The sequence below is a fragment of the Phyllostomus discolor genome, chromosome 9 (assembly GCF_004126475.2).
Source record: "Phyllostomus discolor isolate MPI-MPIP mPhyDis1 chromosome 9, mPhyDis1.pri.v3, whole genome shotgun sequence".
Classification (NCBI taxonomy): domain Eukaryota; kingdom Metazoa; phylum Chordata; class Mammalia; order Chiroptera; family Phyllostomidae; genus Phyllostomus; species Phyllostomus discolor.
Genome location: NC_040911.2, coordinates 83367722 through 83438452, shown reverse-complemented (window position 1 = coordinate 83438452; position 70731 = coordinate 83367722). Strand labels below are relative to the sequence as shown.

The 70731-nt window shown below is 51.6% G+C and overlaps 1 protein-coding gene across 1 annotated transcript; it reads right to left on the bottom strand.

The window, feature by feature from the left end:
* Positions 1–12932: 12932 nt before the first annotated feature.
* On the bottom strand, positions 12933–47174 carry RSPO4 (R-spondin 4). Its single transcript, XM_028523597.2, has 5 exons — positions 47058–47174; positions 20188–20376; positions 19359–19499; positions 16518–16703; positions 12933–13129 (listed from the first exon to the last, which is right to left on the bottom strand). Exons 1-5 carry the CDS (start codon positions 47134–47136, stop codon positions 13026–13028), a joined length of 699 nt encoding a protein of 232 aa, XP_028379398.1. The 5' UTR covers positions 47137–47174; the 3' UTR covers positions 12933–13025.
* Positions 47175–70731: the final 23557 nt, after the last annotated feature.

Genomic DNA, 70731 nt, shown 5'->3' with positions numbered 1-70731 from the left:
GACAGAGTGAGAAAGAGTGGACCCATTGCCTGGCCCATGGTGGCCCTGTGGCCAGCAGCAACACAGAAAGCACTTTTTTGGCAAACCACTCCCTGACAATCCCAGGACCCCAGCTAGAAAATCTGCTCCCACCCAGTGGTGAACCAACCCAGGCTCATGGTGAGGCCATATTCCCCAGCCTCTCTTACCTGTGGGAGCAGTCACATGACTGAGTTCCACTCCTCTTGGGAGCCCCAGTGGAAGATGGCAGGGCCACGGGTGGAAGAAACTTGGGTCTGGAAACCACTGCCTGGCAAAGTGCTCACAGGGCCCACCCACGTCGGACTTCCGGGGACTGAGACATGAACCACTGTGGTGTTTCATGCCTTCCACCTCTGGGGCTTACCGAGGTTGTCCTAACTCATCCACCACCCTGCAGATAGCCTGGGAAGGCTTGGAGGGTAAGTGATGGGTGGCCAGTCAGAGAAGGCACCCTGTGTGGGTGTGAGCAAAGACAGCAGGTGGGAGGTGAGGAGGACTGAGAGCCCCAGCGGGCACGCTGGTGCTGAGACCAGACGCTCCTCAAGCCCTCCTCCCTGGACCAGCGGACAGCCGCTCATGGTGCCCAGCCCAGAGTCGGGCTAGGAGACTGATAACGACGCCAACAATAATGAAAATAATAAGGGGAGTCACTGCCAATATTCAAGAGTAGTTATTGCTGGCCTAGGCTTGGTCTCATTTAATCCTCATGATGATCCAGCCAAGGAGGCAATGCTGGTGTCAGTCCCATTTTACAAATGAGAAAACAGGGGCCCATAAGGTGTCTGAGAACCATTTCCAAAAGGGAGATTCCTTAGATGAGCATCATTCCTATGAGATAAACTTCCTTCCCACAGCACAACCCTTCCTTGGGGCTTGTGCCTTCATTTCATTACATGCCAGGCATTGTTTATGGGGCTGAGGACAGAGCAGTGAACAAAACAGATGGGAGTCCTGGCCCTCTTCGCAGAAACAGGCAATAAACACACAGGCAAACCAACAAGGAGGGTTCAGATAAGGGTGCGTAACATGCAGATGCTGTCAGGAAGCTTTGGGTGGCGAAAGGAGGAGGCAGTGTCATGCATTTTGAAGTCAGAGGACACCTCCCCGACATGAGGCTGGGAGCAGAAGGAGTGAGCCACAGGAAGTTCTGGGGGAGGGTGTCCCTGGCAGAGGCAACAGCACGTGCAAATTACTAGTGCAAAGGCCCTGAGGCAGGAATGAGTCAGGATTTTTCAGGCAACAGAAAGGAGGGCACTGTGGCTGGAGTGGAGTGAGCAGGAGAGGGAGGGGCATGATAAGGCCGCAGAGGGCGCAGGGGCGGGACGCAGGACAGGTTTGGGGAGGCAGTGGTGGGAGGGCAGGGGCATGCCTGAACGGCTCACCTGGGTGCCAGCTCTGGGGGTACAGGCAGGGGGTATTCACAGGAGGAGAGAAGACAGGGGTCTCAGCCCAAATTTGCCTCCTTCCCACCAGCTGATCTCTCTCTTTCTCTCGCCACCCTTCACAAGTGGAGGCTAGATCCGGAGAATGAGGCCCGATCTTGAGTCCACAGACCCTTGGAAAGGCATGGGCGAGATCCTGGGTCCTGGGCCTGCGGCAGAACCGAGGAAAGGGACAGACAGCCCTGAAAGTCAAGCCCTGGCAGCCCGGCCCCGCCTCTCACTTGCTGTGTGCCTGGTGCTCTTCACTGCCCATCTCCGGGCCTCCCTGCCCTCCTCCGTTTGAGCAGGGGCTGGTCTGGCTTCACTGTTGTCCAGCTGTCTGTCTGTCTGTCTGTCTGTGGGCCAGCTGTTGAGCCTCTCTGTTCCTCAGTGTCCACAGGGAGGGCCCAGTCCTCCCAGAGTTATGGTGAGAATGAAATGCACAGTGACGGGTGATCAGTAACTGTTAGGAATGACTATAATTACTTTTATTTTATCATTCTATTGTTATTGTTATTGCTATTACTAGTATTAGTGTCCATCCTTCCTGAGGCCTCTTCTGGCTTTCAGATTGGCCTGGTGGTTGCCTATCCTCCACCCCTTGGGCGGGGTCGGTCAAGGGGCTGTGTTCGCCCACCTACTGGACGCTCTGCCTGGGGCCAGGGTGGGGACCAGGGTTTGACTCCCCGCCCTTCCTGCTCCAGCTCTGAGGCTCTCCTTGCCCAACACCCTTCTGAGGGAAAAGATCATCTCCAGGTAGAGAAGTCAGCACCGGGAATCCTCCCTGAGGCCCAGATGGCTACTTGGGAAGATTTTCTGTGAGAGCCTGGAGGGAGCTGGAAGGGGCAGAAAGGGATGAAGGAGCAGGCGGAGCCCCAAGCATTTGCTGCCCCCAAGAAGACGGCTTGGGGTCTTCTCCATGGGGTCCCAGGGGCAGCGTTTCCCAACATTCTTCATGCTTCCCCGCCCAGCCCGGCTCCCGGCTCCTCCTCACTCCCTTCCCCTTTCCTGAGGGCGTCCTCCCCCTCCTCCCCCAGTCCAGCCCCAGCCCCACTGGGGAGCAGCAACTTGTTCTGCTCTCTTTTTGCCCTGCGTGATTAACATGCAGAAGGCGCCCCTGTCCAAAAAAAATGTGGCTAGGCTCTAATCACTCCCAGCCTTCTTGGCTGAGTGGCCGCCCGCGGCTGCTGGCTGCCCCGATCCAACTCTGGAAGGGACTCAGGGATGAGGGAGCAGAGGCCAGAGAGGATCACAAGCCAGGCTTCAGACTCCCTGTGCGGTGCTCAGGCTGGGCAGTGGGGCGGGGTGGGGTGAGGGGGACAGCCCATCGGTCACCGGTCACTGCACCCCAGGCTTCGGTTTCTTTATCTGCACCGTGGGGGTGACGATGGGAGATTTCACGCTTAGGCTGGTGCTGGGCCCCTTGTGAGCACTCGATAAATCCCTCAGAAGACTTTAGCCCTCAGAGCCCTCCCACTGTCCCCTCACCTCGGCTTTCCTGCCCCTTTCCCGCCACCTCCAGGAAACTGGCCTCCACCAGGCACTTGCCACTGCCTAGGGAGGAGGCCCCGGGCCGCCCCCTTCAGAGCTCTACCCCGGCACCACGCAGTCACCAGCAGCTCAAAACGCCTTTACCAGTTTCGCAGGAGCCTCTCCAGGTGCTGGGCACAGCGCTGCCTGCTGCTTTTCCTTTTCTTATTCTAGTAAAGACAGCGGTCGGTGCCTCGAAAGATGGTCTGGAAGAAGACAAAGCGAAGAGTTAAAACTGTGTCTGGATCCCCTTCATGCCCCTCCCCAGCTGTCTACTACGCACAGACAGCTCCTGGGGGATGCGCCCTGCACTCGCGGCCCCCCCCCCCCCCCCCCCCCCCCCCCCCCGCTCCCTTTGTCCTCGGCACAGTGGCGTCTGGCGAGGCGTCAGCTCATGAGCCCTGCGTCAGGCTTTTTCATCACTTCATGGTTTGCCACCGAGTGTCTGGGCCACCCTGTCAGTGGAGCCAGGGCCCCTGATGGAGCTCTGGGTTGCGGTTCCTTCCCGTTCTAACAGGGCCACAGGGAAGGCTCCCCCTGCCCCGTGACTCTTTGTCCACACGGGCACACTGTTTCTCTAAGGCAGATCCCTGGATGTAAGGCTGATGGGCAGCACATGCCCTTTCCATGTAGGGGTACTGTCAAATCCCACCTCTCTGCAGGCTGGTCTAGACCAGCAAACCTGCTGCCCCAGCCTGCGTGCAAGGGCGCCTGCCACCCCCATTCTTCCGTCCTGGCAGCCCCCTTACCTCCCTTGTCTTCCTGTTCCACTCACGGTGGCCAGAGGTCGAGCATCGTCTCCTGGCCTTGCAATGGTGCTTGCTGGTTTCTCAGTCACAGAACACTCATTGAGAGCAGTGTTCATCTGTGTCAGGGGACCCTGTCAGGGGCACTAGCAGGAATCGGGGATCAGTGGGGAAGTGGTGGAAAGCCGCAAAGGCAGTGCAGGGAGAGCTTTGGAGTCGGGGTTCTGGAGTCAGGTGGCCTGGGTTTGAATCCTGGCTATGCCCTTGCTGGCTGTGTGACTTGGGGCAAGTTACTTAACACCTCTGAGCCTCAGCTGGGTTATCAGAAAAGCTGGTCTAGTAAGGACATCTAGTTCAGACAGCTGCTGTGAAGTTTGAAAAAGTCAGGACATACTCAGTGCTTCAAACAGAGCTGGGCACGCTCCCCGTTGGTGTTGGGCACCGACAGTAAGGAGACCGGGGAGGCTGTCAGGGCAGAGACAGTGACTCGCATTGTTTGGAGTGCTGAGTGCTTTGCATGAATTGGCTTCATCCCTACAAGTAGGGGAGCCTGAAGCTCCGAGAGGTGAAGGGACGGCCGGCCCGGACCTCAGGGCTGTTTTGCAGGTCCCAGTGGGGAAGGGGACTGGTGTGAGGGTGGCCTGGCCACGCCGGGAAATGGCACTTCCAGGGCTGGAGCCTGGTCCAGAGCATGAGCGTTGATGAGGAACAGATGTGCGTGGAAGCGGAGCCCCCACCCATCTCTCCGCCGCAGCCTGGGTTGGGGGTGGCAATAGCTTCCAGATGGGCTCGGCTCTGACCCACACCTTAAGTGACTTTGTCTGGGTCCCCATGGGGCAGGACTGCAGGTCTCTTCCCCGGCTCTCAACCCCCCTGACTCTGGTAGGTACCTGACAAGGTGCCTGCGTTTGGGCCCGGAGGCCTCAGGAATGTTGTCCTTTCTCAGGGCCTCAGTTTCTCCATCTGAGAAACAAGCATTCTCCACCAAGCTGGCCTGGTGGGAAGCCTGAGGAGGAACAGGAGAGAGTCCTTCAGACTGACTGTTGTGGAGGGCGGTGCACGTGGGACAGAATTGCCAAGACCAGGGGCTGTTTTTTAGATTTCATTTATTTTAGACAGAGGGGAAGGGGAGGAGAGAGAGAGAAACATCAATGTGTGGTTGCCTCTCATGCGCCCCCTACCCTGGGATGTGGCTCTGACCCACAACCCAGGCCTATGCCCTGACTGGGAATCGAACTGGTAACCCTTTGCTTCATAGGCCGGCACTCAATCCACTGAGCCACACCAGCCAGGATGGAAGTGGAGCTTTTATGTTCGGTTTTAGTTTTCTTTTTGTATTTATTTTCTGACTGTATAATACTTATCCAGAGCATAAAGGTGCAGAGGGGTACTAGTGACAGTGCGTGTCTCACTTCTGTCCTCCCATCAGCCAGATGCCCCTCCCCCCAGGCAGCCCCTGTCACCAGTTTCTTTTGAATCTTCCCAGATATATTCAGTGTATATTTTATCTTCACCTGAGGACATGCTTACTGATTTTGGAAAGGAGGGAAGGGAGGGAGAGAGAAAGAGGGAGAAACATTGATGTGAGAGAGAAATATCGATTGGTTGCCTCTCACACTCTCCCCAACCAGGACCAGGCCACAGCATAGGCGTGTGCCCCGGCTGGGGGTCGAACCCGTGACCTTTCAGGTTCTGAGATGACGCTCCAACCAGCTCAGCCACCTGGCCAGGGCTTCCCAGGGATATTTTATGGACATGCAAAGAAACCCACACAGGAATTTTTAACCCAGTGGGGCGCCGGCTTCGCCCACTATTTAGCTCTGTTCTTTTGTTGTTTAACAACACACTTTAGAGACCTTCCTACATCACCCCGTGAAGAGCGCCTCATCCTTTCTGACACCTGAGTAAGATGGCATTCAAAGCCTCACACAACCGTCCAACGTGGACACTGACGGATCAGACCCGATGCCTGCAGGGCAACCCCGCAGTTGCGCGGTGCCTCCGCTGTGCCCGCTCTGTGTCTCCGCGGCGTTTCCATTGCACGGCTGTGCGGGCTCGGGCAGTTTCTAGTACTTTACCTGTTTAATCAAGGTTGCAACAAATGTCCATTTGTACCTTTGTGGGAGGACAGAAGTAGGGTTACTTTTTTAGAGTTATTTTGACATCCGATGTATTTCTACCTCAATGTCAAAAATTAGTTCAACCCATACCTCATACCATACATAAAAATTAACTTAAAATGGACCATAGGTCTATGTGTCAAACCAAAACCTGTAGGACATCCAGATGAAAACATAGGAAAAAAATCTTTGCCTGGCCCATGGCCACAAAGATTTTTTAGACAAGATACAAAAAGTATAAACCATAAAAGAAAAAAAAAGATGAATGTGACTTAATCAAAATTAAAATTTTCTTTTCTAATAACACCATTAAGAAAATGAAAACCACAGATTGGAAGAAAATGTCGCAAAATAGTATCTGATTTAAAAAATTTGTACCCAGAGTATATTTAAAAAGTTCTCACAATTCAATAACAAGGAAACAAATAATACAATGAAAATGAGCAAAACATTTAAAGATACTTCACTAAAATGCAGATATTGTTGGCAAATAAGCACATGACAAGGTATTCAGTGTTACCTGAAGTTACAAACAACAGCCACAGAGAGCTGCCTCTGCTCACTCATTAGAATGGCCAGAATTAATAATAACCGATAATACCAAGTGCTGGTGAGGGGACATAGCCACTGGAACAGCAAAAAACAATTTGACAGTTTTTATAAAATTAAACATGTGATTACCCTATGACCCAGCAATCCTACTCCTAGGCATTTACCCAAGAGAAATAAAAATTGTGGGGGAAAAAACCTGTACACAAATGTTTACAGCAACTTTTCTCCCAGCCATCAAAAGCCGTGGTCCTCCAACAGGTGAATGCATAAACAATGGACTACTATTCAGCAATGAAAAGGAAAGAACTATTGATTTACAGGCGCCCAAAACATAGAGGAATCTCCAAGGCACGATGTGGAGTGGAATAGACCAGACTCAAAAGGCCACCTCTTGTGCGATCCCACTCACGTGACCTTCTGGAAGAGGCCAGGCCACCTGCAAGATTGCAGCCTGAGTGGTGTTTGTCAGAGGTGGGTGGGGGCGGGGGACGAGACCGACGGCCCAGGGGCCTGAGAACTTCCTGGCTGATGGAAATGTTCTAGGTTGTGGTCCTGGTGGTGGTTACACAGATGTACGTGTTTGTCAAAACACAATGAGCTTTACATCTCAAAAGGATGAGTCTTATTTGCTGTGGTAAATTATATTTCAATAAAGCTGATATTTAAGAAAACCATACCCAGGCTGATAAATTTGATGACTGTTTCCAGGGGCCCACAGAGACCAGGGCGGTGCTGATGTGCGTGCTCATGCCCTTAGTGTGCGAGCAGGGGTGGGGCCTCGAAGGGAGAGTAGGGAGTGGGGGGCGGGGTTCGATGACCAGACTGGAGGCCATTTGCTGGAGCCTTGGGCTGGCGGCTGGATGCTGCTGCACTGCCACCGGTGGATGCACAGGATGGCTGCTGCTTGACAGGCGACAGCAGCTCTCACTCCTGCCCAGAGCCACCCTGAGGTCATTCATTCACTCATTCGTTCATCCGTTCATCCGTTCAGCTGTGTGCCACCCTTGTACCAGACTGGGACTGGGCACTGGGACCCAGAGATGAGTCACACCTGGGCCTCGCCCTCATGGGACTCCCAGTCCAGGGGCAGGACTGACACACAGAGCCAGGGACAACACTGGCTTATCCGTGCAGGGCTCACGTGGGAGGCCCCAGGCCTAGCTTGGGGGTCGTCAGGAAAGGCTTCCAGGAGGAAGCAGAGTCAGAGTTGAAACCTATAAGATGATCGAGGTAACCACAGTTCCTACAGATGTTTAGGGTGTTTTCAGTATTTTTGTGATGACTTGCAGGCTACAGAGAACAGCTGTGCACAATGCACACCTGTCATTTTGCATGGGGGCGAGGCTAATTAGAGGACTGATCCCTGGAATGGAATTCTGGGTTAGGGGACATGCGCATTGTAATTTTGGTAGATCTTGTCCATTTGCCTTCCACAGAGGCTGGGCCATGTCCCTTCCCTAGGGGCGTAGGAGAAAGCACCAGCTCACCTATAGCCCACCCAAGGCCCCGTGGTTTCAAATTTTGGCTCTTTGCCAATCAGATAGGTGAAAAAAATGGTATTTCTGGGTGACTGTATTGTCATTTAATTTGAGTGAGGTGAACCATCTTCTCCGGTGTGTGTGAGAGTCATTTGGAGTCCCTGTCCCCGATGCCAAGTGGAAGGCCGCAGTGGGGCTCTGGATGCATTTCCCCCACGTGATCCGTGCCCATCTCCCAGGGCTGGGTGGGATGCGCCCCTGGCGCCTGGGCCTGGAGCGGCCCCTTGGGGCAGGGCCCGGGTTCGAGTTCTCACCTCACTACCTGCTTCCTGAGTCTCAGATTCTTCATCTGTAAAAAGCAGGAATGAGAATAAAATCCACTGCAGAGGGCTCTGGGGAGAATGTATCTAAGTTTTTAAAGTCAAGTGCCTGGCACAGTTCCTGGTCAGACTTAGTGCTTAAGAAATGTTTGTCAAATGGATAAATAAAATATATGTGATATGAAAAACTTGTATTGAGCACTCACTGTGTATCTAAACCCTTCTCCATGATTCACTTCTTTAAACCTCACAGTGGCACTGCGAGGGATCCTCTCACTGTCCCCTTTCACAGGTGAGGGAACCGAGGCACAGAGAGAAGTACCAGACCTTGCCTAAGGGCTCAGAGCTGGCCAGTGTGGAGGTGGAACCTGTGGCCTTGCCGCCTGGCCCTTACCTGCCTCACTTCCCTGCCCCTCCACCCTACGAGTGGTGCCACTATTAACCCCTGTCCCAGTGGTCTATTGCTGTGAAATGCGTCCCCCCCGCCCTAAGAGGCATGAAGCAATAACCATTTTATTATGCTCCTGGGTTCTGAGGCTCAGGAGTTCCAACAGGACAGAGACAGGCCAGCTTCTCTCTGCTGGAGCCTCAGCTAGAAAGACTACACCTGGGGGCTGGAGCAGCAGGGACTGGAGGGTCCCCCTTCCGGGTGGCTTCTTTAGGGGCAGGTCTGGCTGCATGACCTATTTCAGCTTGTGGCTGGCAGGTTTCATGAAAGACTGTAGGGGTGAGTCTGGGAGCCATGGAGGGGTTGTGGGTGGGGGACCAGCAGTCCCCAGGGCTGAGTCCCTGTGTTCCAGGGTCTGACAGCCCAGGAGGCTGAGAAAGGCCGGGGCTGGCACCCCTATAAGTAGCTTCTTCTCCAGGCCTTTGCACACGCTGAGTCCTCTAGCTGGGAACCAACCCCTACCCCCAATTCATTTACACCTCCTCATTCTTCAGTTCTCAGTCTGGCTGTAGGGTCCCAGAGGAGGAGCCCCCAGGGCCCCTGTCCGTTGCAGATGGGTTTGCTGCTGCTCTTCCTAGATCCTGTCCCCTGTGGAAGGCCTTGTCACACTGTTGTCATCGACTTGTCTACAGACTGAAAGCTCTAGTGACGAGGTCTAGGTCATTGTCCTTAGCATGCAGCATGCCGCCAGGCATACAGCAGGCACTTGCGTACATGCATCAAATGGATGGATCATTGAGACTGATGAATACAGAATGACTTTAACTTGAAGCCAGCTTCCTCCTCTGTGAGTTAGCTCACAGGGTTTCTGTGAGGGTGGCAGGAGATAAGGATGTCGCAGTGTTTGCAAGCCAGCCAAATGGTAATTACTATGATCTTTACTGGGGAGAGGAAAGCAGAGGAAATGAAACACTGCCCCCAAAGCACTTAGCACCGTCTGGCACGTAGTAGGTGCTCCATACCTGTAAGACATTGTTATTATTAATCATTATTATTATGGCTACCTTTATTTTGTTATTATAAGAATGAACATTTCATGAGTCAGAAGGACCACATAGAATAGTTTGAAATTTTCCTATATGTGAAAACAGAGAACTATAGTGCTGTTCGCATCCCTGCCCCCCATGTGTCGGTGCCCCGGATGTCGTAGCAGGAGGCCAGGAATAGTGAGGGTTCCTGGCTGAGGGATGTTGGTCCTCCTCTGAATACAACTCTTGCCGTTGGGCCTGCGGCGGGAGGCAGCCTCTCAGCTTTTTCACAAGTCTTGCTAGGAGAGAAGCCGAGACAGCCTCCCGATTTCAGAAAAATGCCCTCGCAATCGTGGCTGTTGCCTCGTTTCTGGTTGGGTGGCGCCCTCTAGTGACAGAAGGTGGGAAGAAGAGGCGGGGCCGCGGTGCTGCGTTGGGCAGGGATGGGACCCAGTGAACGCAAGGGCGTCGTGGAGGGAGTGGGCTGCAGAGAGGGCCCTGGTGTGGCCCCGCTGGAGTGGGGGCCGGAGGAACCCCTCAGCTTGGGCCAAGCCTTTGTTCTCTCCCACTGGAATAGCACTGGAGGGGCAGGCAGCTGGCACTTCCCTCCGGGCTCCGCCCACTGCCCTCTCCCAGGTTGGCCCCCCCACCTCCCCAGTTTCTGAAGTTGCCTCTGAGCCTCACCTATAAGACGCAGTTCCCTGGGAAGCTGTCCTTCCCAATAAAACGGGTCAACACTCAGGAGAATGTAGGAGAGGGTGGGGTTGGAAAGGGTTAGGAGTTGGAGAAGAAGGAATATCTGAGGTCCAAAGGTTATAGGAGGGGTTTAGGCTGGGAACAAACTGTCTCCTAATTTGAAACATAAAAAAATAACCTTGACCACAGATCCCAGTTGGGGACAAAGAACCCGTTTCCCCGAGGGAAAGAACCAGCCAGGGGATTGCTGGAAGGGAAACTTTCACTCCTATCTAGGTCTCTTAGAGTGGCGGGTTTTAGAAACTTCAGCATTTGAAACTTATCAGAAAAGTCTGTGTTTAGGCCCCAGTCCTCTGGGGCTGGAGGTCACACAAGAGCCACCCTGTCTGCTGAGCTTGTCCTGGAACACTTGTGCCAGAGTACCTCGTTCTCACTGTCTGCTCCTAAACCTGTTCACGTTTAGTAAGTCTGGGGTGGCAGCCTGAAGTCTGGGTTTTTAAAAAGCACCCCAGAGGATGCTGTCGGGCCACCCAGATTGGGGCAACAGATTAAATGCAGTTATACCTTCTCCTCATCTACCAAATGGGGAAACTGAGGCCCAGAAAAGGGAAATGATTTAACCTTGACCCCTGATGACAGGGTGGGGCTCGAACCTGTGTCTCCCGAAGCTGAGGCCACCTTCACCGGAACCCTAGGGTGTTTAGATGGCCCCATGAGATTGTCACACCACTGAGGTGTCCCTTGACCCTCCAGACATGTCATACACAGTACAGATGTGTTCCTGGGGCCACCTCTGACCATGGGGATAAAAGGCACTGGGGGTGTGTGGAGCACAGTGCAGCTCTCTTCTGTCTCTGGCTGAGCCCCCTTCTTGAGAGGGATGTGGAGGGTTTGTAGGGCGAAGACCCCCCTCCAGGCCCTGAGCATTCCAGTGCAAACAACCCACGTGGTTTAGATTCAGCCACTCCAAACTCATCAGCAGGATGCCCAAGAAGCATTTGCAAGTTTCTTTTTTCTTTTCCCTTTATTTAAAAAAAAATGTTGGGATCTTAAAACAACAACAGAGCATTTCAGAGGTGCAGACTTTTGCAGAACAGAAGCTGGTGGCCAGGTGAGGAGGGCGGGCTCTAGCTGTCCTCAGGGAAATGAGAGGGGAAGTGAGAGTGAGGGTGAGCCTTGAGGGCCAGGGGTTCCCCACATACCAAGCAGAGGGAGGCTTGAGGCTGAGCACTCTCTTGGGGTGGGGGAGTGATATTTTATCACTCTTAGCCTGCCCCAGCCTGCTGGTACCGTTCTCTCCCAGGCCCCCCAGGAACCCTCAGTACTCATATTCTTCCCCTGTTAGCTGCTGAACCCTCTGAGTTCAGACCAGCCAGTGATGCCAGTGCAAACTGAGAGAGCCCCTTCCTGGGGACTTGAGGAACAAAGGTGGAAGGGGTACCGTGGTGGTGGAATGACAGGTGGTGAGAACAAACCTACTTCTAAGTTGGGTCTAGCCCGAGACTCCTCCCACTGTTCTTCCCAGCGGCACATGGGGTTTCACAGTGAAACACGAATGCTCAGTGGTGGTGTGGGTGATGGGGCATCTTCTCTTGCTCCTGACCCAACAACTTCCTTTATTGCCCCTGCCCCCCACGCCGAGGCCCCGAAGTCTCCCCTCAGCTGTGGATATGCTGAGCAGGGCAACCAACAGGTGGGAGGCACAGCACCCGGGTTCCACGTGTGACCTTAGGTACGTCCCTTCCTTCCCAGGCCTCAGTTTCCCATGGACACAATGGCAGGAGGCTCCAGGGTGGGGAGCAGAGTGGCCTGGATATTCTCCAAGTTTCTTTCGGCTCTGATGGCCTCTTGTGGGCTGAGCGGTTCCCCCAGGCACGACCGCCCACCTGATGCAGCGCTTGGATCCCTGAAGGACATGGGAGGGCAGTCCCATGGGAAGAGGGAGGGCAGTGAAGCAGCTGCAGCAGGCAGCTTCCAGGAGGGTGGACTCTCCCTGAGGGTTGCCACAGGCGGGTGCGGGGCTGGTTGTCAGCCAGAGGCCCCCTCGTGGCTCCTCCAGGGCCAGCTGGGCACTGGGAGGCCCCAGAGCCTCTTCCGGAGGCTTCTGAGGGGAGCTGTGGCTGAGGGCTGCGGAAACGGCCTCAGGGACTGGCTGGAGCAGAAGGCAGGGGCAGCCCTAGGGTCAGCACTCAAGGGGCCTGCCTGCCTGCCTGTGTCGTGGCCCTGGCGCCGCCCTTGGAAACCCCTTTTCTGCAAAGGTGGGGTCAAGACAAGGTCAGGGGAAGGCCCAGGAAAAGATATTTACTTTCTTTAAGGAGCAGATAAGAAAGACTAGCTGGGGGTCAGGGCACAGGCATTTGGTCTCCTAACGCGCGTGTGTGTGTGTGTGTGTGTGTGTGTGAGAGAGAGAGAGAGAGAGGGAGAGAATGAAGAAGGACGGAGAAAAACGGGAGGAAAGGAAAAGAAAGGCAGACAGAAAAAAGGAAAGGGAGCAAGATGAAAAGGGAAAGAGGGAGGGAGGGAGGACAGGAAGAAAGGATGAAGGAGAGGGAAATAGATACGGAAGAAATTAAGGAAATAAAGGAGAAAAAAGGTAGACAAACATAGAAAAACGAAGGGGTAAGAAAGATAAAAGGAAAGAGGAGAAAAGCAGCAGTAGCAGCAGAGAGCAGAAGGGTGAGGAAAGCAACCGGTTGGCTTGCAGGAGGGCAGTCGAGAGCGCAGGTCAGGCCTGTGGTGGGCGGGGCCTCACGTCCAGCTTGCGGTCCATCTTCCTGTCTTTGCGCAGGCGCCGGTCCCTCCGGCCCTTCTTCTGGCTGGGGTTTCTCTCTGCAGCGGGAGCACAGGGCGTTGTTTCTGAGGCCAGCTGGGCCCTGGGAAGCCCCTCAGTCCTGAAAAATGAGGGTGTTTCCCACTCCCCCCCAGACAGTGGGGCCCAGAGTAATAGTTAGGGGCTGACCTGGCAAACACTCCTGTTAGCGTCTGGACGGTAGGATAACTTTCCCCAGACTGAACACTTCTCTCAGTTCCCTAGAGGCTGAGGAGGGCTGCTAACTTGCTGAGGGCCTCCCTAGGCCTGGAGATTCACATGGGCCCCCTAGTACTTAGTGTGGCCTCAAGGGGGCGCTGGTGACCCTCCCACACACACTCCATGGTTTACAGGGGTCTTTGCTGGAGACAGCACATTTTATCCACAAATACCTCCCCTCTCACCTCTGGGCCCCAGTTCTGCCCCTTGAAAATAATAACAATCAAAACAAGGATAATAATAACGGGAGCATTTAGCTAGCGGTGCCACGTGGCAGCCATGCTCCAAATGCTCTAGGTCTGTAAAACTCATGCCAGCTGTGGGAGGCAGGCCCCAGCCCAGGCGTCACGGCGTCTGTGTCTCACCCGGTTCCCTCTGCGAGAGGGTGGGGCTCAGATACAAACCCCAGACCTAACTCAGAACCATGACCCCACTGTGCCCCACCCGCTGTGGAGCTGGGGTGAGTTTCTGACACAAGCATTGATGAGTCCCATCTCTCAGACAAGATGCCCGAGACCCACGAGGGGCCTTGCTTGCTCAGTGGTGCAGCCTGGGCTGCGGCTCCTGGTGTGGTTTTCAAGCGGTTCCCAGCTCACCTGGAGGAGACCACATCCGCTCCCTGGCCTGCCTGCCCCTCCCACCCCTCCTCCCCGTTCACTGGGCCCCAGGCGCTGGCCTCCTCGCTGTTCCCGCAGCCCAGCCAGTCCTCAGCAGCTCCACACCTTCGCACCGGCCGTGCCTCCGCCTGAAGGCTCTTCCCGGCTGTCGTTCACCATTATTCCCATCAACAGGCAAGTGGACAGAGAGGTGTGGGTGGGAGAGCAAGGCCGCCCCCAAGTTTTGGTTCGCAGAGTGTCCCCACACCTAGGCCATTTTCATACACTGTTTGGCCCACACACTTCTGTGGAGGGAGCTGTGTGCCCGCGTAAACATGAAGAAGCTGAGGCTCAGGGAGTGGCCTCCCAAGGTCACTCAGCAAGGGATGAAAGGGCTGGGAGAGCCGAGGGAAGGGGGTTTGATTTCTTGAGTGTCTCCCGTGTGCCTCTGTCCCTGGGAGTTGGGGCTTCTCCCTCCTCAGGCAGATTCAGGGTCATCTCCTCAGACCAGGCTGCCCACTTCTGGTGCTCCCTATGCCCACTCCTGAGTCCTCAGGGGGCACTGAAGCTTGGCTCCCACTCTTAGCTCCAGGGCTACCTGTGTCAGGCCACAGGTGGGACAGCCTCTGGGGACAGGGGGAGGGGCTGCCTGACGGCCCTTGCCGGCTTTGAAGGTGGGAGTAGGGGTGAACGGCTGTGGGTCTTCATCTCCCTACGCCTGCCTGACGTTGGCCCATCTGCCCACCACATACCCACCTAGCTTCCCATCCACTCAGCCAACAAAAGTTAACTGAGCACCTACTCTGTGCCAGGCAGGGCCTGTCCCAGGCACTCGAGAGGCAGCTGTGGACAGGGCAGATGAAGAGCTGGCCCTGACAGGAGATCCCAGACACGGAACCAACACCAGAATGAGTGCAGTCACTGCAGGAGGCTGCAGGTGCCATAACGTGGTACCACGGGAGGCCTCTCTGAGCTGACACCTGGGTCAGCCCACAGCAGGAGCCCACAGCAGGGTTGTCCTAAGAACTGAAGGAGTGACATTTACAAAGCACTCAGCACAGTGCCCATCACGTGGTCAGTGCCTCTGAATGTTTGCAGCAGCAGCTGCTGCTGTTGTTATCATCATCATCATCATAATCCTCATCCTCATCATCATCGGGGAGAAGAGCTTCCTTCCTCCTTCCAGCCTTCCCACCAGCCACCAGCTGTCAGATGCTGTGAGAGGTGTGGTCACAGTAACAAGTGCTACAGACCACCTGTCTGGGTCCTTCTCTGGGCCTGGGGCCCTCAGTTTCTCTGGTCCCAGCTGCCCACTGTGACTCCCAAAGGCCCCGTTTCTGTTATCTGTACTCCCAACCCAGATACCACAAGTCCTTCTGAACCCAGGGATGTCCCCCGGATTCAACTCCTGGCTCTACCACGTCTGAGCTGTGTGCCCAGGAACACATCATCGCACGACTTTAGGAGCCTCTCTGCACACAGACCTGTGTTTGAACTCCAGATCCATACCTCCCCAGCTGTATGAGCCTTGGGCAAATGACTTAACCTCTCTGGGCCTCAATCTCCTCATCTGTACAATGGAAATACTAATAATACCTACCTCTTAGCATCATTGTACAGATTAAATGACTTAATGAGTATAAAGAATTAGCAGGGTGCCCAGCACATAGTAGGTGCACAGCTAACATTAGCTAATTCCATATTACTACTACTCACCATTCACATCTTACCTACCTTACTCTGCAGCCCCTCTTTTTCACATCGGTGGTTCTTAAGAGCCCCCAGGTGATAATTAGGATGTCTGTGTGGTGATCTTAATTGTGACAAAGAAGGGGGTCCCAGAGGCATTCAGTGGACAGGGATCAGGGGTGCTTTGGGGTGTGCTACACCCAGCTCTCATGTAGCTGAGAAATCTGCTTGCTCAGAGCCGAGCTCCGCCTCGGGAGTGAATGTGAAGGGTGTCTGAGCACTCGCCCCATTCGCTGATGGGTCCAGGACCTCCAGTGCGCTGTCAGTCAAGAGGCCAGGCAGTTCTGTTGACTTTATTAAGAGCTGGTCCCCATCAGGGAAACTGCTCCTCACAAACTTGCACTTGGGCCCTGACCTCGGCTGTCGCCCTGGCCAGGACTGCAGCTCGCTGCGCATGCTCTGCTCTCTGGTGTGTTGGCCCGCGCGCGCGCTGCCACAGTGAAGTTTCTTTTGTTTCTCTTTTATATTGTGGTTAGAGTACCATGCTGACTTTTTTTAAAAGACCTGTGCAAGTGGGCTACCTTACCCTTGAATTTTCTTTCAGAGCAGGAAAGAGTGTTCCAAAATCCTTGTGAGTAAAAGGCACGTGGTCAGTGTGACAGTGCTGAGAACCCCTGACAGAAAGGACAAGCTCGATCTTCCTAATGGCCTGGGACTGACCCAGCAAGGAAGACCCTCCTTCGAAAGGACGCTGGGAGGGCAGTGCTTAACCCACGTGGAGTGGCAGCTGATGGACTTCCAGGCAGCCTTACGCATCTCTTTGTGAGACCAGTGTCCCGAGGCCACTCACAGTAACCCCTGGGCCCTTCCCTCCGTGGCCCTGCGTGCCTGGCCTGGTGCTCACCTCCTGGGCAGGGCCTCCGGATGGGGCACTTCCTGGACTCAGACAGCACCTGGCAGGTTGCCGCTTCCTCCTGCCCAGCGCGGCCCGCCTCTCGCACCCGGGTCTCTAGACCCCAGGCCGAGCCACAGGTCCTCCCGTTGTGTGTGCAGGGGCTCCAGCTGCCCCAGAGGCTCAGCTCACACTCCTCTGTGGGGTGGAGGGAAAGACAGACAGACAGACAGATGGAGTCAGCTGGCAGGGAGTGCCCTTCAGATCCAAGGGCAGGGTCTAAGGGATTCAATTTCCTTGCCCGCATCTCTGCAATGCCAGGGACTCAGGCTGTACAGGGGCAGAGGGGAGACATTTACATCGCTACTTATGAGAGCCTGGGATGAGGGCTATTCAAAAGTGTGCACAGGCTGTTGTGGGCTGGCGTTAAAGGGGAAGGCTTCCCGGAGGAGGTGACACAGAAGCTAAGGGGAGAGAGAGTAGTTAGCTGCTGTGTGGAGACGGAAGGGAGCACACCCCAGGCGGGCAGGCGCAGCCCTGGGGCCTGGAAAGCCGAGTTTGAGGGACAGAGTGGGGGCAGAGTGAGCATCTGGGAAGGGAGGGACAGGAGAGACCAGAACGTTGGCTGAATGGCCCTCAGGGCCTCAGGGCCAGGGCATGGGCTTTGAACTCGACCATGTGCCACTGATCAGCTGTAGCAGGCGGAAGCTATGCAGTGCTGTGCTGTCATGAAGAAAAATGAGGTATGGACATTAAAGTTCTTAGTAGGGAGTAATTTAAAATACATGTGTATGTATATTCTTTCACATTTGCTGCTTTTATGAGTCCCTGAGCAATAGCAGAGAACGGGTAGCCATTAACATCCCCATTTGGCAGATTAGGACATCAAGGCTTAGAGCAGGGGAGGGGCTGGGGACAGGCTGGTTTAGGGAACCAAGAAGGGGCTTACGCGACACAACACAGCAGGTTTAAGATCCCACAGGGTCCAGAACTGGGTCTCCCGGCCTTAGAACAATATCCTTCTGCTAGATGTTTTCATTTGACAAGCAGAGACTGAGCCCTACTGAGTGCCAGGTGCTGTGCAGGGCGTGCAGGTGCGGCCAGAACAAGGCACACCTGGGTCTGCCTCCCAAGTTGACCATCTGGAGAGGTCAGGCCGAAGGGCAGGATGCTCATGCGGTAATGGGAGAAGCACAGGCAGCTGTGGGAGCCCAGAGGCGGTGCTGGTCCCAGCCTGGGGGACTGGGAAGGCTTCCTGGAGGAGGAGACTCCTGACCTAAGTCTTGAAGTGGGGGTGGGGAGGCTAGCCAGGCTCAGGGAGGGGCAGGAGAGAGAAGTGCCCCAGGTGGAAGGAATAACCCCTGCAAAGTCTCCTGGAGGACTTGGCCTTGACACTGGCCTGGAACTGGGGAAGCTGGAGTATAAACTCAAGTGGAGAGAAAAAGTAATGGGGTAGAGAGGCTGGCAGATGGGGACCAGATTGCACAGGGCCTGGGAGGGCTCTCCCCGAGGACAGTGGGAGCCACTGAAGGGCTGTGAGCCAAAGAGAAACCAGATTATATCGTCGTTTTGAAATAATCAGTCCGGCTGCTCCAATGAGAGCCAGCGTGGGCTGGAGGCAGTGGGACCCGAGTCAGGTAGGTGGGCAGGAGGCTGTGGCCAGGCCCCCAGTGATGGGCAGAGTGTGGGGGGAGAGAGCTGTGAAGGGGTAGAACAGGGAGAAGGGGGTGTGCAGGGGTACAGTGGGTTTGGGAGCTATATTCTGGTTCACCCCCACCCCCTCTTAAGTTCTGTAGCCATCTGACAACTGTGTTTATTCTTGTGCGTCTCTTCTGTTTCCTCAGCAAAATGTTACGGCCACGAAGGCAGAGGCTTTGTCTGTTTCACTCACTGATATGTCCCCAGCCCCTCAGAAAGTGCCTGGCACAGAGCAGATGCTCTAGCAAATATTTCTTGGCAAACGAATGAGCACATTGGATTGGATGCAGGATGAGAGAGGAGCGTCATCAAGGATGCTCATATGTCCAGCATGGCCGGCACGGGTCACAGAGCTGGTGGTTACTGACGGAGGAAGCGCCAGGCTGGAGATGGCGGGGGGGGGGGGGGTGGGGAGGAGGGAAGGAGACGCCCAGAGGGCAGGTGCAGATGTGGCTGATGCTCAGGGAGGGACGTAGCCGGGGACAGTGAGTTAGGAGCCACCAGCTGTTGGGATGACCATGACGGTGAGCCCAGAGGGAACATGTGGGCAGAGAAATGAGATTCAGGTGAGGACACAGGTGAGAACAGCCTCATGTAAGGACTGGTCACAGTCTGAAAAGGAGTAGTGGGGGAAACCCAGCAGGAGTGACAATGACAGCTGATGTGACGTGTACAATAGTGGCATGTATTGAGCACTTCCTGTATACCAGCCACTGTACTAAGTACTTCAGATTGTATTAATCAATTTAACCCTCATAACAACCCTCCCCTATGAAGTAGGTTCTATGTTCTGTGGTAATTTTTTTTAATGGTTGGAGAAACTGAGGGACAGTGAGCCTAAGTAACTTGCTCGAGGTCACTAATTTTAGAGCTAGGGTTTCAACCCTGGTCTGTCTGATTGCAAAATCAGTGCTCTTCTGTACTCGGCTGCCTCCCTTGGCCATAATAGTGATGCCGGCCTTGGTAGTGATAGTAATCATAATGATGGTTTTAGCACATTGAAGGATTCCTAGGTATACCTGGCGTGGTGGTGTCGGGCCTGCCATGCTCGTGAATTCTACTATGATTTCTTCTGGGTCTTCTAACACCAGCTCCTCACCAGCTCCTGCCCTAGGATGGGAGGGGAAGGCACGGGATGAGGAGGCCCCCACTCACCCTGGCACTCCCGTGTGCTCTGCTGGGCCGCAGTGCCCAGTGGGCAGGTGGGCAGACACTTTCCCTTGTACAGGTAAAACCGCCTCTTGCACTGGATGCAGAAGTCCTGGCTGAAGCAGCTCTCACATGTGGCCCCGCATTCTGTAATAGACCCAGGACCACCCCTGGTGAGGACCCCTGACCAGGAAGAGGGCATTCTGGGGCTGCCTGGGGTGGGAGGGCCTCTGAGCAGCCCCAGGCCCTGTAGCACTGGGGTCAGGATTCAGTGTCTCCCTTGTAGCCCAGCCTTGCCCAAGGTCAAACTGGGTTGCCTTCAAGGAGAACTCTGTTTCTCATTTAAACTGAGGTCCAGCAGGGGCAGGGAACATGTCCAGGTAGCATAGTTATTTGTATTTAAAGCTCAGGCTCAGAAGGGGCAAGTGGCTTGCCTAAAGTCACACAGCACATCTGCGCTAGTGGGGAGGACTCTCTGCTTCATTTCCATCAGAGCTCAGAGGTGGTCATGATTTGTTGCGAGTCACAGTAAAAATCAGAGATGGAGCTGGTACTCCTTTTCTCATTCGAGCTCAGCTTGGAAGGGTAATAGTCCCAAGTCCACACAGCAGACTGGGGCAGAGGTGACATGTCCCTGCTTATGCCAGAGAAGACATTGACTTTCCTAGGTCTTTAGAGCCAGCCTGAAAGCAAGCAAGTATCTGAGCCTGGGTTCAGGCATTCACCCACTTCCCCTGTGGCCGTGGCCGTGGCCATGGCGGGGTAAGAGATGGGACATGGGCCAGAGGTGCCCAGGAGCCCAACACTAGCACAGGACAAGAGAAGAGCCACGTACTTTTGCATCTGTTGACCTCCTGGCCGCGGACGCCGAAATAGCCGGGGGGACAGTCATGCACACACTTGCCGTACTGGCGGATACCTTCTCGGCGGATGAACAGGAAGAGCCTCTGCTGGCAGGTGGAGCAGCCATTCTCCTCTGAGCAGATGACGCAGCCCGTGCAGTTGCCCCCCAGACCAGTGCCCACTGCCAGCCAGACCAGGGTGGAGGGTGGGGGAAAGGGAGAGAGAGAGGGTTAACCCATGCCTGTGAGCACATCAGATTGTCTCACTGGGATATTAACTGAGCACATAGCCCCTAGACAAATGACTACATTTCCCAGCTTCCCTTGCAACTAGGTATGGTCATGTGACCCAAAGCAGTCTTTCGGACTCTGGGAGCCCCATGTATCTGCCAATGCTGTTGCTTACATTTGGGATCCCTGACTGACCCAGCTGGCTCATGTGGAGGTAACTGATGCCTCCGGAAGGGAAATTGCCACAGGGAACGGAGTGAAAGTTTGTGTGTTTCCAAAGCTGTAGACCTGGCAGGACCTGCAGCCAGAGAGAAAGTGTGGTGTAAGAGGGATTTCCAGGGCCATGGAGAGGACATCGCTGAGAAGTGAACAGAGCCCAGACCTCCCACCCCACTGGCAAAGACCTTAAGTTCTGATGACACTGAGGGCTGGCAAGGATGAGAGGAAACTTCCATCCTGACAGGAGGGTATACTTTGGAGAAAAATCTAGCAGAACCTAGTAATAAATTTGAGGATGTGCTTCTGTTCCAAAACATAGAGTAGTGGTTCTCAAGCTCCACCAAGCACCAGAATCTCCTAGAGGGCTTGTTACAGTGCAGATCCCTGGGCTCTGCCCTGGAGGGTCGAATGCTGTAAGTCTGAGGCGGGGCCTGAGAATCTGCATTTCTACAGATACCCAGGTGATGCTAACACTGCTGGTCCAGGAACACACTCTCGAAACCACTGACTCGTGTGTGCACAAAGAGACGTGTACAATGATGCTTATTGCAATGTTAACAACTGCAAACATCCAATAACCATCTACCAAAATAGGTAAACACACTGTGGCACAGCCATGACCACATACATGACCCAGCCATGATGAATGGCAGCGGGAGAGTTCCTCATGGCTACCTCTCAAAGCCAGTGCTGAGAGCAAAAAAGTGAGTTGCACAATGAATCGTACAGCAAGATGCCATTTATATCAAGTTCAAAAATCTGCAAGAGTATTTTGTAACATTATATATATTTGTATTAAGAGTAAAAGACATATAAGGGACTGAGAAACACTAAATTCAGGATGGAACATCTCTGAGGTGAGAAGTGGGGAAAGAAACTGGGGAAGGAAACTGGGGACTTCACTTGCATATGTAATATTTGATATCTTAAAAGCTAAAGCAAATATGACAATGGCAAGATTTGATAAAAGTGGCTGCCCAGTACACAAATCATCATGTTATTTTTTATTCTTTTTTTTTCTATAAAGAGAGAAACATCAATGTGTGGTTGCTTTTTTTTTCTATAAAGAGAGAAACATCAATGTGTGGTTGCTGGGGGCCATGGCCTGCAACCCAGGCATGTGCCCTGACTGGGAATCGAACCTGCGATGCCTTGGTTTGCAGCCTGAGCTCAATCCACTGAGCCACCCTAGCCAGGGCTTACTTTTTATTCTTGATAGTAGGCTGGAAACGTTGCGTCATAAAGTATATTTTTAAAAAAAGAGTTTAGACTCCATTGTGTCTTGGGGGTGGGGGAGGGGTGAAGAACGTACTTCACCCCTCCTCCTCCTCCCAGCTCCCAAGCACTGGCCCATCCAGAAGCTGGGATCTTGAGCAGGGGAAGATTACAGAAATTCTGAGAGCAGTGGAGACCCGCACCCCTGAGCTCTATCAGCACAGCCCTGAGCTGGCTGTCCCCAAGTCCATTCACCCTCCTGTCCTCAGTAAAGGAACCCTGATTTTTAGTGGAATTGATGTCTGGCAAGAATTGATTTCCCAGGCTTCTTTGCAGCCATGTGTGGTCATGTGTTTAAGTTCTGGCCAATGGACTGTGTCCTGTGCCACACCAGGGAAATGCCCTTCAAAGGAAGAGCAGGGCTATTCTCTTCCCCTTTTTCCTTCCACCTGCAAGGCTGAGGACGAGGTAGCTGGGAGGCAGATGGCAGGTGACAGAGGGACCTGACAGAGAGATGTGATGGCACAGCCATACCAACCCAGGACTGTCTATCTCAGATGCTTTTATAGGAGAGGGAGGAAGGTGTTGTCTCTTCTGTTTGGGCCACCCAGCCTTTCTGACATACTGAGGACTACATGACGATGACTGATGACGTCATCGTCAGCCTTGCAGGTGGGCGCAGAGTGATGTCAGCAGAGGCCAGAGGGCCTCTCCTCAGTGCCTCAGCACGGTGTGAGCCCCCCTGACCTGAGATGCCACCCCACCAACAAAGTCCAAAGTGACCCTTGATTAGCTTAAAGTGATCGCTGTCATTTGGCAGGAAAGGAGTTCAAATTAGAAATTAGGTTCAGTTACAGAAAAACAAAATGGTATTTCCTGCAAACTGAGTTTGTGGACTGAGACCCATGCCCCGACAGGGGTGTTGTTGCCTACTTTGCAGCGGGGAAAACAGAGTTATACAGAGGTGAAATGATATGCCCAGGTTCCTGCAGAATCAGCTGGGGCAGGGACCAGGTCGCTAGGCCCCGCACGGCCCCTTGGAGCACTCACTTAGGGCCTGCCGTGTGCCGGGCAGAGCCTGGGGCCTCGGGGGCCAGCCACACAGAGCCCTGCCTTTCCCGGACCTCAAGGGAGAACCGAAGCCTGCAGAAGTGACTAATAGCAACACAGATGGGGACAAAGCAAAACTCTAAATAACCACTGTCGCTCAGAAAAGCTTGGGAGTCACTCACCTGCACCCCTGCAGTTTCGGTGAGGACCCTGAGGCCAGAGGGTGGGACCTTCCCCAAAGTCAGGCAGCCAACAGCAAAGAAGCCCCAGCTGGAGCTACAGCATTAATATTTGTCAAGTAGTATATCCACATTCTGAAGACAAAAGAACCCGACAAGCACCCTCCCCTTGACCTTGGACAGTGTCAGGGTGTGTGTATATGTGTACAAGAGCACACCGTGGATCTCAACTAGCATCTTTCATCCCCAGGTCTTTGAAGAGATGGGTTCTGCCTTGGTCCTGGCGGTTGGCTAGGGTGCCCTCTAGTGCCTCTATAGTGTAATGGCACCTCTAACTTGCTGAGGGTTTTTTGTTGTGTTTTTTTAAAGATTTTATTTATTTATTTTCAGATAGAAAGGAGGGAGAGAGAGAGAGAGACAGAGAGAGAGAGAGGGAGGGAGGGAGGGAGAGAAACATCAATGTGTGGTTGCTGGGGGTCATGGCCTGCAACCCAGGCACGTGCCCTGACTGGGAATCGAACCTGCGACACTTTGGTTCACAGCCCGCGCTCAATCCACTGAGCTACGCCAGCCAGGCACTTGCTGAGTTTTGATAGTCTCACTCTGGGTTTTCCTCACGTCTCTATAACCACTTAAAAACAGCAATGCTATTTTCCTCCATTCCCAACGTCATGGATATAGAGAGTTGAGTGCCAATTGTATGGATAATAAGTGATGACAACTGGAGTTTGTATAATGCTGCTTTAGGAATATCCAAACTTGATGGTTTTTAAATTTGACTGCCTAAGAATCCCCAGGGAGGCTTGTAAGGTGTTAGGTGTGGACCCAGGAATGTACATTTTAGCAAGTCCAAAGTAAATGTAATAGGCATTTTGGAAGTGTCGTCCTTGCTCACAATTCCTTTTCCCTGAGAACTGGCCCCAGCAGCCACCTTTGTGTGCATGACCCTGGGGGGGGGGGGCGGCGGGGATGACTGAACCAGAGACCAATCCCTCATGAAGGCTGGGCCAATAGGCTGCATGTCTTGAGAACTCTGACTCTGGATTGGCAGACCATGCTCTGGGCTGGCCTGCTGACCTAAGAACATTTGCAGGAGGGCAGGGTGGCCTATTCTAGTACTAGCATCTGGGTCCCCTCTCTTTGCTAACAGAGGCCCCATCCCTCGGCACTCCCTGAGTCTGGGGGTCACATGGAGTTGTCTCCACCCAGATGCATTTAACACAGCTTGGCTGACAGAGTATCAGGTCCCCTCGACTACACGGTGTATTCCAACATAGGCATGTGTCTCCACAAGAGCTGGTCTTAGGATTTATTTTTTTTGAGTCAATGAGTGTGTGTTTGTGTGTGTGTGTGTGTGTGTGAGTTCTTTTCCATTCTATTGGGTTTGGGGGGACGTAGACCAGAGCTGGTGGGCACTAGATGAGGGGAGGGTGTCCCAAGAATGGAGGCCATGCAGCAGCAGCAGAGCCACGAGATTGGCTGTGCACCTCGATTCACCCCTGGGGCTGGGGGTCCATAAATTCTCTTCTTTCCTCAAGCTACTCTGAGTTAGGTTTTCTGTCACTTTCAACCAAAAGACTCCTGACCCATACAGAAGCAGAGAGAAAAAGAAACAAATCAGAGTCAGAGAAAGACCAGCAACCGGAAACTTCATGCGCCCCCAAAGACTGAGTTTCCGACCATCTTCCACACTCAGGTTCCAGCCCCACTGAGGCTTGGCTCACCCCATAGATCCAAAAACAAGTCGTGTTTCCACTTGAACTAGCTCTCCTCCTGTCAGCTTACAACCAGAATGATGCGGCTTGCTGGAGAGGAAACAGGTCGTGGTGGAGCCGCTGTGCTTCAGCGAGGACAAGGGGCCTGCAGCTCGCCCCCGCCCCACCCCCCACCCCGGGCCATGGCATCCCAAGCGGCTCTGGGTTCTCGGGAACACACTTTGAAAGCCCCTGGGTCCTTCTGCACCACCTCTGGACCCCGGCCTTCATCGCTGCCTGCTCCCAGCTCAGATGCATGTTTCTAAACGAAAGCACTGGCGTTCTAATGGCAACATCCCTGAGTTTTCTTGGGGCACCAGAGGGGATGGCACCAATTGTGATTTCCCTTAACTGTCTCCCATAATCAAGGCCATCCTTCCTGAGCCAAGATGCTAGTTGGGCCAAAAAGTGTGGCCCCATGTCATTTCAGCAGCTGGCAGGGATAGCAGGGGGCTGGGAATGACACCTGAGTCATTTCGCCTTTCTGGCTACCCATGGGTTGGGTTGACACTTGCTCAGGCTGGGCAATTTACAAAGGGATGTAGGCTTAAAACAACTCCGAATGCATACATTAGCCCAGGATTGAATGATTCATCCATCCATCCATCCATCCATCCATCCAACAAGTAGTTACTGAGCCCCTCCTCTGTGTGAGGTCCAGGGGGGCAGCAGTGTGACTGGGGCAAAGGGCTTTAACTTTCTGAGCCTCAGTGATTCTAGCTGTTAAAAGGGAGCAGTAATGCTTATCTTGCAGGGTTGTTGGGATTAAAGCAGATACTACACGGAAAACTTTTAGCTGACAGCCCTACACACAGTAGGCCCTTCATAAGTTGGAGCTATCGTTACATTGAAGCAGATGACATGCTTTCTGCCCTCAGACATCTAAGGGCATGTGTTACAGTGCAGGTGCCCTGGTTCGAATCCAGGCTCTACCGCTGAGTGACCTTGGACAAATGCCCTAATCTCTGTGAGCCTCAGTTTCCCCATCTGTAAAATGGTGGCAGCAATTCCTACCCTCATGGGCCTTGTTATGAGGTGTGTACAAACAAACCAGCAAGTGTCTGGCACATAGTAGGTGCTTCTGCATAAGTGTAAGTTCCTTTTCTGCTCCTGTCCTACCATGACATGTGGTGGGATTGCAAGCCCACATTCGGACCCTACTCCCCTTTCACAGGCGAGCACAGAGAAGCCAGAGACGTGGGTGGACAGCAGCTACCAACTACCATCTCCAGGCAGGCGGACTGTCATCTTCGGGACGGTGAAGAGCTCAGGGCAGACATGTGAGGAGGGAACTTTTGTCTTGGGTGAAAGGCAGCTCATTCTTTCCACTGGGACCTGGGAATGACCTGTGCTCTTCAAATGACAGTTCCCACCCTCAGGGCGACCCATATCCTGGACGCTAGGAGTCCATGGCTCGGCGTTTGCAGGCAATCTCTGTGTTTTTTCCATTTGGGGGTTTGGAGTAGATTCAGGGTCGCCTCTGCAGTGCCATGCCTCCCACCCACTTTACTCTGAGAGCTTCCCTGAGGGGGTCAAAGGACGCAGGGTGCCATCCAAGACACTGAAAAGTACACGTTCTCCCAGTCAGACTCATTTCCTCGGCGGCCCGCAGCCAGTCTGCCCCTGAAAAAGCCTCAGTGCCCAAGTGAGGAACATCAGCCCAGCACTTCAAAACAAAACAAAACAAAACACGGCCCCCACCCAATAATTTAGATAGGTTGCCAACATTTTAAAAAATCAAATTTCACATAAAAAGCTGGAGTTTGGGCTTTTCTGGAAAAAGGCAGAGGATCTGCCAACAGCAGGTCTGCATTCCTGCAAGGCAAGAACCGGCAGGAGCTACATGGGTGGGCACATGCACTCCAGTTTGCTGCAGTCCCCACTGCTCCCTATTGTCCCGGACACCGAGGGCAAAGGCTAGCTGCTAGGTATTATCATCCTTGAGCTGCCATTTCTCTTATACCCACTTCACTCCCTCTCGTCAGAAGACCACAGAGAACAGGGGTTGTCACACCAGGGCACGTGTCAGACTCACCTGGAGAGCTTGTTAACACAGAGACGGCTGCCCCCCACCCCACCCCAGGGCCATACTTTAACAGTAGAGAAGGGTTAAGGTTCAGGCTGCTTGGGTTCAAATCCCAGCTCTGCCCCTTATCCTTGCCCATGTGACCTTGAACTAGTACCTTAACCTCTTTGTGCTTCAGTTTTCCCCTCTATAAAACAGGAATCATATTGGCTGACCCAACAGATAACACTGTGGGGACCTGAGTGAGCCAGACACTCACGAGGGTCCCAGCAGTATTACTGTCGCCACCTGCCGGGCCCCTGTGGTGTCTGCAAGATTGCTTGGGCAGATGGTGCAGAACTTTTTATTTTGATGTCCGCATTATGGGGGTAGAATTTCTTCATAATTGGGGTGTGCCCAGAGAAGTGTGTCCTGCGTGAGAACAGCATGTGCCACTGTGGACCGAGGATTTAACACAGCTGTCCTGAAGGACCCCCTGGGGAGTGAGAAGGATGGGGAAAGAGAGAGACACCACTGCCTCCTGCCCCAAGGTCATGCAACCCGGGGAGGGACAGGCCTGCTCTGTCCTTGGGAAGGGCCCAGAACTACGTAGGGGGCCACACGCAGGGAGGGCTGGGCAGTGCATCCTCTCATCCCTGCCTGGCAGTGGGGGGACGCTACCGCCAATGACCTCCAATGATGGAGGAAATAAACACCATCTGGGCTCCCCCCGCCTGCTTGGCCATCACATATGGGAGGCGGTCACTACCATTGCTCACTAAGACGGCTCAGAGGAGCCTGGCGCTTTCCCGTCTAGGGGGTAGATTGCACCATCTGCAGAAGGGATGGGTCCCGGAGATGACGCCTGGCCTCGGGACTCCTGCGGGACTCGGGGCTAGAAGTGTCCAGCCCACCGTACTCTTCTGAGGACTCGGCAGGGATCCGGGAGGGTCTCACAATCAGCAGAATGTTGAGTGATCTTGACCTCGGGGCTTGACAAACCACCATGTCCAGGCTGGGTGATCTAAGGCAAGCGCCTTCACTACTCCAAACCTCAGTCTTCTCGTCTGCAAAATGGGGACAACGGTACTGACCACCTCTCAGGAGCGTGGGAGGTTGATGTGAACTCATCCAGGCGGAGTGCTCTGCACAGCGGATGGCAGGCAAATACACCCTATTTTATAACGATTCATGGGAGATAAGTGGGAGGCACCCCAAGGTGCTTGCTCGAGGGCTGGGGCCCAGCTTGGCTTGCTCTCCTTCAGATAGCCACAGCCTTGCATCGACTGTTTTCTAAATGAATGAAAAGGTGATGGCATAACAAACGTTTTCAAGGACTGTTCTGAGGGGGCCTGCGGTCTAGTCGGGGGGACCGGCATCGCGCAGTGCAAAGAGGGACAATGTCTGCCCAGTGGTGCCCAGAGCTGAGCCAAGGCCCTGGGTGGGCCAGCCGGGCTCAGAGGCTGGGGTCGGCAGGGGTGGTTTTCTAGGCAGAGGTGGTGACAGGAGCAGGACTCGTCTATGTAGGAGGAGGAGGAAAGGTTTCTGAGAGGTGAGCACACGACTGTATGTGAGTTGGCTCCAGGCAAGGAGGGAGCTCGGGCAAAGGTCAGATAGCGACCCCTGCTAAGGGGTCCACACATGACCCCTACGGGTGAATGGATAAGACCCTCTGAATGTAATAACAATAGGCACACGCCCACCATGGAGACTCTTCACCCTGTGCCCTGCAAACCTACGTCTCCGTCTGGCTCAGTCAGCAGTTACTCCACTCAGTCAGATGCCCTGCAGCCACCCTGCCTCCTCTCTGTCCCTCCCGTCCTTCACGCAGTCCGCCAGAAACCGCTCAGCTCCACCGCGGCAATGTGCCCAGGTCCGACCACTTCTCTCCACTTCTGGTGCTGTGGCCCTCCCCCGTCCCCCCACTCCTGTCCAAGCCACCAGCACCTGCTCTTGCACTGGCACTCGCCCCCCCACCCCTGCCCCCTGGCTCCTAGTCACTCTCCACGTGACAGCCACGCAGGTCCCGTCCTTGCTGTTCCGCACACACACCCAGGCCACTCTCACCTTGGGGCCTTCGCACCTGTTCTTCCCTCTGCGTGGAGTGCCCTCCCCACATTCATCCACGGGGCTCGCCCCCTCAGGTCTCTGCTGGAGTGTCCGCTTCCCTGTGAGGCCTCCCTGACCGCTGCTCCTGAAGTAGCACCACCCCCCTCATGCCCGTCTCAGCCTGCTTTGTTCTCCATTTACTCCCACCCGATACATGGCGTGTTTGTTCATTTGAGTTTTTGTGTCTCTCTCCCACCGCTGCAGGCGGGCTCCAGGGAAGGATAAACCAAGCACCCCGCCGCACAGACTATTCGGCACCTGGCTCTGCTCGTTTAAGTTTTCCTGGCAAATGTTGCACCTCATGACCTCTTTTTGATAGCTACTTGCCATCCCAGGTAGAGATGTGGCAAAATGTATTTAGGTGCTATTGTCATACCCATTTCAGAGGGGGGAAACTGAGGCCCAGGGCAGTGCCGCTGCTGGCTGAGGCCCCTCAGTAAGAGGGGCAGCGGACAGTCAGACCCGGCAGTGGGACCTCGGGAGCTGACGCTCAGTCTCCAGGCCACACCATGCCCCGGCTGCCGGTGTACCCTGCCTCCCTCAGTCCTCCACGCCGAGCACCAGGCCCCCTTAGGAAGGCCTTGCTGAGTTCCCTGTGGTGCTAGGGCCACTGCCCCTTCGGCGTCCGTTGGACTTGACGGAGACAGGAAACTGCCCGAACAGCGGCAGTTCAGGTTGTTCCAAAGCTGAGCCGCCCCTTCTTCACCTCATTCCTTCTCCCCTCACCCCCCGCAGACAGAGCAGATCAGTGCGGGTGTGTTCTACCAGGGCTGATGTGTCTGACTCTCTGTCTTTCAGGTCCCCCTTAAACACTGTATGAGTGGTTCTCGGGCCACCCCCACCTGGGACTGGGGGGATGGGAAGTGCCGGCCCCACCGGGGGATTTCTGCTGAAATCCACAGGGCACCCCTCAGGCACAGCCTTGCTTGGGCTGGGGGGATGGGAAGTGCTGGTGGGGCTAGCGTCCACACCCACATCTGCTGCTTCCCTGCCAGTGGTGATCCCCAAATTTAAGCCCATGTCACAATTGTCTGGGGCTGCTTATGAAAAGCAGAGGTGCCAGCCACGTCTCAGTGTAGAACCTTGGGTTACGCTTACACTGGTGTGCCCGGCGCCATGTGACCTTCCAAACCTCCCTGCGAGGTCAGCCGGGGCTGCCCAGACTGTCGTGCACACACGGAGCGCCCAGGGATCCTGGGTTCACACGCAGATGGTGGTGCTAAGGGTCTGGGTGGGGCCTGAGGTTTTGCTTTTCCACGAAGCTCCCTGAACTTTGATGCCGAAGGTGCTGGCCCACAGGCTTCAAGAAGCAAGGAGGTGAGGAAACTAAGGTTCAAGAGCCAATCACTGTAAGAAGCAGAGCTAGACAGGGTCCCCAAACTCTACTGAGTCACAGTGCCCTGTCCTAGCTGCCTGATGATGATGAGAGGTGAGGGTAATGTTTGGAAGGGGCAGCCGACTCCACTTACTGTTCATGGGAGGGGCATTTTCCCAAGTGGCCCAAGTAGAGGGCAGTCCCTTCCAAACTCAGCATGGGAGGGAGGGGAGGGGTTGGGTTCCTGTGTGCCTAAGCACGTGGGTGCCTCTGGGACATTGGTGGGCGTGTGCTGACAGGTGAGACCCACAACCAAAGGATTCCGGTGTCTGAGGTTGAAGCATGGGGAAGGCTCAGCCCAGTGCTGGCCTGGCCTGGCCTGCTGCTGGGTGTGTGTGTTGGGGGTGGGGGGCCATGCTGTACAGTCCAGAACAGGTATCCTCCCCCCACCACACCAGACCTCTGCTTCCCTGTTGTACCTTAATGCCCCACCTTGGACCCACAGATGCGTTCCCCCTCCATTAGCCAGTCATTAAGAGCAGGCACATCTGTGTTCCTGGTGGGAGCCCTGGGGGCACTGAGCAGCCCAGAACGGCTACCAGTGACCTTCAGAAAAGCATTCATGATTTCCTAAAGGATTGCCGCTGGACCCCTCATCATTGGGGGTAGGAGCAGCTGGCTGAGGCTGGGGCCAGGGGAGGGCAGTTACACCCTCCAGGGGACTTCGCCAGGACCCGTCTCCCCAGAGCTCAGCGCTCCGTTATCCGCGGGCACAGAATTTTCACACAGCTGCCCTGTGTGTGAAACTGTCAAAAAGTCAGTATGTCTTGGAAATGTCACAAAACTGTCTTGTGTGTGAAAGTGTCATGAGGTTTTCAAGTGTGGGAAATTGTGTAAGAAATTGCCTTGCAATTGTCCTACATGTGAAATTGTCATAAAACAGTAGGGTATGTGCAGTTGCCATTGTTTTGAAAAAATATCGAGAGGCCCCGACTGGTGTGGCTCAGTTAATTGGGCATTGTCTGAAAAACCAAAGATTGCAAGTTTGATTCCCAGTCAGGGCATTTGCCTGGGTTGTGGGTTTGGTCCCCAGTCGGGGTGCATGCGAGAGGCAAACTATCAATGTTTCTCTTTCTCTCTCTTTCTTTCTCCTTTCCTCTCTTTCTGGAATCAATTTAAAAGAAAAAATATTGAGAGGACAGTTTCTTTTCTCTTCATTTTATAGGGGTGTTGGCTGTGGGTAGCCTTGAAATACTTTATGCCTGTTTCTTCCTCTGTACCTAGCTCATAGAGCTATTTTGAGGATCAAATGCATTATGCTCAAAACAGTGCCTGGCACCTAGTAGGTGCTCAAGAGATCTCACTCCCTGTCCCGCCCCCACAAATGGAATCTCCCTGAGGCAGGCCTGTTTCTGTTTGCTCATGGCTGTGGTCCCACTACTTGGTGGAGTAAGTAAATGCCTGGCACACAGTAGGAGCTCAATGAGAACTTGGGGGCTTGCAGAGGGGACTCCGACAGGTTCTTGCTCCTTCCAGTCCTGGCTCTGCCCACAGTGGGGTGGGATGGTCTGGCTGTTTGACCTTGGGCAGGTCTCGTGCCCCTCTGGTCCTGTCTGAGCCTCCCTTGGTTGCCGTGAAGCGGCCTGAGAGCTGTGTACAGAGTGCCTGGCCAGCCCGGGAGAACACCTGCCGGCTGCTAATCCTTCCCGTCCCGGGGAGGTCGTAAGTCCTTGGTAGGGTTTCATGGCCTCTCCTGGCTCTTTGGGAGGCTGTAAACATATCAGCCTTGGCTGAGTGGGGGGACATCTGCAGCAGTTAGGACAAGGGAGGGACACATCCAGCCTATTGGGAGACCCAGTGCCACACCTGCGGGGGCAGGGGCGATGGCCACAGTCCAAAGCAGGAGGCCCCCATGAGCCCTGCGGAGAATGCCAGGATTTCAGGGAAGGTGGGGGAGCTTTCTAAGGAGAACTGAAAAGCCTGTGGTTCCTAAGATTAATCTGAGAAAGTGACCAGGCTTTGCAGTCTGCTCTGCACACAACCTCCTTCACTCGGTCACGTTGAAGTCCTGGGGGCTGGGAGCCAGGGAGGACTGTGGTTCCCATCTCGGCTTGGACTGAGGCTCATTGTGTGACCCTGGCAGAGTACTTCATCGCCCCATGCCTCAGTTTCCCCAGCAGAAAGACAGAGGCTTCATTTTGGTAAAGGGCTTTCAAGCTTTTTCCAGTCAAGGAAGCCTTGTCTTTCTTGAGACGAGATGGGATACAGGCGCTCAATCAACAGGGCAGGTAAGAGCTGAGGCCTGGTGGGGGTGAGGTGAGATCTCAAGCCTTGGTCTGTGGTTCCCTCTGCCTGCTCTGGAGGCAGCCTCTGGGGGCCTGGACAATCTCTGAGCACCTCCGAGGCCGAAAGTCCCAGGGTGCTGATGGCAAGAGGAGAGGCAGTGGAGCGCTGCGGAGCATTAAGAGCGCTGGCTCTGGAATCGAACAGCCTGGGTATAAATCCCAGTCTAACCTTCTGAGCCTCAGTGTCCCCATCTGTGAAATGGGGATAGCTCTCCTCGTATAGTGCTGTGAGGGTTCAATAAGTTGGTGTATGTGACAGGCTTAGGACAAGGTTTGGCAGGTGCGCAGCTGGGGGATGGCTGTGAGCAGTGTGGCCAGACTCGGTTACGAGAACCCTGTGAGGTATTATCTCCTCTCACAGACAAGGAAGTTAAGGCACAGAGAAGGTGAGCAAGTTGCCCAGGATCCCACAGCTGGTAAGTGGCAAGCTGGGATTTAAAGCCAGGCACTTATTAACGGGTAGTTATTATGTATGTGAGAGAACCTAGCTCTCAAAATAGGTCCAACACAGACACTCCCCTCACCTCGTAAAACTAAGCTCTAAGGAAGCATCAGGTATGTGAGCAGCTCCCAGGGCAGAGAACACCTGAGCTCACACTGCCAGTTAGCGTCGGGGCATGGGGCTGGGTCTGAAGTCAGGGCTGGCTGAGGCAGGCTTGCATCTGGCCCTCGCAACAGACCCTGCTGGCATTTCAGGGACAGCCCTAGCCACCCCCCAGTCAGCACCCAAGGGACCTGGGAGCTCTAAGGGGTGACAGAGAGTCGGGAGTCCAGTTTGGGCCTCCAGCCATGCCAGGTACAGGATGAGGGTACATCTTCAGGGACCCCTTTCTGGGCTTGGCCTCGCCCCACTGCTCCCCCCACTCAAATGCTAGTGTAGGGGAAAGAGCTCCGCTGAAAACTCATTGCAGTTTTGTGAGTCCTCAGAGAGTCTCTCTGTCTCTGGGCCTCAGTTTTTCTGTCTGTCAAATGGATGGTTACACACAGTGTTTGTAAAGGTGCAACTCATCCATCCATCCACCCATCCTCTACCAGGTATTTCTGGAATGCCTACAATGTGCCACGCCCTTTCCTAGACCTCAAGAATATAACAGTGAAAACAAAATATAAACAGAAAAGCCTCTCTTCTTTGCTTTTATTCATGAAATAAAGCTCAAAGAAAAATCCCAGAGCTGTAGAAACATTTTAGAAAGACACACAAGACGATACCCGATTGTGAAGGCGGATTTCCCGGGCACTTGCACTGTGCATAGCGTCAGGCCACGCCGGGTGCACCATGGAAGTTTGTCGACTGAATGAATGATCAAGACTAATCTCGCTTCTCCAGAACTTGTGACTAAGGGTGGAAACAAAGCCTGTGTCCTCCCTATGACCCGCCACCACGTTTTCTGAAGAGAGCTGACTCATGAGTATGGAACTGGGGCCAGACACCCCTTTAGGACTTCGTGAGTGGGGCCGACTGTCTTTGTGCTCTCCGACGCCTCTCCCTCCTTGGCCCCCTGGGCCTCCCCGGCCTCCCCAGCCTGTGTAAACAGATGTCTGAAGAAAATCCAAGAAGGACTGCACCCACGCCCAGGGGCACTTCCCTACCTCCCTAAACCCAGGTGGGGCAGCAAGAGGATCACTCAGAGTCTGGAGGGAACCTGACAGCCATGGAGATGGGTATTGCATCCCCGATCAGACACACACTTGCCAACCCTCTGCATGTCTACTGGGAGCGAGGGGAGAATAAGTGAGAGGTGCAGGGGGCGGGGGTGAGGGCAGCCCTGGGGAAACCTGCACTGCCACCCTTCGGCCAGTTCTCTGCCTGCGCCAAGTGGACCCTGAAGCAGACAGCTGAGCTTGAACCGAGCTGCAGATCCCCAAACCCAAGGGGCAAAAGGCTGCTGGGGGGGCCATAGTGCAGGAGCTAGGAAGATCAGAAGAGATCGGGCCCATGCTTTTGCCCCAAAATCACACCCGTGCCACAGTTAGGGCCCCTGCCACACACACAGGGCGTGGAGGGAGGCAGAGGGGCGTTCAGACCTGACCCTGCTGCCCACTGGTGGGGGAGCCTGAGTTTTCTCTGTGCTCTGAGCTATGAGGTCACAGTCATACCAGAGAACAAAGACAGCTGTCCCTGTCCCATCTTTTCTTCCGCTCCCAACGCCTAGGGGAGGGAGGAAGGAAGGGAGGGAGCACGGCGCACCTTCCTCCAGAGCAGATAAATGGAGCCAGGAGCCAAGTGAGTGGCGGGGAAGGAGAGAGCTTTGCATTGGGGACGTGTTTTTAAAATGTAGCACCTGACTGGGCCTTTCAGTACCAGAAAGCACTGAGATCTGCCCAAACTTATTAAGGATTAAAGACACATAATGTAGAATTAGAGAAAAAAAAAGCATGCATGTCATGTCTGTAATCTGTTACATGCTCAGTCCAACCACCAGCCCAGTCACACACAAACTGGCTAAGGATGAGCATCTTTAACATACAAAGAAAGAGCTCCTAGGAATCAATAAGAAAAACAGGAACAATCCAAGGTGAGAAAATGGGCAAAGCTACTGACTCAAAGAAGTAACTTGAAGAAGAAAGACAAATGGGCCACGTGAAGAGCTTTCCCACCTCACTCATAATTTTCAAAGTGAGGGTTAAGACAAGAATGAATTGTCACCTGTGGCCTAGCAGATAGGCACACTGTAACTCCTTTTGAGAAAGGAGTCTGGGCAGTGTCTGTTAAAATTCACAATCTGTAGTGACACCATTCTGGAGAGGGTGGCCCGGGGCTCAGAGATGGGCTGGCACTTGTTTGGAGCCACACCGTAGGTCCCTGAGGGCTGGAACCCTGGCCTCCTAGTGGGTGCCTTTGGTCCTTCCTACCTGGCCTCGAGCACAGCCTGGCCCCAGCCCCTGACTGGGGAGGCCGGGCCTGCTCTACCCATTGCTGTGTGAGCTCTGGGGTTGAGGATGGCTGGGGCCTTGCTGTTCTAGGTGATGTGTCTCCTATTATCGCCCCTTCTCCACTGAGACGAGGCTCCCCCTCAGCCGTGTTCTGCAGCGAGAGTGGAGTGTAGCAGTGCCGTGGGCCTCGTCTTTAGAACGGGAGCCATACCCTTCTTGCCCAGTGAAAACCAAAAACAAGGGCCGGAACCAAGATAGGCTGCCATGGCCAGACACGTGGGTCTCTGAATGCTGGCAGCTCCTCGGAGGGACCAGGGCTGCAAACGGGCAGAACCAGGCTGCCGATGGCTGAGCACCTGCCACACGAGGACCCTGTGCTACCTGGGTCCTTGTGTGAAGTCATTTCACGTCCACCACAACCCCACAAACTGGGGGGGCTGCAGCTACCCCCAATTTCATGGATGAGAAAACTGAGGCTCTGAGAGGTGAAGCAGTTGACCTAAGAACTCCCAGTGAGGAGTCAGGGGGGAGACAACCGGAGCCCCCGCTCCTGACTGCTGGGGGCCACACCCCCTCGTGGCTGTCAGCCTCTCCTGCTGACTCCCGTCCAGTGTCTCTCCAAAAGCAGAGAAACACCATGGAAAGCCGTATGTCTCTCAAGACCCAAGGCCCGCCAGAGAGGGCTCCCGAGTGGTTTGTGGGGACAGACAGAGGCAGACAGAGTTACTCCAGACGGGAGGAGAGAGGGCTGTGGGGACGACTCAGTCACTTTCCGCCTGAAACAGTCTCCACTGTGGGATGAGCCCTTAGCAGTGCCCACCCCCCAGACCATCAATAAAGTCTGCTTTACGCACAAATGTCCCAGTGTCTGCTTGCTCTTTCTTGGTGGTGGGGGAGGGGTTGCTGATGCAGGAGAAGAAGATGACCCACAAAGTGAAGCCAGAGCAGCCCTGGCAAAATGTCTGCCGTTGGCAGGGGGTGCTCGGAGCTGGGCGAACTTCGAGCCAACTGCACCTGTCCCCCGGGGGCCGGGGCTCCGGCTGACATCTCTCCTCCTCCTACTTTAAGACTCGCTCTGTCGGGACTGCCTCCTCCACCAGGCTGGGGACCCGAGGGCAGGGTCCGGCGGACAGCAAGTGTTCAGCAGATGTGTGCTGACCGCAAGGCGGTGACTCAGGACATTCGGGAACGAGCGTGAACAGAGAAGTGTCACCTGCCCTTGGGTTCCAGGAATGTCCTCGGGAAGGGCCCAGAGCTGCCACATCAGGACTGTCGACACTTGTCGAGGAAGACTCGCTCACGGGAAGGTGGGGTCAGGGGGTTTGCACCAGGACAGAGAACTGAGGGCCCACGCCCTTCTTCTGAGACCTTCGTATGGGACTTTCTGTAAGATCGAAAAGGCCAGACCATAAAGCAGAAGGAAGCCGTCTCCTTCAAGAGATTTGACCGCATAAACAGTATCCTAAATGATTTCTGTTCTCCAACAGACGTCAAAGTGAACAGATAAGTGTTGGACTGAAGAAAGATCCCTCCCATGTGACACTCAACAGGGGCCAGTGACATGGGCAATGGAGGAAGCTCTATAAATTGGCAAGAAAAATCCAGGAAACCCAATAAAAAATTGGGAAACATAAAAATACAAAATAATTTTTAAAAAGCAAAGTAAAAAATTTAAAATAAGAGGAAGAAAATTGAACAAAACAATTTAAATTAATTACAAATTTTAAATAAAGCAGCATTTTAGAACTAAATCAAACGATAAAATTAAAGACAAAAATAACATGTAAGGATAAAATAAAATTTGTACATTTGAATACATTACATTAAAATTAAAAAGAACTCTAAAAAGAAACGAAATATATTTTAAGAGTAAAGTGGAAAATCAGCAATGTGTAACGATTTTAAAAAGAAAAGAAAAATAAGATGCAAAACGAAAGCAGGGTCTCGCACGACTGACGTGGATGATGTGCTATGAATTAGGGAGTCCGGCGGGCTCGAAGGCCTGCCAGGAGGGGGCGAGGAGGGAGGAAGAAGAACACCGTGTCTGCAAGGCAGCATCTGACTGGGTTTTTCCAGCCTGCTGTGGGCAGGGGGTAGGCTGACGGGCCCCTCCGAGGCCTCATCCACAAATAGCCATCACATCATTTACACATTTATAATGTGCCAGCAGCACACACGCACGCACACGCACTCTCCCATCTGTGCTGCTGTCCTCTGAGGTCTGATTTCACGGAGGAGTGAACAGCAACTCAGAGAGGGCGAGTCCCCGAGCCACAGACACCTAGCTCTTAGGACCATGCTACACTCTGAACCTGGGCTCCCCGAAGTAACCCTCCTGTGGTGAGTTAGGTCTGCCGAGGACTCTCACGGGGAGGCAGAGGCACGGCTGACATCAGGCTGGAACATTTGGAACACCAGAAAGAGCCAAGTTCCCATGAATCATGAGCGTTGCCACCATCTGCTGAGCACCGACTGTCTCCCAGGTGGGTTACACGCGTCGTCTTCTCGATCTCCGAGACAGCCGTATGAGGAATCCTCATACCTGGTAGATGCTATTATCACTTCCATTGCACCGAGAGGGACACGGAGACACAGGAGGAAGATATTCTCCCCCAAGCACAGCAGTGCGGAGCTGGGAGCTGAGCCCAGGCCTGTCAAGCCCCAAACCCACCCGTCATGGCTGGCATTCAACACTCTTCACAGTCACTAACTGAGTACTCCTTATGGGGAAGGAATGCATGTTATGCTCCCTTTTTCTAGTTAGCCGGCAGAGGAATGGAGAAGCGAGATGACCTGCCCTCAGGTGGTGATTGGCAGGGCCCGAGGCCTTTGTGACAGCCTGCTGGCCGTTGCTGCTCCTCTGGAACTTGCTAGACACAGCTGTGCCCGCTTGCCAACCCCACAGCAGGCTCCAGAAGGGCCGTTGTGACATTCCTTCTCTGTGTGCCTCCACCCCTGCGGATGTGGGCACCGCTGTCAGGATTCAGGGAAAGTGGAGACTTCTGGCAAAAGGGAGTGGTTTCCCCATGTGGTCTGGGTCCCCCAGGCTTGGGAATGCCTTTCTTTTGAGCTGGTGAAATAGAACCCCCTCCCGCAACGGCACCGTGGAGCCCCCGCCACGGGCCACGGAGCAGGCCCTATGAATCATGTGGCAGTGCTGCAAGGACTCATCCCATAGCAGGCGATGCTGATGCAGCCTGAGGCAGCCATGCCCGGGGGGAGTTAGCTTCACCCATCCCTGGTAATCAGACCAGTCCCTGTGGGGCCTGGAAGAATCCCCAAGGGTGGGGCTGAAAGTGTGTGTGTCCTCGATGGCACTGACTGGCACAAGGCTAAGAAAGGAGGCTCCGGCCATGGAGACCACCTCCCAACCTCTCTGCATCCTGGCTGTGTGCCCTTGACGAGCTGATCACCCTCTCTGAGCCTGGTAGGCTTCCGCTATAGAATAATAAGGTCAAACGGACTCATGGGCTATTGTGCACATGGGTAGGGAGGAGGCCTGGCAGGGTGGCCACACACCCAAGCTTTGGAATCAATTAGCCAAGTTTAAATCCTGGCTTTGCCAAATTTACTGGCCAAGCTATTAGACTCAACCACATGAAGCTGCTAATATGCGGCTGTTTTCTACCAACAAAAATGACCATTTCATATACTTCAGCTAATGCTCCCCTCGTTTAATTCGGTTTCCCCCTCTGGAAGATGTGGGTGATAACAGTCCTCTTGGAAGTTGCTGTGAGGGTTCAGTGAGGCTGGGGGTCAACTGAGCTCAGTAGTTAGAGTCTTGGGTCTGGGACCTCGGCTGTGTGACCTTGGGCAAGTTATTTAACCTCTCTGTGCCTCAGTTTTGTCATCTGTAAAATAGGGATACCAGCACTGACCTCGTGGGTTTATTAGGAGAATTTAATTAGTTCATATCTATGAAGTACTCAGAACAGTGCCCAACGTTGTTGAATAAAACCACAGGTAACATCTAGCATAGAGTAAGTGCTCAGCCATAAAACCAAATCTAAAAGAGACTTTCCTGAACATTTGATGCCATTGAAAATTAAGTATTTTTAAAGAAAAAGTGTTTTAAGATACATATATGAGTGCAGATACATAAGTGAGGAGTGTGCTTCTGGGTGTCCAGCGAGCCCAGGGCCATTCTGTGCCCTGACAGTGTCCACAGCCTGAGGTCCTGAGGCCACCACGGCTCCCTGTCCGGCCCAGACCTCTGCCACGTCTCTTTCAAGCCACAGTTTCCACGTGGCGCTCCGGTAAATCTGGAAGCCCTTACAAGGCTCCTGACCCCAGACTGGCCTCGGGCGGGTGGGAAACCTCTGCAGACAGCCTTTAAGCTGTGAACGGCCTCTGGGTCCCACCCTCCCGTCTGACGTGTATCCTGAGACCTGGGAAGAGGGCAAAGCAGACGGAGCACGCCCAAGTCTCACAGAGGGAAACTGAGGCTTTGGGAAGCTCCAGACCAGACTTTCCAGTTCTGGGACAAGCCGCCTTCCTCTCCCTAACCAAAGCTGCCCTCACCCCATCCCTCCTGAACCCTCACTTTCACCGCAGCAGCCCGGGGACCTTGGCTGAGCAGCATCCCTGCCTGAGTTTCCGTTTTTACAAGTGTTGGTCTCAAAGGTCGCAACTGGCCTTTTCAGCCCCAGTATTCCATTATCCCGCACCTTCTCCGGAGAAAACAGAAGTTGAACCGCTTTGCTCACTGTGAGGGGTTGCAGAAGCAACAGGGTGGTTAGAGGCAGCATTATAGGGGTTTTCTGGAGAAGGCAGGGTTTGTCCCCAGGGTTCTGGAATCAGGAAGACCTGGGTCACACTTACATGTGCTAGATGACCTTGCACAACCCTATTCCCCTCCTGGAACCAGCCTTCCTCTTAGGTGGGGGAAGAGGGGAAGCCACGCCCACCCAGCAGGGCCAGTGCGAGGACCAGTGGGAGAGGAGCGCACGTGGCTGACGCTCGCTGGCCGCGCAGATATGTCTGAAGCAGAAGGACCTTAGGGGCCCTGATGGATCACTCCGCCTCCCAAGGCTAAAATCTGCACACCTCGGGAAGGACATGGCTGCCAGATCCGGGGCCATTAGAAACTGAGGACCTGTAAAACGTGTCCTGGGCAGTCACTGCTTATTACCGCAACTCAGTGTCACGTTTGGAGTTCCGGAGCCGGACCCCCTAGGCTCACATGCGTTTTGCTGTGTGACCCAGCAGGCCTTAGTCTCCCTTCTGCAATGCCGGGATCTTTGCCTCCCAGAGACGTCATAAGGAGCGCACAGACTCAGCTGAGCCATGCTTTTTGACGATGCTGAAGATTAGCATTTTTGTATCAGTTCACACAGTACACAGAGCACACCACACTCATACCCATACCCTGTGTACGCACATCCACACTCGCACACGCATGCACGCACACACTCATCCACTGTCACACACACTCACATGTATAAGAGAACTCTAACACAGTCTCAAAGTAATAATTCATCTTCACACTTGTGATGCACTCTGAAACTTTCTAAAATGGAGGTTGGCAAACTATGGGCCAAATCTGGCTTCCAGCCTATTTTCCTTATGGACTGTGAGCTCAGAATAGTTCAATGTTCTCAAAGCACTGTAAACAACAACAAAACGACAAAGAAGAGAACTCGACAGATCACACGTGGCCGCAAAGCCTACAACATTGAGTATCTGGCTCTTCACAAACACGTCTGCCCACCCCGCTCTGTTTCATTCTACTCTTTCCCATCCCACTCTGTTCTGTCCGCTTCCACGCCACTGCACTAGAACGCTAGCTGTGCTTTACTAAACTTATTTGCCTGATTTCCGGATGAGTTGCAAGCCTCATCAGGAAAAAAGCTCATCAGGAGTGTGAAAAACTTTGAATTAATATGACCTTCAGTTTTTTCACTAAGTGGAGGGTTGGAAAGATGGGTGAATAAACAGAGAGAGGACTGAGAGACAAGAAGAGGGAGGGGAACAAAATGTGTTAGGTCACCTAATCCATGTGACATCTAAGGTGTTGCAACATCCCGTCTTGGAGTCTCAGATTCCTCAGCTGAGACTGGGACTGCCACGGACCTGCCCCTCAAGGCGGGGTGGAGGAGAGGCAGGATCCTGCCTACATCCTCCCTTCCAATGGATCTAGCTTCTCATAAGTCGCTGGACCCCCTGACAGCAGAGACAGTAGCGCACATCTCTGTCGCCCTTGTCAACACTGAATCCAGGGCTTGGACCAGAGGAAGGGCTCCATAAATACTTCTTTGTGACTACGGTGACAGGCAAGTGGCATCCCAGGGCTCTCCATGACTGACTCCGGCCCTGGCTGCAATCTGACCTTCACTTCCTCTGGCCACACAGCTCCCTGGACCCTTTCCACCTAGACACAGCCGCCCCTCCTCTTGCCAGAGTCCCCAGCCTTTACTCTGCTGCCACCTCCACCTGACAAAACCCTACCCCTCTGATGGGGCTCCTCTCAGATGCCTCTGAGTTGCAGTCCTTGGCGAGTCACCGACAGGATTCACTGCTATTTCTATGCACAGGCTTTGGAGCCTCCAAAACACTGGGTCTGCCTCCCAGCTCAGCCGTTGGCACTTTCTGGACAGATCACTTTCCCTTTCTGAGCCTCAGCTCCTTGTCTGAGACATGGGTGTAACACAAGGTGAGACAGAGTGAGGATGCACAGCCCGTATGCAGAGCTCCCGCACATGGCCCGCCCTTGCTAAGGGGTCTCAAGGGTCTCCTCTGGAGGCGGGGTGAGGGTTGGATGGTTTCCACCCATGGCCGAGGGAAGTGGGGGTGAGAGCCATGTGAAGTAAGAACAGCATCTCCTTTAAACTGGCTGCAGAGGGAGAGAGCAGGTGAGCAGAGCTTAGTTTATTGAGCACCTATTGTGTGCCAATACCGTGCATGCTTCCCTTTTCTCCACCAACCTCCACCAACCTCTATTTTATGAAGAAAAACACGCTCAGGGGTCAGAGGGACTCACCCAAGGTAGCCTTCTACTGATGCACAGTGCCATTCCCTGAGCGCTCGCTGTGCTGGTGCTGCCCCTCGCTCTGCCCTCTAGGAGTCCTGTTTCCCCTCCCAGCACTGCCCCTGACCTGCACCTTCAGCTGGTTTCACCTGGGTGCCAGCATTTAAGGGGACACACCTCGTTCTGTGCCTGACCATGGCCTTGATCGGGAGACAAGAGGTCTGGTTATCCCCATCACTGCCACTGCCTTGGTACCTGCTTGCCCGGTCTCAGCTTTGTTTGCACACAGGGGACAGTGCTGCCTGCCCGGATGTCCACATGGGACTTCGCAGTTTGCACAGAATTATTACATTCAGTCCACCTAACGAGCCTTTGGAATGGGTGCTGGTACAATCCTTTTACAAATAAAGGAAAGAGGCTTCAAGAGGGGAGGGGACAGAGATGAGATTCAACCCACATGAGTCTCCCCTCCCCCCAGTCCTGGGAGCATTCCACTCTGCTTGGAGATGGGAGGGGGAAACAGTTGGATTCTTATGAAGCACCTACTGTATGCCTTTGGGCACCTACCCTCTGGGACTGCGGTGAATCTTCTCCGCCACCAAAGAGGTAGGTTCCCATTTCACAGATGTGAAGCTCTGGGTCAGAGAAGGCACACGGCCTGCCCAGGAAGTCCCATTAGGGCGGGAGAAGGTTTAGGATTTGAACCCAGGGCTATCTGAATTCCAGAGCTCCTCCCTCTGGCCCTAATTGTCTCTGGTCTAGAAGGGTCTAAAAGTACCATAGGAATGTGAGGAACTCTCGCCTCCGCTACACTTCCTCCCCAGGCCTGGGACGGCAGGTGTAGGGAACCACTTTGCAAGGTGTGGAAATGTAGCTCAGCACCCACATGGAAAACCAGTGGGGAGCGAGTCGGCACGCAGGACCATGTCTGTGAAGAAGTTCTCCCGTGGGAAATCAGGCCTGCATTATACCTAGGCTGCTTTGTGACTTGCTCTTGCTAAAACTTTCTCACCCCGAGTTCAGGCAGCAAATGCTGACTACATATCTTTAAAGTAACTTCCCGAAGTCCGTGCTAATTCTCCCAAGGACTGAAGTGTAACCAGACCTGTTCCTCTTATCGTTCCCTTGCATTTGCCACATTTTTCCCTTGTTAATCTGTAAGAAGTAATCAGTACCATCCTTTCCTTTGTTATCTGTAAAAAGTAATTACCTAAAGCAAGCCTAAGTATAATGAATGAAAACCTTTGTGTATGCTATTAGAAAGCCAATAAAAGCTTGTCAAGGCAAGGGTCGGGGTGCTCTCTTCTTAAGAGAGTGGCCGTGTCATCCCTTTTCCTCCACAGGACTCCATAGTCCGTGTGAATTTGTCTTGTCTCATCCATAACGCTGTGGACACTGCAGGCCAGTGTCTGCGTCAGTCAGGGAAAGACATCAGCCTGTCTTCTCCTCCTTGCCTAGTGAATCTCTGTGTCGGGGTGGGGGTTGCCAGTCAGAGCCCCTCGGTCTGTCCAAGTGTCCACAGCCAGGACATCCCGGCATGTTTTAAGAGAAATGTCCCCATCTGGTTCTGATTCGTTTATATTTAATTAATCAAAATGCTGTTTTGTAATAGACATTTGAGATCCAAGAACCTTTCTCAAGCCTTTTCTTTCATTCTTTCTTGTCTTAGGAACAGAAAAATTGGGTTTCATCAAGAAACAGTGACGCTGGAGCCCGCGGAAGCGTGGGTCTGTGGGGGCAGGGCCCAGTAGTGGTGGCTCAGACTGGGCGGCCACCACGCCCAGCGAGTTGCTCCTCCTGACCTTGCAGCGTAGGCCAAAGGCTGGGGCCAAGGACTGAACTTGGAGGGCAGGCTGGGGGAGGGCAGGTGGGCAGCATCCCTTCCCATTGGCAGTTCCTCAGGGGCAGCCCCAGGTCTGTTCACCTTGGCATCCTCAAGGCTCCGAACACAGGGCCTGGCCTAGAAACTACCTTGTAACATTTGCTGAAAGAGCATGCGAATGAATGAGTGAATGAATGAATGAGGGAAGGAAGCACCGCCAATACCTAGGAGCCTTCAGGACATGTTTTCCTGCCAATGTTAGAGCAGGATGCCAAAGCTGGTAAGACCCTCAGGGATCTTGTGTGGGATTTTCCAAGCAGCTGTCTTATGAAAGAAATGGTGGCTGAGGTGAGGTGAGTCTGGGGAAGACCCTGCTCTCTGTCCTCACCTCTTCCCCGTGAATGCTCTTGTAAGTCACGCAGTCCAGAAATCTAAACACAGCCTTTCCCAAAGCTACTTGGCCAGGGCTATGACTACCTTGCAGAATATGCGAGAGGAAGAGCTTTCGACCTCCACACACCCCTCAGTGCTAACTGGGAAACCAAGGCTGTGGGTAGGAGTGGGGGAAATCCACTCACCCAAAGCCACTCAGTACAAAGGGGCTGGGGGCGGGACTGAAATCCAAGGCTGCCTCCATTGCACCTGGAGGTGAGTGGAGCCACAGCCTCTCTCCGAAGGTGCTGGGCTGGGCATGCGTATGTCCCAGATGCAAGAGATCAACCACCATGGGGAGGGGCACTGAGGACCCCCTCACCAAGCTGGGGCAGTGTCAGGAACAGCCGTGCGACTTCCTCACTGAGCAATGGCAATGGGAGGAGAGACTGGAATTTTTTCTTTCTTGGTCTTCTGTGTGTGTGTGTGTGTGTGTGTGTGTGTCTTTTTAGAACTTAGAAACATCTTAAACAGCTTCTAAGCCAGCTCCTCTTCAGATGGGAAAACTGAAGCTCTGAGAAGGGAAGACCAGCACAGCTCAGGAGACACTTGTGTCCTGTCGGACCGATTGGGATTCCAGCCTGCTTTGCTACTTACATGCTGTGCAACCTTGGACAAGCGGTTTCCCTCTCTGAGACTCAGTTTCCACACGCAGAAAATAAGTGTCTCCCCCTCCCTCTGCTAGGCTGCTGTGAGTAGCCAAGAACACTATGGACAGGAAATGAGAATGACTAATATCAGGGGCCTGTGGGCTCTGCTACTCACTTGACAAACCCATTAACTCATTCAGTTTATCCATATCTGCCCTGTGAGTTGCCTACCCAAGATTACTGTTTCTATTTTACAGAGGAGTCAATGAGGGTTTTTTTTTTCTAGAACTAATAAAGATCTTAGAGATCTTCTAAAAGATCCTTAAAAGGGCAAACCAAAGCTCAGAGAGGCAAAGTGACTTCCCCAAGGTCACCCAGCTAGTAACTGGGGATACCGGGGTTTATACCCAGGCAGGCTGACTCCAGAGCCCACCCTGAGCCACCGTATCAGGGCCAGTTGCAGAGGAGTGCCCCGGGGGCCCCTCACCCCTCCCCTCACTAGAAGCCCACCTACCTCTCTGCTCCCTGAGGCCTTGGAGCCCTCGGGCCACAGTTTCCCAGCCCCACCCAGCCCCACCTCCCATTCTCCCACAGCCCCTTTCGGCTTCCTGCTCCACTTCTGAGTGACTGCATCCACAGGTGGGGCCATTCACTGAAATGGACTAGAAGACCCCAGAGGGCAGACTCTCGTTCTCATTCCCACTGAGCCTTGCTCAGGCCTAATGCCAGAGCTGGAGAAAGAAGGTGAATGGAAGACCATTCACCTGCCGGACAACTCAGCAAAGTTACTTAACCTGCCCGAAACTTGGCATCCAGCTTTATGAAATAAGATGACTGCCATGCCATGAGGAGGTAGTGGGGGTCCCCTTAGCCTCGGACCTGCACACAGAGGTTGAAGGGCCACCTGGCTCAGGTGCAAACTTGCCCACCCTCCTCCACTCTCGGGCTCTGACAGCCCCGGTTCTGCAGGGACAGCCTCAAACCCACCTCCTGAGGAGGTTCTGCCTCTCACAGTGAGGGGCAGTGGCATGGGACCCTGACATAAGGGTGCAAGGGACCCTGGTTCTGTGCCCCAGGTACATTCTTAGTCTGAACCTTGGTTCATCTTTCTAGTGGCCCTAGGGGGTCAAGATAAAAAAAAACAACAACACAGGCTCTTGGAAGGGAGAGACGTCTTCCAGGTCATTCCCAGAATGAACAGGCTTGAACTCAGGTCTCCGGTCTCCTTGAGTTCGTGAACCTCATGCCCTCACCCCGATGGGGGAGGGGGCACCAAAGATCACTGACTTGGCCCAAGAGGCACAGGGAGCCAGGGTAGGTGATGGGATTGGGGATTCCTACCCTGCACCAGCCCATGATCTTCACGTCACCTCCTGGTTTACCATGAAAGTTTAGGATGGTTTCTAAGCCACTAACTCCGTGCCCTAGTCCCAGTGCCCTCCAGCCCAGCACCTGAGGCTTGCTGTCTTTGCACACAGCCACTCTCCTTGTTCCTAGCGGTGATGCTACTATGAGGAGTGGGGGCAGCGAGAGACAGAGAGCCCTGCCAGTCCTTTCCCTCCTGGGAGAGCCTCCTTGGTCCAGCTTGTGAACTGGGTGCCCCTGGTCCTCAGTCTCCCCATCTGTAAAGTGGGACTGACACCTGTCCGGAGGAGTCAATAGCCCGAGGGCACTGGGCAGATGCCCCAAGGGTCATCCTCCTGCCTGCCCTGCTGTACCTGCCTGGCCACCCTGCCCAGCAGAGTGCCCCTCGTACCTTGCTTTTTCCTTCGGTTTAGGGGGAGCATGTCCGTGGTGTGGGCGACGAGCAGCAACAAGCAGAGTGGCACCCGCATCTGGGCAGCCTGGTCCCAGCGGGTGCGCGGGGCTCCTGGCACCCAGGTGGCGTCCACGGAGACTCCCGGGGAGGCGCAACAGCCTGGCGGGAACCCGACGGCGGCGCAGCGAGCGCGGGGGCTGCTGCAGGCTCTCCGGACCCGCCGTCCGCCCAGGGGCCGGCCGCCAGGTCGAGTGAGGGCGTCTGCAGAGCAGGGACACTGCCCTGGTGGGGAGGAGCCAGCGCGGGCGGCACGTTAACCCACCCTGGGCGGTGCACGCCCTAGGGGTTGGAGCTGGGTGGGAGCAGGGTGGGAACCGGGTGGGGGCAGGGTGGGGTCGCCGGCCAGGAGTCAGGTGGCTGGACTGTCCCACAGTCCCTGGTTTGGTGTCGTTCCCACCCCTACATCGTCCTACTCCCGTATCTGCTCCGGACGCAGGTACACACGCGCGCAGATGCAGACTCTCTGGTGCCCTGTGACCCCCATCCCTCCGTCCTCACCACCTCCCGTTACCCCACTCCCTCCTCTGATTTTCTGTTTCTTTCTCCCACGCTTTCCTCTGTTTTTCTCTTTCTGTCTCTGGTTCTCCTCCTCTGATACCTCTTTCCTCGACCCCACTGTAGCCTTCTTCATTTCTCTCTTGCTGAATGTTCCCAGTCTCCCTGGTGCTCACTGTCTGTGTCTCCACCTGGCTGGCCTCTGGCGCTCCATTTTCCCTTTCCTGGTGCCCACCTCCTTGCTCTCCACCTGCAGGATGGGGTATGCACTTAAGCCCTGCTGTCTGGCCCTGTTTCTTTCTGCTCTGGCTCTTTCAAAAGAGTTCTAAGTCCTTTCTGGCCACTGACACTGAATTTTTCCTGCACAGCCTGCTGGAAGCCCCTGATCTTTGACTCCAAGTAACCAGCACCTCATAAATTCTATAGTGAAGGGGCTGGGGACCTGGACTGTGTTCCCTCCAACCTTATCTGTGGGACTGGGAGCAGTGGGTCCTGTTTTAACCCTTTCAGAGCCAAATCCCTGCTCCCACCCAACAAGTAGCACACTCCTACCCACTAAAAACAGTAACAATAATAATAATGCTCCTTTTTGAGGCCTATGTGCTTGGTGTTTTGTTAAGCACTTCACATGCACTAGAATCTTGAAAACAGCCAGTCAGGTTCTATTCTGATTAGCCCACTTCACGGGGGAGGAAAGGGAAGTTCAGAGAGGCCCAGCGACTTGCCTACAGCCACACAGCAGGTCAGATGGCTGGCTATATAGGTTCAGTGCCTGCCTTCTTAGCCACTACTTGGGACACAGAAGAATCTACTGAACAATTAACATTCCTTTTTCTTATGTGTGTGGTTTGATCAGAAAGAAAAGTAAATGCTGACTTCTTCTGTAGCCCGTTTTCCCCACCCTGAGGTGGTCCCCCAGCACAATGAGGACATTCGAGGACATGTCAGGGGGAGGGAAACACACAGAGAGTGAGGCAGCTCTGGCTGGCCATCCTGTGGGCCTCCATGGACACTGGCAGACAGCACCCTAAGGATTTTAGTGGCCTGTCAGAGCCATCCCGCCCAAACAGCTCCATTTCACAGATAGGGCCACAGAGGCCTCTGGACAGCAGCGGGGGCGGCAGGGGGAGGGGGTGCCTAGCTCAGGCAGTACAGCGATTCTAGGCCAGAGCTGGGGTGTGTGAGCAGGTATCCTGGCATGGTCCCCTCCACCATGCCCCACAAGGTCCTCATGCACTGACTTCTCTGATCTCTATCTTCCTCACTACCCCACCCCTCACACCTTTAACCCCAGAGATCCCAACTCGTGCAGTATGGCATGAACCTCTCAGGGCCTCTCATTCCTCTAAGCCTTTCCTATGTGGCCTCTCCACGGAATACCGGCCTGCATCTCATCACCCCTCTCCATTGACTCATTCGGGACTCAGTCCTGGATGCGCCCTCATCCAGGAAGCCTTCCCTGATCCTCAGTGGAGGCTCAGTGCCTCTTCATCACAGTTTTTATCATACCAGGTGGTAACTAGGGGTGTGTCTGTGCTTTCCTCTAATTTGCTAACTCTCTGAGACCATAGATGAGGTCATATCTGGGTCTCTGGAGCCCAGCACATGCCAGACACAGGTGCTCAGCATGTTCATTAAGTGAATGAATGAATTTCATCAGATGCAGGAGTTTCCCAGCTTATATATGAAATCCAGGTATCTGGAGAAATGAGGTGACCCTGGAAGATCAGGCTTTAGAAAGTTGGAAAGTCAGCTTCTACTCAACCATCCCCAGCCCTGAAGTCTCCCAGGTCTGGACCAGGACAGCCCCAGGTAAGCAGGGCCAGGGAGGAGCAGTGCGCATCGGGAGTCGCGCCGAGGCCAGGGCTACTCAACAGCCCCCATTTCTGCAGGCAGTAGCCTCTTACTCTTGGGCCTCCCACTGCCTCTGCTCAAGCTACTCAGCCCTTCTCCGGTTCCTCAAACTCTACCTGTCAGGTGTCCTTAGCAGGGCTTTTGCTGTTCTCCTGCCTGGAACATGCTTCCTCAGATAGCTCCAGGGCCTGTCTCCACTCAAGGTCACCTTGTCAGAGGGCCCTCTCTGACCACTCCAGATAACTAGAGCATCCACTCCCTGTGTCCCTTGTCCTGCTTGTTCTCCCTAGCACCAAGCATCATCTTTCCTGTGCACGTTTGTAACTTGCTTTTTGTGAGTTTCCCTATGGCAGAAATCTTCTGTTTTATTCCTGTGCCTGACATATAAAGTGCTCAGTAAATACTTGTGGAATGAATGAATGAATGAAAGAGCACTCATTTATTCCTTGATTCTTGGCGGCACCTCAAGTACCTCCTGCTCTCATGGGCTCAGTTTCCCCATTTGTTCAATGACACAGCTGGAATTTTGTGTTCTCTGAGAGCCCTTCCAGACTTTTCAGAATTTGATATTTCTAGGGCTCCCATATCCAGAACTCAGGGCCCATGTCATCCTGAGGTGCTCAGAGGCGCTTGGGTTCTCTGTAGCTTATAGGGGGAGTTCCAGTTTGTTCCGCTCTCCCTCCCCCAATATAAGCACCCAGGGAGGACATCAAGGCCTGTGATGCTAATGACATTGCCAGGAGGTGTGCACACCAGGGACAGCAGTTAAGGAACCACTGGAAACTGTTATAAGTAGATCAAAATGGGTATAATGGCTGAAAGACGCTCATAGTGCGTGCTCCTGATCAGCAAATCCTTCTTTGCTGGATTGTGAGGACTCAGGTCCCTTGCAGCTTACAATGTGTTCCTTACAATGTGTTCCTCAGTACATGAATGAAAGCTCACTGTGGAAGGGTCAGGGCACAGAGGACCACCTATAGAATGGACAACACATGTTTCCTGACATCCCATTGGTCAGAATGCAGTCACGTGGCCACACCTATCGGCAAGGGTTGCTGAGAAATATAGTCTAGCCAAGTGCTCTGGAGGACCATCTGGCCAGTCTGCCACATCAGGACACTCATTCTTGCCCCAGTCATGCAGCAGCTGCTACCTCTGCTGGCTCTGTAGTAGCTCCTACAAGCTCTTCTCCCTGAGCAACCAGAGAACCTCAAGTTTTTCTAGGTGAAGCCCAACTCCTCAGAGTTGCAAGGGTTGCAAGATGGCCCCTGCTAGAATGACCAATTGGTTTGCCAGGGATTGAAGCATTTTCTGGGATGCAATTTGTACCTCATGTGTAACTGTGTGATCAATGCCACATTAAAATGGGACCATCGCAGCACTCCCTCACGCTGCCCCTTTGTGCTCTATCATTATGTTGTTATAAAATATTATACAATGGAATAATGCAGTATGTATCCTTTTGAGATTGCTTTCTTTTTTTAAGTATATTTTATTGATTATGCTATTATAGCTGTCCCAATATTTCCTCCTTTGCCCCCATCTGCCTAGTACCCTTCATTCCCTCCAGCAGTCCCACTTAGTTCATGTCCATGAGTTGTGCATATAAGTTCTCTGGCTTCTCCATTTCCTATACTGTTCTTAACATCCCCTGTCTATTTTGTACCTACAAAGTATGCTTCTTAATCACTGTGCCTTTTCCTTCTTTTTCCTTCCTTCTCCCAGCTGATAATCCTCCAAATGATCTCTGTACCTATTATTCTATTTCTGTTCCAGTTGTTTGTTTTTTTAGATTCAGTTGTTGACAGTTGTGAATTTGTTGCCATTTTAATGTGCATAGTTTTGATCTTTTTTAAAATAAGTTTCTTTAATATTTCATGTAATAATGGTTAGGTGATGATGAACTCTTTTAGCTTTATCTTGTCTGGGAAGCACTTTATTTGCCCTTCCATTCTAAATGATAGCCTTGCTGGATAGAGAGATCTAGGTTGTAGGTCCATGCTTTTTATCACTTTGAATACTTCTTGCCAGTCCCTTCTAGCCTGCAAAGTTTCTTTTGAGAAATTAACTGACAGTCTTATGGGAACTCCTTTGTAGGTAACTCTCTGTTTTTCTCTTGCTGCTTTTGAGATTCCCTGTTTATCTTTAACCTTTGGCATTTTAATTATGATGTGTCTTGATGTGGTCCTCTTTGGGCCCAACTTGATTGGGACTCTCTGTGCTTCCTGGACTTGTATGTCTATTTCATTGGCCAAATTAGGGAAATTTTCTTTCATTATCATTTCAAATAAGTTTTAAATTTCTTGCCCTTTCTCTTTTTCTAGCATTCCTACAATTTGGATGTTGGTATATTTGAAGATATCCCAGAGGGACCTTATATCATCCTTGTTATTTTTTTTTTTAATTCTTGTTTCTTCTTGCTGTTCTGGTTGAATGCTTATTTCTTCCTTATGTTCCAAATGGTTTATTTGAACCTTGGCTTCATCCTCTTCACTGCTGGTTCTCTGTAGATTTTTCTTTATTTCACTTAGTATAACCTTCATTTCTTCCTTTATGATATTGCCATACTCAATGAGTTCTTTGAGCATCTTGATCACCAGTGTTTTGAACTCTGCATCTGATTGGCTGGTTATCTCCATTTTGTTTAGTTCTTTTTCTGGGGCTTTGTTCTGTTCTTTCATTTGGGCCATATTTCTTCGTTTCTTCAATTTGGCAGCCTCCCTGTGTTTGTTTCTATGTATTAGGTAGAGCTGCATTGACTCCCTGTCTTAGTAGCATGGCCTATTATGGAAAAAGCACCTGTAAATTGTGTGGGGTGGAGACTTAGGTAATTGCCAGGCTTTACTGCTTTGTGGCTGTGCATGTGGGGAGGCCTCAGAGAGGGGACACTGCCACTGCCTGGCTTCGTGTGGTTTGCCCGGCACTTACCCTGTATAACTGGTGCTCCTCCAGCTGTTGCCTTGGAGCTGAATCCCAGAGGTGGTGGGTCTGCATACATTTTAAGTCTATGGGGATCTTTAAGCAGAGTTTCCTGAAAATCCAGCAGTTTCTTCTGCTGCTCCAACCCCCTCTGGTTTTTATGGCCAGAAGTTTTGGGGTTTTATCTTCCTGGTGCTAGAACCCTAGGCTGTGTGGTCTGCCCTGGGTCTGGGATCGCTCACTCACAAGATATCCTTCCTGATTTTTATCCACCGCAGGTGAATGTGGGACCTCCTGTTCTGCCTCCACCACCTCTCCATGCCACACCACGCCTTTGTGCCTTTCTACCTATTACTGCATCTCTGCTCTTCCTACTCATCTGGATGAATGTGGCTTCTTTAAATCCTTGGTTGTCGGACATCCATACAGTTCAATTTTCTGACGGTTCTAGGTGTTATTTGTTTTAAGGTCTAGTTGTAAATAATTTTGTGGTTGTGCAAAGAGGCAAAGCATATTTACTTATGCCTCCATCTTGACTGGAAGTCCTGGCTTTCTTTACTTAGCATAATTTTCTTGAAATTCATTCAAGTTGTTGCATGTATTGATAGTTGCCTTCTATTGCTGAGTAGTAGTCCATGGTGTGGATGTGTAATACTTTGTTTAGCCATTCATCCATCGAAAGCATTTGGATAACTTCTAGTATTGGGCTGTTAAGAATAAAGCTACTATAGACACTTGTGTACAAATTTCTGTATATTCTGTTTAGCAAAGCATCTGTGCATGTCTTTTTTTTTAAAGATTTTATTTATTTATTTTTAGACAGAGGGGAAAGGAGGGAGAAAGAGACAGAAAGAAACATCAATGTGTGGTTGCCTCTTTTGCATCCCCTACTGGGGAACTGGCCTGCAATCCAGGTATATGCCCTGAGTGGGAATTGAACCAGTGACCCTTTGGTTCACAGGCTGGTGCCCAACCCACTGAGCCACACCAGCTAGGGCTCTTCGCACATTTTTAATTGGATTATTTGGTCATACTGTTGCATTTTCAAAGTTCTTTATTCTACACAGAAGTTTTTTATTGGATATATGATTTTCTAATATTTTCTCCTAGTCTGTAATTTGCCCTTCCAGACTCTTACCAGCATATTTCACAGAGGAAAGGGTTTTAATTTTGGTGGTGTCCACTATAAAGTTTTCCCTTTATGGATCATATTTTTAGTGTCAAGTTTAAGAACATTTGCCTAGACCCAAGTCTCAAAGATTTTCCTCTTTTTCTTTCCTCTAGAAGTTATATAGCTTTAAATTCAAGTCCATGATCCATTTTTTTTTTGGTGTTAATTTTTGTATGTTTTTTGTTTTGGGTTTTGTTTTGTTTTGTTTTGTTTGCCTATGGATGGCCAGCTGCTTCAGTATAATTTGTTGAAAAGGCTGTCTTACCTCTATGGAATTGCTTTTGCTCCTTTATCAAATACTAATTGGGCATATTTAGGTGCATCTGTATCTGGGTTATATGTCTTGCTCCACAGACTATCTGTTGTTCTGTCTGCCTGTACCCATGGGCATGGGTCTTGAGTACTGTAGCTTTATAATCAGTCTTGAAATCAGATAGACTGATCCTGCCCATTTTATTTTTTTCAAAATTGTTTTAGCTATTCTAGTTTCTTTGCCATTTAATATACATTTTATAATAATTTTGTCTATATCTAAACAAATCACATTGGGAATCTGATCAGAATTACATTAAATATGTATATCAGTTTGGGGAAAATTTACGTCTTAACTATATTGAGCCTTCTAATCAATGAACATGGTATGGCTCTCTACTTATTTAGAGCATCTTTTATTTTTTAAAAATCAGTGTTTTATCACTTTCAGCATATAAGTCTGTGTATGTTTTATTAGATTTATACCTAAGTATTCCTTTTCTTTTCCCAAGCCATTGTGAATGTATTTTTAATTTTGCCATCCATATGTTAGATCCTAGTACATAAGAATATAACTGACTTTTATATATTGATCTTATATCCTGTCACCTTGTTGAATTCACTTATTAGTTCAAGGAGTATCTTTATAGATTTCCAGTGTTTTCAAACATAGCAAATCACATCACTTCTGAAAAGAAGGACAGTTTTCTTTCTTTGTTGATTTATGTGTGTTTTATTTCCTTTTCCTGCCTTATTGCATTGGCTAGAACTTCCAGCATTATGCTGGGTAAGAGTGATGAGAGCACATATCATCACCTTGCTCTTGATCTTAATGGGAAAGCATTCAGTCTTTCATCATTGCATAGAATGTTAGCTGTGGGTGTTTGCCCTTTATCAAGTGGAGGAATTTCCTCTCTACTGATATTTTTCTGAAGTTCTTTTAAAATCATGAGTTATGTTGAATTTTGTCATATGCTTCCTTTGCATATATTGATACAATCATGTGGTTTTTCTTCTTTAAACTATTGATATGATGCATTCCACTGATTGATTTTTAAATATCAAAACAGAGTCCCCCCCATGGACTAAGCCCCAGTTGGCCATGGTGTATAATTCTTTTTGTATATTATGAATTCTACTTGCTACTATTTTGTTACAGATTTTGCATCTTTATTCCTGAGTTATATTGGATTCTCTATATTTTTTGTACTGTCTTCTCTGGCTTTGGTATCAGGATAGTAATAGCCCCAGGAGCACCAGAAGAACAGAGCAGGCCAACATAGCATTGCAAGGGCTCTGGAAACTAAACTGGCATTGCAACTACAACCACCCAAAGCAGGTGAGAACCTACATGCTACACCTGAACAGTGAGACTACCTGCTAAAACAAATGATTTAAGAAAGATCTGGAGTTTCCTAACAAGATAGCCCTAATGTACAGGATATATAGAAAATTACCTGTCATACCAAGAACCAGAAAACCATAATTTTAATGAAAAAAGAACATCAACCAATGCTAATCAAAATCAAGATGATTCAGATGTTGAATTATCTGACAGAGCTTTTATAGCAGCCATCATAAAACTGCTTTGACAAGACATTATAAATTATCTTGAAACAGATGGAAATGCCAAAAATCTCAGCAAAGATATATGTTATAAAAAACCCAAATAGAATTATAAAACTGAATAATACAATAATAAAGAGAACGACTTGCTGATGGACTCAGTAGTAGAGTGGAGACATCCTGAGACAACCCAACTCCCTCCTCCAACCAGTGGGAGAGCCCGAGGGGTGTTCTACTCTGCCTCCCAGAATTCCCAGCAGGGCTGAGCTCCAGGTGTCTCCAGAGGTAACTGTCCCAGTGACCCACCCTTTATGGGCTGCCTTCCCATCGTCTTTCACTCCATATTCTCAGCCCCATGTTTCCCAGGATCAATTCTCAAATACTCTACTTGAACTTAAATCTTTGTCTCAGGGTCTGCTCCTTGGTAACCCCAAACCAAGACAGTATTTTATTAGTTCTCCTGACCCTGCTATGAGGTTGTGCAGGTAAAAAACAATACCTAGTCCAGAGTAAGTTCTCACGAGTGGTTTTCATCATCTGTGCTACAGTTTTCATCATCTATAAAAGAGAGGTATAGAACCCGCCCCCCACTGTCTCCACTGGGCTTTATCTTCTTCTCCTCTGAAATCACAGCCTCTGCAGCCCTGTCTCTACTCCTTGCTTCGTCTGGTTTTTCCCAGGGGAAGGCAGGCAGCCTTGTCCCTGGGGTGCACAGGCAAACAAAGAAGCTGCTTCAAGCCAGCCATCCCCTCCCTCGCCAACCACAGTGGAATGACAGCCTCCATGGTGGGTTGGGTTATTGTTTTTAATACCAGTGTGAAATAAATTGAAAAATTACCCATAAAATACAGGTTTTCAGCAGCTGGCCTGAAATTTCTTTCCATAAACAAACAAGTTTAAAGAGATGCCTTAATGCCACCCGCCAACTCCTCCCCCAGCCTTTCATGTCCGTCCCCAGGCGGGAGTGGGGTCCGCGGAGAGACTCAGCCTGCTGGGCAAAGGCAGGCTGCTGGGCCCATGGCTGACTTGCACCTCTCACCCCATTCGTCTGCTCCATGAAGAATCCCCCAGACTCATCCCCTGCTCTCTGTTCCTATACTCAACATAGACTTGGGAGCCAAACTGCCTGGATTTGAGTCAGAGATTTCCTACCTGTAAAATGTGACTTTAATCAAATTACTGGACCAACCTGTGCCTCAGTTCCCCCTCTGAAAACAGGGGTTATATTAGTATCTACTTCATAAGGTTGTTTGGGGATTAAATTAAATTTACATGAAGCTCTTAGATCGGTGCCTGGCACAAGGCCATGCTGTGTAGCTGTTAGCTATTATTAGTTTTCCAGTGGATGAGAAACTAGGGTGGAAGATGGAGCAGGAGCTTGGTGACATTTGGACTTTTCCACAGTGAGCCTTCTTTGGGGTTTTCGTGGAGCGTTTATATAAACATCTGTCTAACATCCTGCAGTTTGGAAAGTTTGCTGACATCCATTGTTGCATTTGGCCTGACAATTAAACCAAGGAAGGATTCAGGACAGGGGTGATCCCCAGTTTCCAGAAGAGGAAACTGAGGCCTAGCAGTTGAACTGGCTCTCCCATGCTCTCAGGAAGTGGCAGGCTCCCTTTTGGTCGTTTGACCATGGTCCAGGGTGAATCCTGGCCATGGTAACAGACTGAACTCATCATAGATGGAGCCCTGCTCCTTCATCACACACTGAAACTGGACCCTGACCTGAGACCAAAACATACTCCTGGTCCCAGGTGGGGCTCCAACCCCATTCTTACTTGTAGACTGAGCCCCAGGCTAAGGCACCATCTCGGTTTCCATCAGAGCCCTGACTGTTGTTTTATACCAGGCCCTGGCTCCAGCCTCAGACTGAGCCCTGACCCTCTGGCAGAGCAGGTCGAGCCCTGATCCCTGTTATAGACTCAGAGTCCTGGCCCTGTACCAACTCGAGATCCTGGTTTCATACTAAGCCTTAGCTCTGGCCTCAGGTGAAGCCTGCAATATGGCTTCTAACCTGGAACTCCACCCGTAGACCCATCCTGGATCCTGCTGTATGAATCCAATTCCCCAGGCTTCAGGTTATCACCCAGAAAATGATGGAAAAGAGAACTCTCAGCACCCTTGAAGAAGGCCCAGTCATCAGAGCAGTATTTACAACCCATTACGGGGGGCAAGCCCCCACCTCCTCACCTGTGCTTGCACAGTCCCCAACCCCACCCCACAGCAGCCTCAGAGATCCGAGTCCTCCTGATGCCAGAACTCTGAGGGATTCTATTGTTTGGGTGGTTTTCAGTTCTGATTATTCAATAGAGCCATTTTTGGTTTTATATTCGCAGTCCTGGTCTGCTGGGGTAGGGTTTTTCTTCCCTCTGTGGTTGAAGTTGTAACACTCTGTCAAACAAAGGGGCAAAAAAAACCCTTTTAAAGCAGTAAAAATATTGCCAAAATATGTTCGCAATCACATTGATCTTGGTAACTGGCTGGGGGAGAGAGGGAAGGACAAAAAGAGGTTGCCCTAGCAAGGGGTCAGCAGGTCTCTGGTGGGCTGGGGGCAGGGGTCTGAAGGCCAGCCTGGGCTCCGGATCTGCACAAGGGGGGCAGTGGAGGTGGGGAGAGGGAGGAGAATCGAGTCCAGGAAGGTGAGGAAAGAAGCCAAGGTTCAGGCCTCTGAAGGTTTCCACTCTGGAAGGAGCTGAGACCAGGGGCCTCTTACCTGCTGTGTGTCCTTAATTCTGAGCTTCACTTTTCTCCTATCAAATGGAGACAATATCAAAAGGAAGACTCTCGATCAAAAAGACACGGGGGCTGCAAAGCACCCAGCCCAAGGCCTGACACTGAGCAGGTGCACGTAATCTTAGTCGCTGCCATTGGTGTTACTTGCATCCATGTTTGTCAGCTGAGAGGCAGTAGAGCTTACTGGTGTGTGGAGGCCAGAGTCAGACTGCCTGGGTTCAGTCCTGGTTCTACCCCTTACTACTTTTGTGACCTCAGGCAAGTTGCTACCTCCTCTAAGCCTCAGTTTCCTCATCTGTTAGATGGGCATGGTAATTGAGTTATTGTGACGGTTGAATAAATTAATACATGCAAAGCACTTAGAACTGTTCCCGACACATAGTAAGTGCCCAAGAAGTGTTAGGTATTATTACTTGTTTGAAAAATATGCACCCCTACTATGTGCAGGTTGTGGGATAGGAAAAGTACTACATATGAGGTGCAGTAAGAAATCCTAGGCCCCTAGATTTTCTTGCCTCTTGTCCTCCATCCCAGTTCTGGCCACTAGCAGTTGATTAACTGATTGATTTATTGATTCATTCATTACCAATCACCAACTGTGTGCTGGGGGGGTAGTGAAAGAGAGACAAGGCCCTCATGGCCCAGTGAGGAGACAGAAGGAAGGCAGGAGGAATTCATCCAACAAAGTTGGGTGAATTCCAACATTTGGGCTCGTAGGAGGGGTTGTGGGAGCCTAGGGGAGGTGCTGTAGACAGACCCACAGGAGCCAGTCTGAGCAGAGTCCTCAAGGGCGCACTGGAGTTGAACATTCATTCATTCAATACTTACTGAGCACTGGCCCCCAGGCTGAGGACTCAACCAATAACACAACACATTCAGGTCTGGCCCTCCTGAAGTGTACAGTCCTGCAGGGGAGACAAGGAACAGCGGAGAAACACGTACATGTAGGGTGTGCCATTAGTGAGGCAAGCGCTGTGAGGAGAACTAGAGCTGGGTGAGGGCGCAGGGAATGATGAGGGCGGTCAGCGAGGGCTTCTATGGAAGGTGACCTAAACAGAGACCTGAGGGAGGGAGTGATGTGGAGATCAAGGAAGAGCATGTCAGGCAGAGGGAACAGCGAATGCACAGGCCTGGAGGTAGTAATGAACTTGGGGTCATGGAAGGGGGCTAGAGTGGCTAGAGTAGAGGGAGCGGAGAGGGTTGTGGGAAGAGGAACAGAGCAGTGACAGGGTCATGGGGTTGGGGCACACATGGCTTTGTCTGAATGAATTCCCCAGGAGGTTGGTAGGGGTGATGAATAAGTCATTCATCAATGAATTAATGAATCAATTCCCCACAGGGATACAGGGCTGATGCCAGAGACCTGGGCCAGGACAGATGGGCAGGACCCCTGCTTGCTTGGGGGAAGGTGGGAGGTGTCTAACTTTCTCTGAAAGCCACTGAGTGGCATCTGACAGGGGAGGGACAAGATCAGACGATGGCATTAGAAAGACTGAAGTTCTGGGTAACTTCCACACTCTCCCCTTAATTCTCACAACAGCCCATTTCACAGGTGGGGAAATGGAAGTCCCAGAGAGTATGCAGACAGAGGTCTGGATGCCTTCAGCTCTGGAGCCCTAGCTCCCTGAGCTCCCCTGTCTTCTCTGGCCTCCACCTCCCACTCCTAAGGACCCACAGGATTCACGGCCTCTACCAGTCTCCCAAGTCCTCAGCCATTTCCTCCCAGCTGGCTCAGCCAAAAATGGGCTGAAGAGGAAGTGACAGGCACCAACGCTCTGATATTCTCAGCCCCTTAATCCCCGGGCTTCCCCCACTGCCCGTCACACCGTCATCGTTCTCGTTTAATCCACTGTGACTTCTGATCAGTTCAGCTCCTAAGAGGTGCTGACAAAGTTATTCAGTCCCCAGTCTCCCCACCTCCAGCTCCACCAGTGGGTGCCCTGCCCACACCCATCTTGGCATTCGCCATTCAGGTACTTGCTGGCCAGAACCCAGGACTCCAACAGAGTCCCCGGCACCCGGACTGCTGGTGAGTTAACACCTCCCAGGAATAACCCTCAGCCAATAATCTGGGAGCTGGTGGGTGAGCCCCCCAGCTATCTTGTCCCATGGGTGGGACAACTCTGCCTCCAGAGTTCCCAGTGGGATGGAAGCTCAGCTGTCCAACTTGATCCTCACCACTCCTTGTATTTGCTTCTTTCCCTTCCCTGTCTTTCTTTACTTCCTTGCTTTCTGGTGCATCCTGGGATCAGCTCTCAGGTAACCAATTTTCCCTTGAATTCTTATTTCCAGATCTGCTGAGGTAATTACCATACCCAATCAATTTCACCTGCAAAATAGCCCTCAAACTGAGCCCTTTCTCCCCATGACCCCCGTGACTGTCCGCTTGGACCAAGCCCCAAGCACCTCCTGTCTGCATGCATTTAAAAGTCTCCCAAGTTGACTTTTGGTTTTGTCCCTGCTTCCTACCCTTGCCCCAGCCCCAGAAGCCTAAGGGCTCTTGTTATAAAGAAAACCAGGTCATCCCCTCCCTGGCTTAAAACCTGCCCATGGCTCTCCCTAGTTCTCTCCTTACCTTATCACCGCCCACAAGGCCCACAGCCCATAATCTCCTCTCCACCTCTCTGCCCCAGGCCACAGGTCTCCTTCCTGTTCTTCAAACACACCCACTCATTACCATTTCAGGGTGTTAGCTCTTGCTGTTCCCTGTGCCTGGAGCGCTCTCCAGATCTCCCTTGATGAGCTCATTCTCATCTTCCCTAACCTCCCTGTCCCATACCTCCATGCTCCTCCCCACCTCTTCATCCTCTTTACACATCTAAACTGGCCTGATTAATTTATTTTCTTGCTGATTGTGCCTCCAAAGCAGAGACTTTGCACACTCTGAGCCTCTTGCCTCAGGCCCTGTGCTGTCCTCTGTTTAACTGTGAGTTGCCCTCCTGGAGTCGATAGTCGGGTTGGTCAGGGGCTGGGGGAGGAAGGAAGGCAGTGGACCAACAGTTGCAAGCAATGCCACAAAGGAAAAGAACTGGGAGAGTGACTGACTTGGAGAGAAAGTATGACTAGCTGGCAGTGGGAGGCCTGCTCACTTGGGTGACTAGGTTCGGTGTAAGAACGATTTAAATATGGTGCAGGTGTAGCTCTCTCCCAAAGCAGCCCAGATGTGTGCAGTACAGCCTTCACCTTCATGGTTCAGGACTCTTCCCATCTGGCAGCTCCACAGCTCCTAGGGGACTGCCCCACACAGTCCCCAGCACATCCACATTCTAGCCAGTGGGATTGGTCAGCAAAGGAGGCTGGGAAATGTAATATTAGGCAGGGCAGCCATCCATTCTGTTAAAAGTCAGGGGAAATATTATCCAGGAGAAATGGAGATTGGATGTGGGGTGCTCTTGGTGGTCTGTGTCTTAGGCATCAGCAGGAAACCACTGGGCCCCACTTTCCCTGTTTTCCACATGTCCATTTTTTTTGGTCCATCTTTTATAAGGTGGAGGAGTGACTGCTCATGGCCCAGAATGAGACTAAATCCCACCTCTGGGATCCCACACCCATTGCTAGTGTCCTCATTCCCTCTGTCCCCTCTCAGGGGTCCAGCCAGGTCTTCCATGACCCCTCCCTTCATTTGCCTACAGTCTTCGTTCTCTCCATCTCTTCTTTGCTCCCGTCGTCAGTCCATTTCCCCCTCTCGTGAAACATCTGAGAAGTTCTGCCTGCATGTGTGGCTGCTTTCTCACTCCCTTCTCTTTCTCCCCTCCTTGGAGACCTGGCCCCTCTGCTCCCTGCTCTGAGTGTAGCTTACTCACCAGGGACAAGTCCCTCTCTGTCACAAGATCCACTTTTTCTCTGCAACCTCCCTGTGGCCCTCTGCCCTGCTGGACACGTTCCCTGATATTCTGTGTGACATTTCCTCACCCACTGGAGACAGAGAATATGGACTTTGCAGTCAGGTTAGAGAGGAGCAAGGTTGCTTTGCCTCTCTGAGCCTCAATGATCTCATCTGTAAAATGGGCTTAAAAACATCCACAAACTTCCGGCCAAGATGGAGGCGTAGGTAGACACACTGTGCCTTGTCGCACAATCAAAATAAGGTCAGCAGCAATTTAGAAACAAGATAACAACCAGATCTGACAGAAAATTGATCTGAATGGAAGTCGGACAACCAGGAAAATACACACGTTCATCCAGACCAGTAGGAGGGGCGGATTCGGGCAGCTGGGCGCGGGTTGTGGCACGGAGAGGGGAGAGCATTGGTACTGGGCACATAAGGCATCCACACACAAGACCCCAGTGGGCAGACCCTGAGCGTGCAAGCGGCAGCTGGCAGACCCCGGTGGAGGGGTGGCAAACAGCAGACCCAGCGAGGCGGCGATTGTGAAGCAAAGCAGTCCGCACAACCCAGGATCCCAGCGCTGGGAAATAGAGCCTTGGGGCACTGATTGAGGATACCTGTGGGGATTGAGGAGCAGGGAGGGACTCCCAGTCTCTCAAGAGAGGTCCTTGGAGGGTCCCACGGCGTGCACAAGCCCACCTACATGGGAACTGACACCAGAGGGGCCCAGTTTGCTCAGGGGAAGCAGCGGAAGGGACTGAGGCCCCACGGAGAGCAGAGCAAGGACCATTGTTCCTTCCCGGACCCCACTCCCACATACAACGTCACAAGCCTCACAACCCTCACAACCCAGAGACTGGAGTACCCCACCCTGGTGAACACCTGAGGCTCTGCCCCTCATACATAACAGGCACAACCAGACCAAAGGAAAAAAATAATAAAATAAAAAAGATGGCTCAAACAGAATTAAAAGCCCCAGAGCCAGTTTTTTTAAGCGACCGAGGGATAGCCAACTTATCAGATACACAGTTCAAAGCACTAGTGATCAGGATGCTCACAGAATTGGTTGATTTTGGTCACAAATTAGATGAACAAATGCAGGCTACAATAAGAGAAATGAAGGAAAATGCAAAGGGAACCAATAGTGATGGGAAGGAAACTGGTACTCAAATCAATGGTGCAGACCAGAAGGAAGAAAAAAACAAACAACCAGAAAAGAATGAAGAAATAAAAATTCAAAAAAATGAGGAGAGGCTTAGGAACCTCCAGGACATCTTTAAACGTTCCAACATCTGAATTATAGGGGTACCAGAAGGGGAAGAGGAAGAGCAACCAGTGGAAAACTTAGTTGAACAAATAATAAAGGAGAACTTCCCCATTCTGGCAAAGGAAATAGACTTCCGGGAAGTCTGGGAAGCTCAGAGAGTCCCAAAGAAGTTGGACCCAAGAAGGAACGCACCAAGGCACATCATAATTACATTAGTCAAGGTAAAAATAAAGGAGAGAATCCTAGAAGCAGCAAGAGACAAGGAGACAGTAACCTACCAAGAAGTTCCCATCAGACTGTCAGCTGATTTCTCAAAAGAGACCTTGCAGGCAAGGGGCTGGAAAGAAGTATTCCAAGTCATGAAAGGCAAGGATCTACATCCCAGATTGCTCTATCCAGCAAAGCTCTCATTTAGAATTGAAGGGCAGATCAAGTGCTTCTCAGATAAGGTCAAGTTAAAGGAGTTCATCATCACCAAGCCCTTATTTTATGAAGTGTTAAAGGGACTTATCTAAGAAAAAGAAGATAAAAAACATGTATAGTAAAATGACAGTAAACCTACAATTATTGACAACCACACCTAAAACAAAAGCAAAAAGAAACTTAGCAAACAACTAGAACAGGAACAGAACCACAGAAAGGGAGATCACATGGAGGGTTAGCAACAGGGGAGTGGGAGGAGGAGAGAGTGGGGAAAGGTACAGAGAATAAGTAGCATAGATTGTAGGTAGAAAATAGACAGGGGGAGGGTAAGAATAGTATGAGAAATATAGAAGCTAAAGAACTTATTGACACATGGACATGAACTAAAGGGGGGAATGTGGGTGGGAGAGGGTGTGCAGGGTGGAGGGGAATGAAGGAGGGAATGGGACAACTATAATAGCATATTAATAAAATATATTAAAAAGAAAAAAGATGGAAACACACACAAATAAAATAAATAAATAAATAAATAAACATCCACAAACTCATTAAATAAATTTTTATTTGCAGTCACCATATATCAGACATTGAAATAAACCCAGATAAATGTATTGGAAAGTGTGATAACAAGTCAAAGCTATGGCCACCGAGTGCTAAACTCTTCACATGCATCAACTCGGAAACATTGCCCCTTCCACTGCCCCCTTTGCAGTCTTTCTCCTTCTGTGCTGACTCCTCTTGCTCCTCCTTCTCCTTCCCACAGTCCTGGCTGCATTCCTGCATCAGCTTTCACCTCAGTTCTCCTCTCTCCGTCTCTGCAGCTCTCCGAAATCACTTCCCAGCTCTGATGTGACTCATCACCTACCCGGCTGGACAGCTCTGTTTGAGGTGCAGCAGGCATCTAAACTGGCCTGATTAATTTATTTTCTCTAATTTATCTCAAATTTATCTAATTTATCTCAAACCCAGGGTGTCTGGAACTGAACTCAGACTCTTCCCTTCCTGGCTTCCTACCTTGGGAACGACCTTGGAAAGGACCAATCCACCTACTTCTTGGGTCTGTAGAGCTAGGCTGCCCGTCAGTACCCCTTCCCCATTCCTTGGCCCAGCCGGCGTCCAGCCTTAAGGTCTGTTGCAGCCACTTTCCTGGATCTTAGACTGTGACCTTTTCCTCCTGTCCATGTCCATCCTGCCCACCCCCACCCCACCCTGCAGCTGCTCTACTCCTCCTAACATACTCCTTTGTATGTGTTACCCCCACCTATAGCACACATTGTCACTGTCCTGCCCATGTCCCCTCAGAACTCAAGCACCCTTCCACCCAACCACCCGCAACCCTCTGCCTGAGGCTGGAGGTGCTGGAGAGTTACAAAGTGAGCACCCCTTGGCCAATGACTGATGGAAGTTAGTGGATGAATCTCCAACTCCTTGTCCTCCATTGTGATACCTCTGAGGTGTGTCCTCCACTGTCTCCTAGAAGTCCCAGTGCAGGTCCAGCTGGGACTGAACCCTCCTATCCCACATTAACAGCTTGCTTGATTCCACATCATTTGACAGCCTGTCCTTCCAGGCCTCACTTTCCCCTCTTTGCAATGTTTCCTGGAATCACCTCCCAAGTTAACCATTTGCTTGATTCTTCATTTCAGTATCTACTTGGTGGGGAACCTGAATCAAGACACTGCTCCTCTTCTGTTCAAAGTAAAACATAAATCTTCAGTGGCATCAATGGCTTACCCCAGTGTTTTCATTGTCTCTCGGGCACAGAATTTTATGAAAGTCGCAACCTCTCTTCCAAGAGCTCATTTGCGAAGCCCTTTACCTCTGTTGAAAAGTCCTTATTTCTCAAGAAGATACCCAAGCCCCTTACCTGGCATTCAAGGCCCTCAACACATTGACTCCATCGCCATATAGTTGCTCTTCCACACTTTTCTCATTGCTGTTCCCTCTGGTCTGGAATGATTGTCCTTTTGCTTAATGCTCATCTGAATTGCACTTACCTTTCAAGATTCAGCTCAAGTTCATTTCCTCCAGGAAGCCTTTTGGACCCCATTAATACATAGCATTCTCACAGCCCTAACTAAGAAGCTACTCCCCACTTGAGGTGCAGTCTTAAGTTTTACTTGGTTTATTCCTCGGTCACATAGTTAGGTTAGCATTTTCTCTGTGCATGGCTCTGAGAGAGAGCTGGGAGAACTGAGGCATGGGGGTGCATCAACACAGACACTCCCTGAGGTCTGAGCAGTTCAGTGGGGGAGAGATGGAGTTAGCATTCCAGATAAGACAATCAACTCCATGAAGAAAGGGGCCACTTTTACACATGATGAGAAATGCAAAACTCATTTATTTTAGTGGCTTAAGACAGGGGTTGGCAAACTATGAACCAGAGACCAAATCGGGCCTGTCATTTGTTGCAAATAAAAGTCTCACTGGAACACAGCCACCTTTACTTATGTGTTGTCTTTGGCGGATTTGCACGGCAATGGCAGAGCCATTGTGACAAAGGCCACATGACCTGCCGAGACTATAATGTTTACCATCTGAACTTTTACAGAAGAAGTTCACTGACCTCAGGCTGAAAACACCCATAATTATGCAGTTTCTGAGGGCCAGAAATTTGGGGGTGACATAGGTGGGTGGTTCTGGTTTATACATGAGGCTTGAGGTTCTCTCAGGACATTGCAGTGCAGAGGCCAGCTGTCCAGGACTGTGCACACCTGAAGGTCTGGCTGGGACTGGAGGATATGCCTCCAGGGTGGCTCACTCACGTGGCCAGCAAGCTGGTGCTGGCTGAGGGCTGAGGATCTCAGCTCCTTTCCACGTAGGCCTTTCCACTGGGCTGCTTGAGTCTCCTTACAGGATGGCAGCTGGTTTCCTCAGTGAGAGTACCAAGCTAATCCTTTTATATAGAGCCTCACGTAATCCTTACAACACCCTCAAGGGACAGAAGTGATTCTTACCTATATTCCTCAGCTGAGGAAACCAGAGCTCAGAGAGAGGAAGCAACTTGACCAGGTCAGAAACAGAACTAGGGCTGACCTCAGGTCCAACCTAGGGTCTGTCTAATTCCAAATCCAGTGCTCTTTCTACTCTACCCATTGACCTATCAGCCCATTGACACATTCACCCATGGACCCATCTTCCCATCTATCCATTGACTCATCAGTCCATCCTCTCACCCACCTATCATCTTCCCATCCACCATCCTTCCACCCACCGTCCACCCATCAATCCATTGACCCATCCTCCCATCCACAACCTATAATCACCCATCCTTCCACACTCCCATCCATACATCCTCTGATCCATCTACCCATCCTCCCATCTACCTATCCACCCAGATCCATTTATTGATAAATGGATATGAAAACCTACCATCTATCAATTACTATTCTAGGGACTGAGATGTGACTTCGAGCTGGACAAAGTCCTGTTCTCATAGAGCTCATGTTCTGCTTGTAGGACACAGACAACAGACAAATAAATACACACTGTGCATGAGGCGTCAATGCTGCAAAGAAAAATAGAGCAGAGGAGCAATGCCAGGAGTAACTAAGGTAAGGTAATAGGGAAGTCCCCTTGGACAAGGTGACATTGGAGCAAAACCCTAAAGGAAGGAAGCAAGCCCCGTGACAATGTGGGAAAAGAGCATTCCATGCAGAGGGAATGGCTGTGCAAAGGCCCAGAGGATCAGCGAGGAGGCTGGTATAGATGAAACAGAATAAGGGAAGGAGCAACAGAAGATAAAGGGGCCAGCCAGGTCTAGATGAGGTCAGGCCTTGTTGATTACTGTAACTTTTCAAGTCAGTTGGTCAACAGTCGGCCGAATAGTGCAGTGATTTCTCATCTGCCAGGGAAGGAGCCACTGAGTTCTGAGCAGCAGAACTTCCTGGTCTCTCCTTTTCCAGTCGCCCAGCCCAGGGGCTCTCACAACTGCAACTGAAGCTGGTGCCAAGGTTAGGGGCTTAGGAGGCTGAGATCTGTACATGGGTTTCCATGGGAGACGAGTCTGTCACTTGCTGGGTAAAGAAGGAGAGCGGCCAACCCTTACCCAGGACTGTTCACATACCTTAGCCCATTCCATCTTCGCCACTTTCTAAAGCTGGCCGCATCAGCTCCACTTGACAGAAGAGGAGTCGAGGCTCAGAGAGGTTGGGAGGTGGCACCAGTTTCACCCACATTCTACCTTTTCACTCTACTCAATTAAAATCTTTCAAAAATTTGTTTCAAAAATTGTTTGTGTTCCTACTGGGTGCTGGACTCAGCATGAGAGACGCACATAGACTCATGGCCAGCTCTGGAGGGACCCTTGCAATCACCTGGCACTACCTGCCATTCTACTGGTGGGTAAACAGAGGCTCTGAGGACTTTGTCTTCAGGCCACACAGCCTGGAGGGTACCCAGCTGGGATATTCCAACCCAGCGTCTTTTACCCCAACTCTACATGGCAGGAGAGGGGAAGAGCCCATATTTTTCTTTGCAAGCGGCTTGACTTGGAGCTCCACAACAGATGTGTTCTCAGACTGCTGGCTGTAAGACAGGCCGACTTTCTCCCCTGCTGTCACTGTGTTTGGGGGGATGGAGCCTAGGACTTTGCTGTGTCCACTTTGGGTCAATAACTGCCCCAAACAAGTACATTTGGTAAAAGTGGAAATCTATTAATTCATCAATAGATTTCTTACTTGGTTGATAAATTGATTTCTATGTCCCTAGTTTACGAAGGGTTTGAGGCAGCCCAGGAAAGAAGTGAAGGGTTGAAACTTGTCGTCTTCGCTTCGTACATTCCACTCATTGGGAACATCAAGAAATGAAAAAAAAAAAAAAACACCCAGCTGCTGCATAGCTGGGGAACAAATTCTTGGTATGGAAGTAATTCTCCTCAGAGTTCATTCCAAATGCTTTTCTTATTTTCAAATTTAATTGGGAGACCTTTTTGTGGTGTGAGTCATCATTTAATAATTGGGGGCACTTATTAGGGAATGAGTAGAGGGAAGGGGACAGGACAGCTGGACACTTCAGATCTGAGTTCTTCAGGCCATTCACTGGTCACGTGATCTCCGGTGAAGCACTTTCCCTCTGAGCGCCAGTTTCCTTGTCTGTAAGTTCACATTCACCTGGCAGAGATTTGGGGAGCCTAAACTGGATGATGCATGTAAAAAACATCACATATTCACTGTTTTCTCCACCCATTTCTCTTCTCTCTCAGTCTCCTAAACAACGTCAAGGACATGGTAGGAGTGCTGTTTGCTCTCCCCAGCACAAACTATATAGTTCACCTCCCGGAAACCAGCCACCTCTCTGAAATGGCATTTCAGGTCAAATCTGAGGCGCCTTCTTACCCTAGCAAGTTTTTGTCTCTCCCCATTGGGCCAAGGACATAGTTGTAGCTGTAAAAAGTGTGTTTGGATAGGGTGGGAAGTTCAGAGAGAAAGCCATCTCCTGGGTTTGGTCTTCAAGGAAGGATCCCTAGAAAAGAAGCACTAGGATTTGGTTAGGTGGTAGAATAGGAGCACTTGGCAGGTAGACAGCAAAGCCATGATGTGCAGTCAGCGCTGACCTGGAGGATGCTGTGGTTGGAGGTGATGGTGGCAGGTCGGCCCTCAAAGCCACAAGGGCTCAAGAGCAAGAGGGGAAAAGATAAATTCCATGAAAGAAGACCAAAGTCACTCATTGGATGATTTGTTCTTGGGGTGAGCATCTCTTTCCTCCTGTAAAGGGGAGATCTCTGTCTCCCTGGGGCAATTGGCATTGGTCAGCACAGGGTTTACCTACAACACTTTCTTTTCCCCTTTCTCCTGTCTCTGGAGAACTCCACCCCATTCCAGGAGGCTGGATGGAGCTGTTCATCAAGATGCCTGTTACTCTGGCTACAAGAGACAGGCTTTCCAGGTGCGGCCCCCTTTTCCTTTTCCATTGGGGCTGTAGAGGAAGGTCTCCCTCTTCAGACTATCAGGCTGTAGTGTTGGGGCTGCTGCCATACTTATGCCACATGGAGTGAAGTTGTCTAAAGCAGGAAAGAATGATGCTACCAAGCAGAGAGATGAAGAGAAGCAAAGCTAAATGTGCAGGGAGTCTTGGATCCAGCCATAACTTCAGCCCATTGGTTTGCCCTTTATGTGAACCAATAAATTCCCTCTGCTTGTATAACAGAATTTTTGTCATAGGCAACTGAAATAATTATGATTAATACAGTCAGCAAATTAGAGACAGGCTTCCTGTTTAGAAACAGGCAGAGCAGGGAAGGAGCACAGCAGACACAAACCAGCTGAGTGTGAGTGAGTCTGTCTTCCCTGCTGACTCACTCACTCACTGCAGCCCTGGCTCGAGTTATTGCTCCTCCATGGGCCTCAGTTTCATCATCTGTGAAATGGGCTGCTATGGGCAAGGAATAAAGTCATTTATGTATGCCCACATTGTGGCAGATAATGGTTTTAGGCAGCTTACAGATCTTATAAAGCCAGAGAATAGGGAAAGAAATGGACAATGAAATTGTGAAAAGGGAAAAGAATGTGAACTCAAGGGTGAGGATGGAGTTGCTGGATGCCTGCTGGGAGGTCTGGACCATTGCAAGGGGAGAAGAGAAGGGTTTGTTCTGAGCTTCCTTACAGCCAAAGCAAGAAAAGAGAGTAAGTTACATGCATTTGTAGGAGGAAAAACCCCAAACCAGTTTCTGAGAAGAAGCCCAACTTTTCCTGTAATGAAAGTCTGAAATACATTTCCTGTGGTTCTCCATCACAGGACTTTGTGAAATACCATGCGTAAAGAGAGTAGACAAGTTAATGTGCTGGAGAAAATAGTTGCAACATACGAAGTCAGAGGATTAAAGTCCATAATAAATCAAGAGCTTGTACATGTCAATAAGGAAATAAAAACACTGCATGAGAAAATGGGCAATGGGGAATAAAGACACAATTCACATTAGAATTTGCAACAGAAGAAAGAGCTAAAAAATCAGCAAAAAAAAAGAAAAAAGAAAAAAAAAGAAATCAAAAGAATGGGTGATGCCACTGGTGATGATGGGATAGAGAACTAAGTAGGCTTTATTCTCTTTTAGCACTTCTCACCCGCTGACACGGTGTATATTCATGTCTTTACTTGTTTG

Excerpts from the sequence above, each read along its gene's own strand:
- RSPO4 (XM_028523597.2), bottom strand. The coding sequence starts at position 47,136 with ATGCGGGTGCCACTCTGCTTGTTGCTGCTCGTCGCCCACACCACGGAC. Across the intron at positions 20,377-47,057 it reads AAACCGAAGGAAAAAGCAAG|TGGGCACTGGTCTGGGGGGC; the intron begins GTACGAGGGGCA and ends TCTGGCTGGCAG. Across the intron at positions 16,704-19,358 it reads GAGCACACGGGAGTGCCAGG|AGGAGTGTGAGCTGAGCCTC; the intron begins GTGAGTGGGGGC and ends TCCACCCCACAG.